Genomic DNA, 71,813 nt, shown 5'->3' with positions numbered 1-71,813 from the left:
GTTTTTCCTTATTTTCTTTTTAACTCCTGGCATTCAATATCTAACCTCAAGCTAGAGTGTTAGTTTCTAGGGCTGCCGTAACAAAATACCACAAACTGGGTGGCTTAAAACAACAGAAACGTGTCTCACAGTTCTGGAGGCTAGATATCCACATTGAGCATCTTGGCAGGGCCCTGCTTAACTCCCTAGACTCTGCTCACAACCACATTCCCCACCCTACCCCAGCCCAAAGAAAGGCAGTTTCCATTTTTCTTTAACAAGCTGTGCTCTCTTGCCTCCTGGCGCTTGTAAAGGTGGTCCCTCCTCCTGGAACACTTCTCTTCCTTCAAGTCTCTGTTCACACATTACTCCTCAAGGAAGCCTTGTCCCCATTCCTTAGACTGGGTATGTCACAGCTCTTCGGTGCTCTCCCAGCATCTGGCACTTCCCATCACTGCATCCATCTACCTGTCTCCCTTCACTGGACTATAAGAACTGTTGGGGAAAAATTACTAAAAACAGAATCTACTCCCAACCCAGAAAGCCTCTCCATGAAAATCAGAGAGAAAAGTTTTATTATTCAATAACCACTAAACCAGAATGTGATGCATCACAGGTAATCCACTAAAAAGATTGTAAAAACAGAAATCTTAACCATTATATAGCTGTCATGGATTGCATTGTGTCCCCAAAAAATATGTGTCAACTTGGTTAGGCCATGATCCCCAGTATTGTGTGGTTGCTCTCTATTTTGTGATTGTAATTTTATGTTAAAGAGGACTAGGGTGGGATTGTAAAACCCTTACTAAGGTCACAGCCCTGATCCAATGTAAAAAGAGTTTCCATGGGGTGTGGCCTGCACCACCTTTTATCTTACAAGAGATAAAAGGAAAGGGAAGCAAGCAGAGAATGGGGACTTCATGCCACCAAGAAAGCAGTGCTGGGAGCACAGCATGTCCTTTGGACCTGAGGTTCCTACGCAGAGAAACTCCTAGGCCAAGGGAAGACTGATGACATCAACCTTCCTCCAGAGACAAAAAAAAAAAGCCTTCCCCTGGAGCTGATGCCCTGAATTTGCGCTTGTAGCCTATTATACTGTGAGAGAATAAATTTGTTTGCTAAAGCCATCCACCTGTGGTATTTGTTATAGCAGCACTAGAGGACTAAGACAATAGTGAAGGGGATACAGTCCATTACATTCATGTTTTCAAGATAATATTAATTTTCTAGTATTTTGGGCTGAGACACCTGAGGTAATGCTATTCTCCTTCCAAGAAACAAGAAGGTTGGGGAGGATCACCTGAAGTTACTTTTCAAAGATTTGCTACTTTTCAGATAGACAAAGCATTTACAAGTTATCTAAAGTGAACTCTGAAACAACTGGGGAGGGAGCCTCTTATTTTCAACCGGGAGAATTAAAAAACTCTTATTTTCAATCTGTATTTTTCCTTATAGCACCATGAGTGCAGGAACTATGTTATTTCACCATTGTAGCTTTGGCACCTAGCACAGTGGGGCCTCAGGAAGTGATTTATGATTAATGGAAATTTAGGAATTTCTGTTGTAGTGCTGACCTTTTCATGATTTGCCACTGCCCCTCAAAATTAGTGTGAGAATATTAACATGTAAACGTTAAAAAGCCTTTGTGTTCCCGTTGAAGGTTAGCTGGAATTTGAGGTCTAAAGAAACACCAACAGAGAGCTACGTATGCATGAACTTTACCTAACTAAGAGCACCCTTGGGGTCCACTGTAGTGAAGTGTCTGACTTGAAATAATCTTTAATCCTAGGGCATTATGGCCTGGACAGGCTAGATTCCAAAAAGTGCTTCTAGCTTTTTTTTTTTTTTTTGTACTGTACTTTAGATGAAGGTTTACAGAACAAACTAGTTTCTAATTAAACAGTTAGTACGCATATTGTTTTATAACACTGGTAAACAACCCCATGACATGTCAACACTCTCCCTTCTCAACCTTGGGTTCCCTATTACCATCTTTCCTGTCCCCTCCTGCCTTCTAGTTCTTGCACCAGGGCTGATGTGCCCCTTTAGTCTCATTTTGTTTTATGGGCCTATCCAATCTGGCTGAAGGGTGAACCTCAGGAGTGACTTCATTACTGAGCTGAAAGGGTGTCCAGGAGCCATACCTTCAGGGATTCTCCAGTCTATGTCAGGCCAGCAAGTCTGGTCTTTCTTTTTGTGTTAGAATTTTGTTTTATATTTTCTCCAGCTCTGTCCAGAACCCTCTATTGTGATTTCTGCCAGAGCAGTCAATGGTGGTAGCTGGGTACCATCTAGTTGTACTGGACTCAGTCTGGTGGAGGTTGTGGTAGTTGTGGTCCATTAATCCTTTGGACTAATCTTTCCCTTGTTATCTTTAGTTTTCTTCATTCTAGGAAGCTTTTTGAAGTAAAGAAGCCAAATACATATTCACTCAAATTGGACAGTAAGTCCCCAGGTTACCAACAACTGATTTATGGACGACTCATACTTGCCCTTTAGTGTTATGTAAATTTTCACAGTGGCTAAGAGCTACAGCTGCTAACCAAAAGGTGAACAGTTGAAATCCACCAGCTGCTCCTTGGGAACCCTATGGGGGCATTTCTGCTCTGTCCTATAGGGTTGCTGAGTCAGAATCGACTCAACAACAGGTAGAAGTGCAGTAGGTAAATTTGCCTTCAATCTGAAACGAATGATGCAACCCCTACTTGCAACAAATCCTTCATCACAATCAGCTTTTAAACCATTGAAAAGGCTTTAAGCCTTTTCAATGCACTTTTCTCAACTTTTCTTGCACTAAAAAAAAAAGTAAGGCTAAATAAGAATTGATTCATTTGAATTAAGGTATTGGCAAAGAATATTGAATAGACCCTGGACTGCCAGAAGAACAAACAGGTCTCTCTTCGAAGAAGTACAGCCAGAATGCGCCTTAGAAGTAAAGACAGCGAGACTTCGTCTTATGTACTTTGGACATGTTATCAGGAAAGACCAGTCCCTCAAGAAGGACATCATGCTTGGTAAATTACTCAGCAAAAGAGAGGAAGACCCTCAATGAAGTGGACTGACACAGTGGCTGCAACAATGGGCTCAAGCATACCAACAGTTGTGAGGATGGTGCAGGACTAGGCAGTGTTTCATTTGTTGTACACAGGGCCGCTCTGAGTCAGAACCAACTCAACGGCACCTGACAACATGCACGTATTCCAATCTTACTTAGGAACTAAAGACACACTTAGGAATAGATCTATTTTGTACCCCAGAGACTGCCTGTACACAAACAGCAATAATCCCAAGATGAAATTTATATGTATTAATGGAGAAGCATTTGTTTAAAGTTCCCAGTTAAAGTCTCAACACACATTAAGCACATTACATCTGATTAGCAGCAGATAAGACAAGATCGGCTCAATGCTGGGTTCTCTCCCAGGGGAACAGTAACTAATTGGTAAGGGAGACTGACTAATCCCCTTACTCCCAGCCAGGCGCACTTAAAGACAAAATTCTGCAACTTATTAACAGTATCTGACTAACAGATGTGCACAGCATTCATTTCTAATAAAGAAACCGGTAAGAGTTGCAAGGACTTAACTATGAACTTTTGTCCCTCCACAACTACCAGAAGAGACCATGTATCTAAGTTCAAACTGTAGCATGTGAAAGCCATTCATAATTATACTCTTTGCTTTTCAAAGTAGTCCTAGTATACCTGAAGATCTAGAACTATTAAACAAACAAACCAAACCCATTGCCATTAAGTCGATTCTGACTCGTAGTTACTGTATAGGACAGGGTAGAATTGCCCCCAATTGGACTGCCAAGGCTGTAATCTTTACAGAAGCAGACTGGCCGCGTCTTTCTCCTACAGAGTGGCTGGTGGGGTTTGAATCACCGACATTTCAGTTAGCAGCCAAGCACTTAACCACTGCACCACCAGGGCTCCTTGCTAGACCTATTACTCCTCTAAAAGGTCAAGCCTCCTAATAGTCTTATTTTCTCCTAGATGTCCACCAATTCTATAAATTCAGACTGATTCAGTCCTAGTTAGAGGATAAAAAGTTTTAAAGTCAAGCATCAGTGGCTGTAGCTGTTCCTAGTATTTTATGTCTAATGTTTTTCATCTTCCTCTAATAACAACAGTAAAGAAAGTTTGTATTCTAATTAGACTATAGATGCCACAGATGTTTCAGGGGAAAGGCTTCACCCAGGCAAGTAAAGCGAGTGAATTAAGCAGGCTAGGTCTGAGAAGAGAGTAAAAGGAACTTCATAAAATAACCAAAACCAAACCCATTGCCGTCAAGTTGATTCCAACTCATAGTGACCCTACAGGACAGAGTAGAACCGCCCCATAGAGTTTCCAAGGAGCACCTGGTGGATTTGAACTGTCAACCTTTTTGTTAGCGGGTGTAGTTCTCGACCATTATACCACCAGGGTTTCCAAAGAAGTTCAGTTCCCCTTAAAGCCACCAAAGGGTCTGTGGGGTAGAAAGCCATTCCATCACCACTCGAGCAAGGACTGGAAACAAGGGCCTATGTCTGCCTGATGTGCTTTTCCAAAAGGAGCTGAAAAACTGAAGGGATGCGAAACTTCCGAGTTTTAAATGGTATCCAACAATTCAGTTTTTAAAAATATTATCCACACAATCTGTCCAAAAAAGAAAATCCATGGGCCATCATTTACAATCTCTGATGTTTTTATTCCAGTCTCAGATTTGGAACCAAAATACCTGCTCTACCATTTCCTAGTTCTTAAAACCTTGGCAAATCAATGAACTTCTGAGCTCATTGTCTTCACTGAAAAATAGGGTCATAAACATTAAACACAATAATGCTCATCAAATACTTATAACAATGTCCAAACCAAAAAACAAAACCCATTGCCATCCAGTCAATTCTGACTCATAACGACCCTATAAAAACCCACTGCTGTCGATTTTATTCCAACTTATAACTGTCATGGATTGAATTGTGGCCTCCAAAAATAAGTATCAGCTTGGTTAGGCCATGATTCCCAGAATTGCGTGGTTGTCCTCCATTTTGTGATTGTAATTTTATAAGACAATTAGGGTGGGATTGTAACACCCTTACTAAGGTCACATCCCTGAACCAATGTAAACGGAGTTTCCCTGGGGTGTGGCCTGCACCATCTTTTATCTTACAAGAGATGAAAGGTAAGGGAAACAAGCAGAGAGTGGGGAGCTCATACCACCAAGAAAGTAGTATGGGAAACAAAGAACGTCCTTTGAAAGGACCCAGGGTCCCTGAGCCTGAGAAGCTCCTTGACCAGGGAAAGGTTGTGGACAAGGACCTTCCTCCAGAGCCAACAGAGAGAAAGCCTTCCCCTGGAGCCGATGCCCTGAATTTGGACTTTTAGCCTATTTTACTATGAAGAAATAAATTTCTCTTTGTTAAAGCCATCCAATTGTAGTATCTGTGATAGCAGCGCTAGATGACTAAGACAACAGCAACTCTATAGAGCAGGGTAAACTGTTCCACAGGTGTTGCAAGGCTGTAAATCTTTACAGAAGCAGACTGTATCTTTTTCCTGTGGAGCGTCTGGTGGGTTCAAACCGCCGACCTTTCAGTCAGCAGCCGAGCACTTAACTACTGCTACCAAGGGTAACTTAAAACAATGTCCAACATAGAGTAAACAATGAAATACAATTTTCTATAGCTGAAGGGTTAATCAGTAAATCTTACTATCCGTGAGTTATTTTTTGTGATCTGCAAAGTACCTAATTGAAGATTCCAAGTTCTCAGAAGATGTACAGCTACTCAAATTCTGGTTACTGAATACTAGTATTAAAGTCATTAGAAACTCAATAGAACCAGCAATAAACAATGCCCAGCAGTAGATTCTTAATGAGCTGGAAATGGTTCTTCTAATTAAGAGTTCTAACGACTGTCACTAGTTAACGGCCACAAAAAGGCAATAAGGTACACATCAAGGGGTATATATTTCAGGGAAAACAGTGGCAGCTTCTGAAATAAGCTGTTAAAACACATCAAAGAGTTTTAAGGTTCAGTTTGTGCAAACCAGATGCTGGTCTGATAAACATTTTAGCTACTTTTCATATGGTTATAAACAAACTCCAAGAAATACCGACCACAATATTAGGAAAAGTCTTAAATAAAGAACAGCTTTATTAATAATAATAAAAAAAAAATACATGGAAACTATAAAGCACTAGAAGCTTAAACATCTAAGTCATAGCAAGCAGGTGGCAATTCAACATCCAGGGTCGACAGAATGCTTGAAGGAGACTGCAACAAATCTAGAAAACAGGAATTTATTATATTTCTGTAAATTCCTGAGTCTATCCATGTCAACACTGATATTAGTTGTCACTTATAATCATAGATTCATGTTTTTCTCTAATGGGTCCCTACCCCCACCCCCCCGCCACATATTTCTTGGAATGTGGTTGTGGCCCCAGAATTAACCTTCTTTAGGAAGACTTAGAAGTACCTAAACCTCTATTGTTCTAGTATTAATGTGATACTATTAATACTATTGATCTAGTATTAATGTGAGCTAACAGTCTCACTAATGTGGTTTATAAAACAGTACAAGTTATTCCATCAAAGCCAGGCAAGAGCAAATAGAAAATATACCGATGATGGTTTTGACTACCAGTTTAAGCCAAGATCTCAAATCTTGTATAATAAGAAGGTATTGCTATTCTATGCTATTACACAAGCATCTTGTTCCTGTTACCCTTGGACTGGATATAATTTGTGATTCTCATCCCAAGCAAGTTTATAATACTTCAACGTACAGCCTAAGAAGTTACATATTAAAATAACTCGTTCTGCTGTACATAAGACAGTCTGGATTCCAGAATGACTTAATTTTACCCTAGCATTTGGAACTAAAAACCAATCCCAATTGAAAACAGTTTTCATTATTCTGAAACCTTATCTCCATAGGTCAAAGGATAGAAATTACTTACATGCTAACTTACTGTACAACTCTGTCCCCACGGTAATGGAAGTGTTATGAAACAAATTGTTAACAGCCCTTCCAAAAGGAAGGGCACTTGGTTCACTTACCAGACTCCCATGTCAGAGAAGGCATCTTCACAGGTGAGGGGGGACCCATGTCTAAGAGCTTTTCGAGTTCCCTCTCCTCATCAAGGATCATGAGTGGCACTCCATTCAAGGGCAGGTGTGCAATCTGGTGCTCTTCAGGCAGATCAAAACTCTCAAAATCTGTCCCAAAGAGAGTCATTTTGTGAGGGCAGCAGTTCTCCGTGTGATTGGTGGAGTCCCCTGGGGCTCTGAGACCCTCTCAGTGTATCCATGAGACTAAAAACTATTTTTATAATAATAGGAATACATTTTACACTGTGTTGACACTTGCAATGATGGTGCAAAAGCAATGGTGGATAACTCTGCTGATGCCTTAGCACAAATCAAGGCAGTGGCAATAAACTATATTAGTTGTCATTGAATTCTTCACCACTAACACTTGCAGTTAAAAAAAATAAATAAAAATGCCAGTTTCACTTGAAGTCACATTATTGCATGCAGTAAAAAAAATATTAGTTTTATTAGCTCTCAACCCTTAAGAACATGTCTTTTAAATATTCCGTATGATAAAATGAAAGTATGCATAAAGCATTTCTGCTGCATACTGAAGTATGATGTTCATCTTGAAGAGAAAGGATTGTACGATTATTTGAGTCGCAAGCTAAGCTAGAGGCCTTTTTCCTGGAACATGGTTTTTACTGGAAAGAATGACTGGTTACTCAGAGCTGGGTAATTTGTCTCACATTTTCTCAAGGGAAGGAAAGAAGTTATCGCAACTCAAGGAAAACTGACAGCTGCCAAATATACAATTGAAAATTTCAAGAAAAAAATGAGAATTTTGGGAAACTTCTCTGCTACCATGAGTTGACAGCTTCCTAGTACTTGAGACTGTTCTGATTAAATCGCTGGTGATGATAATGTATGTTTACATAATAAAACGCTTTAGGTGATCTACATCTCAGTGGACCAGTATTTCTAAATCATCAATTCTTGATAAATTCAAGGATAAAAGACCCATTCCAAATGAAAGACAGACCAAGGGATTTTACTGTCAGAGTACAAATATTCATTGGTATGGTTTCCAATTCCACACTGCAACTACAAGGAACAGCCACTTGTGCGGTTTTAGTGTAGTATCAAAGGAAAATATTCATACTTATCTGAAAGAACTAATACAATTCTCCTCCCTTTTCTAACTACATATCTGTGTGAGGCCATACTTTCTTCAGGTACTTCAGTCAAAACAACAGATTGCAACATACTGAATGAAGATTCAGGTGAGAATATAGCTGTCTTAAGACAAATTAAATGAATTTTCAAAAGGCTTACCATTCTTCTAATTTTTGTTTTGGAAAAGTAATTTTTTCACTTAAAAAAGTTATTTCTGTTATTTTAAATATTTACGTTTTTCAGTTTTAATTTCTAGTAAATAAGGATAGAGCACACAAAAGCTCATCAGGGTCCTCAATTAGTTTAAGAGTTCAAAGGATCCTAAAACCAAAACCTTTGAGAGTCACTGTGTTAGGTAACACTGCCTCTTAAAATCCAAGTGCCTTACTTCTTAGGAATCATTTAAAAGATCCAATTTTTCTTGATAGTAACAAAGTGTAACTTAAATATTGAGCCTTTCCTCTTTTCTCAAAAGGTCAAAACCAAACCATTCAGGAAACAAAACAGAGTCCCTAATGGAGCAGGAGAGAAGTGTGGTACAGAATGCAAATTCATGTAAAGAAACCAGATTTAATGGTCTGAGACTAGAGGAACCTCTGAAGACAGGGCCCCCAGACTCTTTTAACCCACAACTAAAACCATTCCCAAAGCCAACTCTTCAGAAAAAGATTAGACTGGACTATAAAACATAAAATAATACTCGTGAAAAGTGTGCTTCTTAGCTCAAGTAGATGGAAGAGACTAAATGGGTGGCTCCTGCCTGGGGGTGGGATGAGAAGGCAGAAAGGGACAGGAGCTGGTTGAAAGGACATGAGAAACACAGTGTGCAAGGGGGCATGTGTTGTCACATTATAGGGATTGCAACTAGGGTCACATAACAACATATGTATAAATTTTTGTATGAGAAATTAACTTGAGCTGTGAACTTTCACCTAAAGCACAATTTAAAGAAGATTGTAATCCCAACAGAATAATCATGAAGTCCAAAAAAAAAAGAAGAAAAACCAAACCCACTGCCATTGAGTTGATTCTGACTCATAGCGACCCTATAGGACACAGAACTGCCCCACAGGGTTTCCAAGGAACGCCTGGTGGATTTGATCTGCCAACCTTTTGTTTAGCAGCCAGACTCTTAACCACTACACCACCAGGGTTTCCAAAAGGTCAAAGTATAGTGTTTTTTCTTCCACCTTTTTTCTTAGGAGTGACATTTCTCTAAAGCCTTAAGCTCTCAGAAATCAGTCTACTCTTTTCCAACCTTGGTAAAACTCAAGTCAAAACAGAATTGAGTGACGCGTGGCCCCTTAATTTAAAACCACTGAACTGTAAAGGAAACCATTAACAGAAAATAGACAACAAAAGAAAAGTCTGCCGCATAACAAGACTAATTCCCTTTATCCACAAATGGCTCTAAAAAAAATCTGTAGGAAAGTCACAGTCAAGGGAAGACAAAGACACAAACACGAAGTCCTAAGAGAAAAAAAAAAGTACAAAGTCAATAATCAAATATGCTCTTAACACACAGACACAAAAACAAATTTAAAACAATGAGATATCATTGCCCTTCTGATAAAGATTAGAGTTTAAGACATGTGCAGTTAAACACTGTCATCCACTGTGTGTGGGTGCAATAATTTATACTCCAGTTTTGGAGGGCAACTTGGTGGTATCTCTTTCCTTAAACACAGCACATTTCAGTCCTCCTTTCTGGTCAATACACAGAGACGACCTCAATTTCCTTAATGACTGAAAGGAAATCACTAGTATGGAGACACTGCATTTTATTAAAACATTTTCTCATATGCCCTCTGACTCAGTAATCTTCCTTAAGGTTTACCCTACAGATATACTTACAAACTTTCAACAATACAATTGAGAATACTAATTGCAGAACTGCTTATAATACACAAAAGCTGGGGAAAACTCAAATGTACATCACCAGAATGGCTAAATGCCCTTTGGCTAAAAGGGGAAAAACTGCTCAGCTCTCTAGAAGGCCCTGCCTGATCTGCCCTTGCCATAATCTGTTGGTCCTTCACTCTGGCCAACTTTGTTTCCCAGAGCCATTTCAACCCTTTTTCCACCTCAAGACCTTGGCATACACTTTTACCTACAATGACCTTGCTTTGCCTCTCCCATTCTTCACGTAGCTATCCCCTTAACTCCTTCAAGACTCAAAGCTTCACGACACTTCCTGATCTTCCAAGGCTAGGTTCAGTAATCTCCCCATTTTTTTTTTTTTTTTAATAGGCCCTATTTTTCTCCTTCCCCACACTCAGAGTGAGATTTGCTCAGTGTTTGACTTTCCCTCCAAATTGTAGGCTCCCTCAGGCCAGGGGCTCTCTGTCTTATTAACCACTGCAACCAAAGCCTAACAGTGCCTGGCACACAGTAGCGTCTCAAACGTTTAAGTACATTAAAATTAGAAAAGCTGATTCTATAACAGTAAATACTTCAGATACACATTGCAGGTTTAAGAACAAAAACATGTTTTTACTGGCTACATGGATTTTTCTAAGCAAAAGAATACTTAACCCTACCAGGACTCTTGGGCATTGCTCAATTGACACAAAGCCCACCTTCTAAAAGGCTTGCTAGAAAAACTCCACATTTATACCTGATCAATGTTAACAAACATATCTTATCTCCCTTAGCCTGATGTACCAGCACTTCCTAGATGGCAGGGAAGGGGACTTTGACTACAGCACAGCAGATGACAAACCCTGACTTCAACAACCTGGACTTTGTGGCGCAGGATGAGGAGAGATGCTTTGACGAGGAGGTGCCTGAGGATGTGACCAGCTCAGAGCTAGATGAGGATTGATGCCAGCCAGCCTCTCTATCTGTCCCTAGCCCCAGAAAGACAGCTGATGACAGACAGGCTCAGTGACTCCTTTTCTGAGGGGCAGTTCCCCACACCACCACTGCCTCCCCGCTGAGGGGCCTCTTCCTCCTACACAGGGCCAGGCATCCCTCTTTGGATTCAAACAGGCAACAAAAACCTTTTACTTTCTGTTTGCCCCCACCTTCTCCCTCCTCTTCCTCCTTCCTTTTTGTCTAAAGAATCTCTCCTCCTCCCTTGATTGTAAGGTGAGGCTCCAAGTGACTGAGGGGAGGACCCCTCCCATCCTGTCATTCCAAACCTCCAGCCCCTCAGCTTGCAAGATCTTCATGCAGTTTGTTGTAAATTCTTTCAGGAGCTGTTTTACTTTTCAGGATTTGAAGAAAAAAAAGTTAAAAATTTAAAACACAAGTTTAAAAAAGCAAAATGGGGAGGGAGGAAGGGAGGAAGCAGTGACAGATACTTTGTTTGCTTGTTTTTGGTGATTGTGCTTTTTTTTTTTTTAATTTTTAGAATCTGTCAGTTTTTACTGTGGGTAAAAAAAAGCTGTGGGTAGGCTACTGATATTTCATCAAGGTAACCATCTCTTTGCTGAGTTCAGGTGACCCTGAAACAAACCAACACACACAACCAACCACAAAATCACCTAATTTTTTATACGATGTCTCACTTCCCTGTAACTTTGCACGCAAGTGTCTGTGTTAAGTTGAACTGTAATTGCTTTTTGTATTTGGAGAGAGTGTGACTACTGAACTTGAGACTTTTTATTCTGGGCATCCTGGTAGTTTCTGGTGGGATGTAACGGGTGAGAGGGGGAAAAGGGAGGTGGGGGTGGGGGCAGAGGTAGGGGTCTTCTTCCCCTCAGAACATGAAGTTCTCCCGCTGCCCCTCTCAAGAGGTCTCCAGGTCCCAGACCTGAGAGTTTTCCCTACAGTGATCTTCTTCAATTATTTTTACTTTCCCTTGTCCCATGTTTTAACAGGATTTTAACAAACTGCACTTAATGTGTTTGCCCTGTAAAAAAAATAAAAAAGGACAGGAACACGGTCCTCCATCTTTACTCCTATTCTGTGCTCTGTACTTAAGAGTATACCTTGTAAATAATCCCATCAACAAATACACTGTTCAAAGCAAACCAGATTCAGAAAGTCTTTCGTTTCACTTCCTGATCATATGCCATATCCACATCAAAGTACAGCTGAATTGAATTCTAATAGAAACTGAAAGCCAAAATCATTTTTGCAATACTAAAAGATACTACCTAGAGGATTGAAGGGAAAGAATTTTTCTATTTCTGGATAGGCGTCATCCAAAGCAGGAACTGAGCTTTTTGCTTTACCAGTCTTCTCAGTCATCTAAAACAATACAATATAGATTAGTGAGAGGGGAAGCCTTGTCAACTGATTAGTACAATAAAGAAAAGGGCCTTTTCAAAGCATATGATTACTCCACCAGTTTAAAATGTGTCAATTTTATGCTGGCTTCTAAGACGCCATAATCCTTAGTTCTCACAATTACACACAAATATAATCCAGCAAGCAGAATGGTTCAAAAGTTAATTCTGAAATTTAAGTATTAGTACCGGTTGGTGTAACTTATCATCAAAAATGAAGAGATTTATAGTTCAGAGCTAATCAACTCAATTATTTGCCCTAAAAGAGAAAATGGGCATGAATCACCAGAATACTACAGCAGTTAATCCCAGAAGCCATTTGGCTTTTGGAAGTGTGATTTTCCATTAGCGTTATCTTAATTATTTGCTCACCAAAAAAGACCAAACCCTTGCAACAAATCGATTCCAACTCACAGCGACCCAACAGGACAGAGCAGAACTGCCCCAAAGGGTTTCCAAGGAGTAGCTGGTAGATTCGAACTGCCAATCTTTTGGTCAGCAGCCTGAGCTCCTAACCACTGTGCACCAGGTTAATATTAAAAACAAGTTTGTGTTCCTCAAATACATGCACTGAGTAAGAGTCAGGAAAAGACAATCAAAGACTTTTAGAGTCTACTGTGGATAATTCTCTAGTCTGGAATTGGCAGGCAGGCAGTCTAGTACAGTGTAGGCCAAAACAGAAGCCTAGGTATTCTTGGTTTACCTTACCGCATATGGGCATGCATACCCAGAGAAAATCCCTAGGGCAGGTGTATCCCATACTTCAGTCCTCTGTATAACATTATCATTATTTTTGTCATATCCTTGTAATAACTGTATTTAACATATTTCTTTAACTCACCTTTTGTTTTTTTTTAAAGACATTCTTATCCAAAGGCACATTACACGTAACAGGTTTGACGTAAAATACGTTTTTTTTTTTTTTAACACATTAAACAATTATTAAAATAAAGTGTTAATCCACAGGTCGGCTGAAGTCATCTTACATAGCAAAGTCACTGGCATGTAGTTCATCTGCATGCATGCACAAACAGAGGTCAACACACAAGCAGACTGTCACATAACAAGCTGGTGCTTGCTGCTGGCAACATCTGGGCAATATTAGTGCTATTAACAATGTGACCTCTTACAAGGTGCACTCCCTCTTAAAGTGTTTTACTCATCTGTAGGTAGATGCTACCAAGCGATCTGTTTCAAGACACCAGTTAATGGCAGGTGCAGCAAAAACATTCACTAGCTGCTTCTGAGATTTCCGATCTCAAGGTCCACAAAGACCATATGATTCTCCTCTGCTAATCTATGTTTGCTAGCCTGTATTTTCTTCTATTCAGCAGGGTAGAAAGCCAGGGAGGATGCTAAGTTATTTTATTTCTTTAAAGAGTCAAAAGTACTGAAGTGTTTAAACAGTGTGTTTAGAGTCAACACTTACCTTCTTGGCAGAGAAGATTGGCTGCTTTTGTTTGAGGGGTCCATTAGTCTTTCCTGACTTTTCTGTAGCTCTGTTGACAGTTCCCAAAGCCTTTCTGGCAGGTTTAGGTAGGGCAGATGGCGCATCAAATATTTTACCAATATGTGGTGTTGAAACCTGAGATTTCCCATCTAAGGCTTTGACTGCTGAAGAAAAATAGTTTAAGATTATTTAAGCAGTAAACAGCTGTGTAACTTTGAAGGCTGACTGGCTGACTGGTATTTAAACTTGTCCTAATTCTCACCCCTAAACTCGCCCCGATTTTTGACAATGGCATGGCTATGATATGCTCAACAGCACTTCAGTTCAGTGCTCTCTTAAATAATCCTATTAAGATACTAAGCAAGAAAAAGAAACCCATAACAAATTGTTTGCAATAAGAGGGAGCCGTAGACTTGACAACAATTACCGACAGAGCACACCAAATCCCTGAGCTAGCTCTGGACCACATGCACAATTAATTCAGAATAGTTGTATTTTCAGTTGTAGCCTGTGTACTTACAAGACCCAGATCCCAGCTTCAGTCCATCCTTGGGAGCAACACGAGTGCCTACTTCTCCATTTTCCTTATCAACAAAAATCAGAGTAGCCATTCTGGATTACTCTAGGGGTGATACATAAATATTAGACCCTGAGGGTTATGGAAGCCGAGAAAAGGCTGAGGCGCCAAAAGGCGGATTAAAAACAAACAAACCCGTTGCCCTCCAGTCAACTCCGATTCACAGGGACCCTATAGGACAGAACAGAACAGAACTGCCCTATAGGGTTTCCAAGGAGGGCCTGGTGGATTCGAACTGCCAGCCTTTTCGTTAGCAGCTGTAGTTCTTAACCACTAAGCCACCAGGGTTTCCAAGCGGCAGATTGACCATGTGAAATCACGCACTACCGATTAGCAAGTAAACACAAGTAAACTCGTGCATACCTGGCTTACTGGTTAATCCGCCCCAGTAACAGGACAAAACTTGCCCACCCCGTGAACGGCCACATACCAAGAAAAGCTACACAGGGAGAGAAGCCCGTGTTTGAGCCAGTAAGCACTTAACTCAGCTCTTAACTCTTCAAACCTGAGTCAGGGGCTCTAAGCTTCTGAGGAGCAGGCGGTTTGAGTTCCGCACAGGCCCTGGCACCTACCAGACGAGAGCCGCCGGGAGTCCCAGACGTGCCAGTAAGCCCGGCGCAGTGAAATCGACACCTGCCAGCCCTCCTACCTCCCCTTGGAACTCAGCTCTCCCGACCACACCAGGAGCCTCCGTGGACCCACCTCGATCTCAACAGCCAAATTCACCCGAGACTCAGCCGCCCGCGGTCGCGCCACGCTCGGCGTTTAAACTACAACTAGCGCCCCTATTGGTTCGTCAGCCCAGGCGGCGTGGTGGGGGCTGGACGCCCAGGAAGAGCCAATGGGAGGCGTCCAAACTCTCTGGGCTGCGCCCCAAAGCCCTTTCCGGAAGTTTGCAGCTAGTTTTCAAGGGACGCTGCTTGGAAACTCAACGGGGCAGGTTTACTCCATCCTATAGGGTCGCTGGGTCGGAATCTACTGGAAGGCACAAGGTTTAGTTTTCCGGGGAGCGGGGTGGGGTGGAGGAGGGGGAGGTGTGGATCGTGTAATATTCAAAACACCTGAGTTTTTTTTTTTTATTATTGATTATAATGTTGAGCTTGCTGGGCTGGGGCCCTGACCCAATAAGATGGTTTTCTTGTGTTAAGGTCATTTTACTCAAATAACCATGTAGAATATATTGAAAATAAATTGAAGTAATGAATACATCAGATTGGCTGGTTTGAAGAAAAGTATGCAGATAATCAAAAAGCCCAATTCCTTCTCAAAGAAATAACTACTGTTAATATAGATATTGGTGTATTTCCTTCTAATTTTACATATATGTGTGTGTGTGTGTATATAGGAAACCCTGGTGGCGTAGTGGTTAAGTGCTACAGCTGCTAACCAAAAGGTCGGCAGTTCTAATGCACCAGGCGCTCCTTGGAAACTCTGTGGGGCAGTTCTACTCCGTCGTGTAGGGTCGCTATGAGTCGAAATCGACTCCACGGGAGTGGGTGTGTGTGTGTGTGTATATATATGTATATATAAACCCGTTGCCATCCAGTCAATCCTGACTCATAGCGACCCTACAGGACGGAGTAGAAATGCCCCATAGGGTTTCCAGGGAGCTACTGGTGGATTCCAACTGCCGACCTTTTGGTTAGCAACTGTAGCTCTTAACCGTTGGATCTCCAGTTATATACACACACACACACACACACAGTCGATGTAAGTCAAACACCTCATTTTTTTGTTTTCATTATTATTGCCTTTTATTATCAGTATCTTTATAAATCCAACCTTCATTTGTCTTTGGGAGTTGAAAACATTACACATAAACTTACAGATTCATTCAGGGCTTTGAAGAGGTTCTTTCTGGTTTGAACCCCTGCTGAGAACTTGCATTTCCACCCCAGATATACTGAACCAAATCTACAGTTTAACAAGATCCCCAGGTGATTTTCATGTATAAAAATTTTTGAGAAGCACTGCTCTAGTAGTGGTTCTCAGAATTGGTCCCTAACCAGCAGCATTAGCATCGCTGCCCAGGCACTTATTATAAATAAAAATTCTCACCAGGGGTTTGAACCAGAACAAACCAGTTAAAAGCCCTGGATATATTTTAACATTGTATGTAGTACACAGGGCCCTGGTGGCACAATGGTTAAAAACTCAGGTTGCTAACCAAAAATGTCAGTAATTTGAATGCACCAGCTGCTCCTTGGAAACCTGTGGGGGGGGGGGCGGGCAGTTCTGCTCTATCCTATAGGGTCATAGCGATCCACTCAATGGTAGTGGTTTTGGTTTTTATGTAGTACACATTACTACCAATAAGATGTACCGAAAAAAAAAGACCGATATAAGTGCAGCTCGTCGACTGCATCTTAAGTTGGAGACTACCTGTATACAAACCTGTTGCCGTGGAGCCAATCCCCATAACTCATAGCAACCCTACAGGACAGAGTAGAACTGCCCCATAGGGTTTCCAAGGCTGTAATCTTTAAGGAAACAAACTGCCATTATCTTTCACCCACAGAACAACTGATGGATTCCAACCCGCAATTTTTCAGTTAGCAGCCGAGCACTTAGCCACTGTGCCACCAGGGAGATGTAAGTATGTATATATATGTGTGTGTGTGTATGTTTAAATTTATTCAGTACACACGATTTCTTAGCTTAATGAGCACTTAATATGATCTTGTGGCCATATCCCTATGACAGTGATTTTGTGTATTTTTTGAAAACATTTTGATGGCTACAAGAAAGTTGTAGGGATATATGCACCACAATTTATTTGATGAATCTCGTCCTGCAGGACAATCAAGCTGTTCTTAAAATGGTGCTAAGTTGCTGAAAAGTCTTCAAAATTGCTTTAGAGTCTTTTTACTTAAATAACACCTTTCAGTGGGGTGTCAAGTAGAATTTGTTTCTCAGGTAAAACAAGAAGGAATTTTACTTTTTATTGAAATGAAAGGTATAGGCTGTTGCACTTGGGTGTCAGGCATCTGTTTCTTTTGTCCAAATTATTTCTTTCTTAGAAGGAGCCATTATAAGCCTAACAAAGGAAGATCACCAAAAATCTCAATTCTAGAGAATTAAATCAGGAAAAAAATATTAAGAAGACTATCAAATAACATTTTTTTTTTAAGGAAAGAAATAGTTTAATTAGTTTTTAATTACAAAATTAGCACAGGTGTGGTAGAAATAAGATTCATCGTGGAGTGAGCATCACATGGGGATATGATGGTGAAAGGTGATATAGGAGATATTTCCATTTAGTTTTCAAATTTTCCCTTTATTTATTTGCATGGGTGTGCTTTCAAACTTTTTACTTTGTCAATTGCCTTCTTTAAAAATAAATTTCCTTCCAGATTTCTCTTAATCCCCCAAATAAGATAAATGTAATGACAACACAGCATTTCTTTTAGGAAAGGAGCTTTTGAAGGACTAAGTGGGTCAACAGTTTCGAACTTTGATGTGAGTCAGAATCAGATGTGGTGCTTGTCAAAAATACAAACCCTGGAGGCGGAGCTAAGATGGCGGCTTAGTCACACACACCATAAGGTCCCCCTCTACCAAAGACCCCAAAAAACAAGCAAATCAGAAGCAAATAACAATCCAGGAACCTTGAATGTCAAAAAAGAAAGTCTAAGGACTGCATCGAATACCAACTGGAAGGAATAAAGAAAGCAGTGAAAAGAGTAACACTGAACAGTGGAGCTCCACCAGTCCTTCCAGGCCACCACAACTAACTTAAGACTAAGCCAGCAGAGACTGTGACCCTAATACCTCACAGCATGTTTTCTCTTTTTCAAAATGGGTGACTGAGAGCTTGACATGACTAACGCCATAACGATACTCCAAGTAACCTATAAGTTTTTTTTAACTGTACCAGCTGCACTGGTCTCTTTCCAAAAGGGCGTGGGGCCTTCTCGGCTCTTGCGGCTTTGGTCTCCCTCCTGTTCTTTGTTCTCTTGGGAGATGACCTTCAGCCTGCAAGACTGCAGCTAGAAAGGCTGTCTGGCACTTTTGGTCTATAACTTTCTTTCTTGCTCCTCATCTCAGTCAGAGTAAACTTGGCAGGCTAGTTCCACTGCTGAGAGATTTTTATGTCTTTTTTTTTTTTTTTTTGCCTGTTACAGACAAAGATTAGAGTCCGGATGTCTGGCATGCATATCTTTAGTTTAATAAAGAGTTTTCTTGTAGTTGTTTTATGATGTATACTCATCCGACTATCTCTGAGCTACGTGCTTGAAGACATGAAATGATACATAAGCTTGCAGAAATGATATATATGTGCAAATAGCTTTTCAGGACTCCATAGAGACAGCCTGCATTGCTGCCAGACTTCCCGTTGGTGTCATCTCCTAGTAAACTTTCTCTCTCTTCCTGATTTGGAGTATGTTTCACTGGCTCACCTGCTCCAGGGCATGGACCTCAATTGGGTAACAGAGACTTTGGGTGAAGAAAAGAGCAAGGCAGCTTCACGACTTTTCCAAAAGGGATAGAGAGCCTCTATAGACACAGGAGGAAGAAGCAGAGACAGAGAGTGTGCTAGATCTAGAACCAGAGATACTGAGGAGGGTGGCCCTTGACTTCGGGGTGAGTGTGTGCATGAGGCAGTGGACTTGCGGAATGTTGGCGGGAGCTCTTCTAACCAACTGGTCCCTGGGTGGCCACAGGTCCTATTTGCTGGCTGCAGTGGATGCAAGGTGCCCTGGCACCTGCATATCCTAGCTGGAGAAACACACTCCCCCACACCCCATCCTCCTGATCAGAGTCAGCAGAGGGTCCCATACACCAACTGCCTTGCCTGACTGAGGGACCATAACGCAACCCTATCCTTTTCCCCCCACCCCACCCAACCCTGTCTACTACCCTTGCCCACCTGAACAGCCAGTCTAGGCGCACCCCCCTTCATGTGCCAGCCCACCACCTACACCTCCACCCCTTCGGGCCCGGTAGAGGGCAGCAGCAGCAGGACAGCAAGAGAGCTCGCCCGCCGCTTCCTCCTCCCTCCTCCCATCCAGCATGAGAGGGCATTTCTGTGCATGTATTCACCAGACGGGACTCTCTCCCTTAACCCACCCAGTGAAGGGCAAAGGAACTGTGATTGTGTGCACATCCCACTGCAGCCCCTTTCTTCCCTCCTCACCAGCTGATATAAAAAGACACCACTGTACTTGCATTTGCCAGGCACAACTTTCTCCCTTAACCCATCCAGCAAGGGGCAGAGGAAATGTTACCAATATGTCTCATGAATATAGACACAAAAATCTTCCACAAAATTCTAGCCAATACAACAGTATATCAAAAAAAATTCACCATGACCAAGTGGGACTCACACCAGGTATGCAGGGATGGTTCAACATTAGAAGAACAATCAATGTAATCCATCACATAAATAAAAGACAAGAACCACATGATCTTATCAGTTGATGCAGAAAAGGCATTTGACAAAGTCTAACACCTATTCATGATAAAAACTCTCGGCAAAATAGGAATAGAAGGGAAGTTCCTCGACATAATAAAGGGCACATCTACAAAGCCAACGGCCAACATCATCCTAAACGGAGAGCATCTGAAAGCATTCCCCTTGAGATCAGGAACCAGACAAGGATGCCCTTTATCACCACTCCTTATTCAACATTGTGCTGGAGGTCCTAGCCAGAGAAATAAGGCAAGAAAAAGAAATGAAGGGGATCCAAATTGGTAAGGAAGAAGTAAAAGTATCCATGTTTGCAGATGATATGATCTTATACACAGAAAACCCCAAAGAATCCACAAGAAAACTACTGAAACTAATAGCAGAGTTCAGCAGAGGATCAGGATAAAAGATAAACATACAAAAATCAGTTGGAACCCTCTACACCAACAAAGAGAACATAGAAAAGGAAATCACCAAATCAACACCATTTATAGTAGCCCCCGAGAAGATAAAATACTTAGGAATAAATCCAACCAGAGACATAAAATATCTATAAAAGGAAAACTTAAGATGCTACTGCAAGAAACCAAAAGACATCTACGTAATTGGAAAAACATACCGTGCTCATGGAAAGGAAGACAACACTGTGAAAATGTCTATTCTGCCTGAAGCAATCTACAGATACAATGCAATCCTGAACCAAATTCCAAAGACATTTTTTAACAAGAAGGAGAAACTAATCACCAACTTCATATGGAAAGGGAAGAGGCCCCGGATAAGTATTACTGAAGAAGAAGAACAAAGTGGGAGGACTCACACTACATGATTTTAGAACCTACCGTACTGCCACAGTAGTCAAAATAGCCTGATAGTGGTACAACAACAGCTACATAGCCCAATGGAACAGAATTGAGAATCCAGACATAAATCCATCCACATGAGCAGCTGATACTTGACAAAGGCCCAAAGGCAGTTAAATGGGGAAAAGACACCCTCTTTAACAAATGGTGCTGGCATAACTGGATGTCCATCTGCAAAAAAATGAAACAAGACCTATAGCTCATACCATGTACAAAAACTAACTCAAAATGGATAAAAGACCTAAATATAAAATCTAAAACAATAAAGATCATGGAAGAAAAAGTAGGAACAATGCTAGGAGCCCTAATACATGGCATAAACAGAATACAAACCATAACTAACAACGCACAAACATAAGAAGAGAAAAGAGATAACTGGGGGCTCCTAAAAATCAAACACTTACGCTCATCCAAAGGCTTCACCAAAAGAGTAAAAAGACAACTTATCTACTGGACTGGGAAAAAAATTTGGCTACAACAAATCCAATCAGCATCTAATCTCTAAAATCTACAAGATACTGCAAAACCTCAACAACAAAAAGACAACCCATTTAAAAAATGGGCAAAGGATATGAACAGCACTTCACCAAAGAAGACATTCAGGCGGCTAACAGATACATGAGGAAATGCTCACAATCATTAGCTATTAGAGAAATGCAAATCAAAACTACAATGAGATGCCATCTCATCCCAACAAGGCTAGCATTAATCCAAAAAAACACAATACATGTTGGAGAGGTTGTGGAGAGACTGGAACACTTATACAATGCTGGTAGGAATGTAAAACGGTACAAGCACTTTGGAAATTGATTTGGCGCTTCCTTAAAAAGCTAGAAATAGAAGTACCATATGATACAGCAGTCCTACTCCTTGGAATATATCCTAGAGAAATAAGAGCTATCACATGAATAGAAATATCCACACCCATGTTCATTACAGCACTGTTCACGACAGCAAAAAGATGGAAAAAACCTAGGTGCCCATCAACAGACCAATAGATAAACAAATTATGATACATACACACAATGGAATAGTACGCAAAGATAAAGAACAATGATGAATCTGCAAAATGCCTCATGACATGGATGAATCTGGAGGACATTATGCTGAGTGAAATTAGTCAGTCACAAAAGGACAAATATTGTATGAGACCACTATTATAAGAACTCAAGGAAAGGTTTAAACACAGAATTAAACATTCTTTGATAGTTACGAGGGTGGAGAGGGAAGGAGAGGGAGATTCACTAACTAGGTAGTAGACAACAGTCATCTTAGGTGAAGGGAAGGACAACACACAATACAGTCAGCATGACTGGACTAAACCAAAAGCTAAGAAGTTCCTGAACACAACCGAACACTTTGACAGGCAGAGTAGCTGGGATGGGGGTCTGGGAACTATGGTTTCCAGGGTCAATTGGCAGAACAAAGTTTATTAAGAAAATGTTCTGCATCCCACTTTGGTGAGTGGCATCTGGGGTCTTAAAAGCGAGCAAGCAGCCATCTAAGATGTATCAGTTGGTTCCAAAGGAAAATGAAGAACACCAAAGACACAAGGAAAATACTAGCCCAAGGGACAAAAGGACCATAAAACATAATTCTCGTGAGAAATGTACTTCTTAGTTCAGGCAGATACGTGAGACCAAATGGGTGGCTCCCGTCCAGAGGCAGGAGGAGAAGGCAGGAAAGGACAGGAGCTGGTTGGATGGACACAGAAAACCTGGGGTGGAAAGGGGGAGTATGGTTTCACATTATAGGAATTGCAACTGCTGTCACATAACAACATGTATATAAATTTTTGTATAAGAAATTAACTGGAGCTGTAAACTTTCACCTAAAGCACAATAAAAGAAAAAAAAAAAAGACGAAATTGAACGGATCATTAAAAAAAAAAAAAAAAAAACCTCCCAACAAAAAAAAGCCCTGGTCCAGTAAGCTTCACTGGAGAATTCTACCAAACATTCAGAGAAGAATTGACACCAATTCTACTCAAACTATTGCAGAACACAGAAAAGGAAGTAATACTCTGGAACTCATTCTGTGAAGCCAGCATAACCCTGATACCAGAGCCAGGCAAGGATACCACTAAAAAATAGAACTACAGACCAATATGCCTCATGAATATAGATGCAAAAATTCTCACAAACTCCTAGCCAATAGAATACAAAAGCATATCAAAAAAATAATATCATGACCAACTGGGATTCAAACCAGGCATGCAAGGTTGGTTCAACATTAGAAAATCAATCAACATAATCTACCACATAAATAAAAGAATCACATGATCATATCAATCAATACAGAAAAGGCATTTGATAAAACTCAGCACATTCTTGATAAAAACTCTCAATAAAATAGGAATAGAAGGGAAATTCCTCAACATAATAAAGAGAATTTATACAAAACCAACAGCCAACATTATCCTCAACTGAGAGAATCTGAAAGCATTCCCCTTGAGAACAGGAACCAGAGTAGGATGCCCTTTATCACCAGTCTTATTCAATGTTGTATTGGAAGTCCTAGCAACAGTAATAAGGCAAGAAAAGGAAATAAACGGCATCCACATTCATAACGAAGAGGTAAAACTATCCTTATTCTAAGGTGATAGGATTCCATACATAGAAAATCCTAAGGACTCCACAACAAAGCTATTGGAACTAACAGAAGCATTCAGCAAAGCAGCAGGATACAAGACTAACATACAAGAAATCAGTTGGATTCCTCTATACCAAAAAAGAGAACTTCAAAAGGGAAATCAGGAAAACAATACCATTTACAGTAGCCTCTCAAAAGATAAAATACGTAGGCATAAACCTAGCCAGGACAGAAAAGACTTATACAAAGAAAACTATAAAACACTACTGCAAGAAACCAAAAGAGACCTACATAAATGGGAAAACATATAATGCTCTTGGACAGGAAGACTTAACATCGTGAAAATGTCAGTACTACCTAAAGCAATATATAGATACAATGCAATCCTGATCCAAATCCCAACAGCACTCTTCACTGAGATGGAAAAATTAATCACTAACTTTATAAGGAAGGTAAAGAGTCCCCAAATAAGTAAAGCCTTATTTAAAAAGAAGAACAAGGTAGGAGACCTCACCCTACTTATCTCAGAACGGTAGTCAAAACAGCCTGGTAATGGTACAACAACAGATACATAGACCAATGGAACAGAATTGAGAACTCAGTAGTAAATTCATACACCTATGGACAGCTGATCTTTGACAAAGGACTAAAGGTTATTGAATGGGGAAGAGACAGTCTCTTCGACAAATGATGCTGGCAAAATTGGATATCTATCTGTAGAAAAATGAAAGAGGATCCATACTTCACATCATACACAAAAACTAACACAAAATAGCTCAAAGATCTAAGTATAAACCTAAAACTATAAAGATCATGGAGGAAAAATTAGGGACAATGCTTTGTTGTTAGGTGCCATTGAGTTATTTCCTACTCATAGTGACCCTGTGTACAACAGAAAGAAACACTACCTGCTCCTGTGCCATCCTCACAATCATTATGCTTGAGCCCATTGTTGCAGCCACTGTGTCAATCCATCTCATTGAGGGTCTCTTTTTTGCTGACACTCTACTTATGGCATAAATACATTACCAAACATAACTTGAAATCCACACACAGAAGAAAATGAACTAGATAAATGGAACCTTCTAAAAATTAAACACTTATGCTCAACAAAAGACTTCTCCAAAACAGTAAAGAGAGAACCTAGAGATTGGGGAAAAAAAATTGGCTACAACGTATCCAACAAAGGCCTCATCTCTAAAATTTATAGAAAACTTCAAAACCTCAGCAAAAAAAAGACAAATAATCCAATTGAAAAATAGGCTAAGGAAATGAACCAACACTTCACCAAAGAAGACATTCAAGTTGCTAACAAACATGAAGAAATGCTCACAATCATTAGCAATTAGATGCAAATCAAAACTACAGTCAGTTACCATCTCACCCAATATTGCTGGCAATAATCAAAAAACAGAAAATAACAAAGGTTGGCGAGGATGTGGGGAGATTGGTACTCTCACACACTGCTGGTGGGAATGTAAAATTGTACAACCACTATGTAAAATGGTATGGCATTGCCTCAAAAGGCTAAAAATAGAAATACCATATGATCCAGCAATCCAACTCCTAGGTATGTATGCTAAAGAAATAAAAGCTGTGACACAGATAGACATATGCACACCCATGTTTGCTGCAGCATTATTCACAATAGCAACAAGGTAGAAGCAACCTAAGTGCCCATCAACAGATGGATGGATGAACAAACTGTGGTACATATACACAATGGAATACTATGCAACAATAAAGAATAACGACAAATCCTTGAAACATCTCACAACATGGATGAATCTGGAGGGCATTATGCTGAGTGAAATGTCAATCACAAAAAGACAAATATTGTATGAGACCGCTTTTATAAAGTATCAACAAAAGGTTTAAACACAGAAAAAAAAAAAAAGACTCTTTGATGGTTACCAGGTATAGGGAGGGAAAGGAGGGAAAATTACCACAGAGATAGTAGACATGAGTAATATTGGTGAAAAAAACCAAAACCAAACCCAGTGCCATCGAGTTGATTCCGACTCATAGTGACCCTGTAGGACAGAGTAGAACTGCCCCATAGAGTTTCCAAGGAGCGCCTGGTGGATTCTAACTGCCGACCCTTTGGTTAGCAGCCATAGCACTTAACCACTACGCCACCCGGGTTTCCAATATTGGTAAAAGGGAACACGATACACAATATGAGAGAACTCAGTACAACATGACCAAGGCAAGAGAGGACACTGAGAGGAATGCAGGAATAAAGGACAATTATGGTAACTACAGACCTCTAGTGGTGCTGTGGTTAAGAGCTTAGCCTGCTAACAATAAGACTGGCAGTTCAAATCTAACAGCTGCTCCTTGGAAGCCCTATAGGGTAGTTCTACTCTGTCCTATAGGGTCACTATGAGTTGGAATCAACTTGACAGCAAGGGGTTTGGTTTTTTTTTATGGTAACTACTTTCTTTTTTTACAGGAGTCCTGGTGGCACAGTGGTTAAGAGCTTGGCTGCTGTCCCAAAGGTCAGCAGTTCAAATCCACTAGTCACTCCTTGGAAACCCTATGGGGCAGTTCTACTCCGTCTCATAAACCCAGTGACCCATACTCTGTCTTATAAGTTCACTATAAGCTGGAATCAACTCAACAGCAGTGGGTTTTTATGTTAACTATTATAGCGTAGACACGGAAGTGGAAATTTCTAAATACATGGCTATAGGTTCTCCTCATATATTAATACAGACAATAGAGCACACAAGTGGCACAGTCAGGGAAACCTCTTAGACATAACTAAACACATCACGGGATGAAGTTCCCAGGCTTGAAGGCAAAACATCATAGACTCAGGGGACATCTACATCAATTGGCACAACATAGTTCTTAAGATCGATATTCTATATCCTACTTTGGTCAGTAGCATCTAAGGTCTTAAAAGTTTGTGAGCGGCCATCTAAGTTACAACTATCGATCCCTTCCACTCCAGAACAAAGGAGTGGGAAAAAATCTAAAGACCCAAGGATGCAATTAGTCCAAAGGACTAATGAACCACAGCCCACATGACCCTGAGACCAGAAGAACTAGACGGTGCCCGGCTACCACTACCAACTGCTCTGACTGGGACTACAATAGAGAGCCCTGGAGAGAGTGGGAGAAAACTGAAGAACAAATTACCAAATTTACTAAAAAAGACCAGACTTACTGGTCTGGTAGAGACTGGAGGTACCCCTGAGACTATGGCCCCCCAGAAATACTTCTAACTCAGACTTGAAGCCATTCTCAAAGTTCACCTTTCAGACAAGGATTAGGCAGGCCTATAGGACAAAAAATAACACACATGAGGAGTGTGCTTCTTAGATCAATCAAGTATATGAGATCAAAAGGGCAACACCTATCCAAGAAGAGAAGGCAGGAGGGGACAGGAAAACTGGACAAATGGACATGGTGAACCAGAGTGGAAAGGGGGAGAGTGCCGACACAACATGGGATTCCAGCCAATGCCATCAAACAATTTGTGTATAAATTTCTGAATGAGAAACTAATTTGCTCTGTAAACTTTCACCTAAATCACAATTCAAAAAAAAAAAAAAAAAACCCTGGGCCCACTCCTAGAGACTCTTGATTTAATAGATTGGCTTTGGGAAATGGGCCAGGCTGTCTCTGTATGTTTGACAAGGGGACAGGTAAATCTAATGTACACTAATGTGTGGGTTAAGTGGGCTAGGTATTATCTTACGATGTTGGAATTACATAATATTATTAATGGGTTATATTAGACATCAGTACATAAGACATCAGAACATAAGACGTATGCCTATTTTACCCTTTTAAAGTCATTACATACGTCATGAGTAATGGCTTTAAAAGGGTAAAATAGGCTATCTAATTCATACCCTTTACTTTCTACAGAAAGAAACACTGAACCTTCCGGGGGGGAAGGGGGAACATTTAACACAACTCTCAACCCTGGCCCAGGCCATAGGAGAGACGGAGTTAGCGTTTAGTATACTTTCTCAAAAGTTTGGAAAAATCTGGCCTCTAACCTTTTGGTTTGGTAGTAGAATTACACAGTAAAGGCATTAAAACAAATTTAAATTGTTTTAAGGTAAACATACAGTACTGGTTACAACATGAACTCTATTTAAATACAGGGGCCCTGGTGGCGCAGTGGTTAAGTGCTCATCTGCTAATCAAAAGGTCAGCAGTTCAAACCCATCAGTCGCTCTACAGGAGAAAGATATGGCAGTCTAATCCCTAAAGATTACAGCCTTGGAAACTCTATGGGGCAATTCTATACACTGTTCTATAGGGTTGCTACGAGTCAGAATTAACTCAGTGATAAAGGGTATATGAGTATTTAAACACACCTAGGTTTGAACCTGGACTCCCTCACTTCAAGCAGTTACTTAGCCTCTCCTTCCTTCAGTTTCCTCATCAGTAAAATGAGGATCGTAAATAGTATCTACCTTTGCAAATTGAAATAATCATCCGGCCAATACTAAGCACTCAAAAAATGTTAGCATTAACAAATTAACACAGTGAAAAAATTGGATCAAAATTTTGCCTCATATCTTTTAAGAAAGTTTTTGTTAAGCAAAGATTTTGGTAATGGTAAGATTTAAGCCACCAGTGGCTCCTCCAGGGAAAAGACCTGGTGATCTGCTCCCATAAAGTTTACAGCCTACGAAAACCTATGGACAGTTCTACTCTGCCCCATAGGGCTGCCATGAGTCGGAATCAACTCGATGGCACACAGGAGATACAGAAACATACCTAACATGATTTAGAAAATCTAGGATTGTTTTCCAAATTTACAGTTAAGAAACTTATGGTACTTTTAATTTTTCCACCCCAAAAGAGTACAAAGAAATCAAATCTAATTTTACCTTTTCTTGTCCTTTCTGACAAATACCTTAGAAGTAATATTTTGAAAGTGTATATAAATCATAAGGGCCACTGGTGGCACAAATGATTAAAGCGCTCTGCTGCTAGCTCAAAGGTCGATGGTTTGAACCCACCAGCCATTCTGTGGGACAAAAGACCTTGTGATCTGCTCCCATAAAGATATCAGCCTAGGAAACTCTGTGGGGCAATTCTACTCTGTCCTGTAGGGTTGCTGTGAGTGGGAATCAACTCCACGGCACACAACAACAACAAAATTAATCATGGGATATGCAAGTGTAAGGAGCTGTTTTAACCTGCTCCCAAAAGAGATATAAGGGACGTGAATGTGGTCTCCAATTCCAAGAACTGAAACATCATTATGATTGTTGTTGTTAGGTGCCATCAAGTCATTTCCAACTCAAGGCAAGCCCATGTACAACAGAATGAAATATCGCCCAGTCCTCCATCATCCTCACAATCATTGCTGTGTTTGAGCCCATTGTTGCAGCCACTGTGTCAATCCATCTCACTGAGGGTCTTCCTCTTTTTTGATGACCCTCTACCTTACCAAGCATGATGTCCTCCTCCAAGTACTGGCTCCTCCTGATAACATGTCCAAAGTACTTGAGACCAAGTCTCGCCATTCTTACTTCCAAGGAGCACTCTCACTGTACTTCTTCCAGGACAGACTTGTTTGTTCTTCTGGCAGTCCATGGTATATTCAATATTCTTCACCAACGTCATAATTCAAAGGCATCAATTCTTCTTCAGTCTTCCTTATTCATTGTCCAGCTTTCACATGCATATGTGGCAACTGGAAATATCATGGCTTGTATCAGGAGTACCTTAGTTCTCAAAGTGACATCTTTGCTTTTTAAACTTTAAAGAGGTCTTTTGCAGAAGACTTGCCCAATGCAATATGTCGTTTGATTTCTTGACTGCACCTTCCATGGGCATTGATTGAGGATCCAAGTAAAATGAAATCCTTGACAACTTCAGTACTTTATCATGATGCTGCTTATTGGTCCAGTTGTGAGGATTTTTGTTTTCTTTGAGTTGTAATCCATATTGAAGGCTGTAGTCTTTGATTTTCATCAGTAGGTGCTTCAAGTCCTCTTCGCTTTCAGCAAGTAAGGTTGTGTCATCTGCATATCACGAGCTTTTAATGAGTCTTCCTCCAGTCCTGATGCTGCATTCTTGTTCATATTATCCAGTTTCTCAGATTATTTGCTCAGCATACAGACTGAATAAGTATGGTGGAAGGATACAACCCTGACACACACCTTTCCTGACTTTAAACCACGCAGTATCCCCTTGTTCTGTCTGAATGACTGCCTCTTGGTTTATGTACCAGTTCCTCATGAGCACGATTAAGTGTTCTGGAATTCCCAATCCTCACACACAATGTTACCCATGAATAAAACACAGGTAAACATCTTTCTGGTATTCTCTGCTTTCAGCCAGGATCCATCTGACATCAGCAATGATATCCATCCTTCCATGTCCTCTTCTGAATCCAGCTTGAATTTATGGCAGAGGAAGCATTGTTTCTCCCAAGGTCATACCGAACCCAAAACCAAACCCATTGCCTTTTAGTTGATTCCCACTCATGGCAACCCTATAGGACAGAGTAGAACTATCCTTTTCAAGGCTGCAAAACTTTACAGAAGCAGGCTGCCACATCTTTCTCCTGCCAAGTAGCTGGTGGGTTCGAACCACCAATCTTTTGGTTAGCAGCCGAGTGCTTTAACCACTGCACCACCAGGGTGCTTCTCAAGGTCATACAGAACTATAAAATGCATAACAATTCCCTGTCTGAGGGACCATCACTATCTTACCAATGATGCTGGAACAGGCTGCTTTGCCATGACATGAACAGGACCTATGCCGTTTTTTTCTCTTCTAAACTTATCCTCGACTGCTCAGTTCCTTTTTCCTTGTTGAATTTTTACTAATGACTAATGTCCTTTTCAGACTGTGAAAACAAATGTTATAATCTAAGACAGTCTTATGACCACCAAAAGCATCCCAGGAGACCAGTCACCCCCTGAGCAGATGAGATAATACCTTGGGACCATGATCACCGAAACCACCCCAGGAGACATTCCACAAGTTCCTGAGATCCGTGATTTTGTCCTATAAATCTTTCAGCCTATCTCCAGTTTGGGGAGACAGGCTTTGGAGGAGATCATTCTCCCGTCTCCTGTGTATCGATACACATTAAAGCTCTTGCTACTCACCTCACGCCTGTCTCAGGAAGTGGCTATCTGCAGCAGGAGGCTCTGACCTCCGAAATTGTAACAATGCCCCCAGACTCACTTTGCTATTCCCAACTGTTACTGCAGAAACCCCATTGCAAAACCACCCTGCCTCATGACAAGACCAAATCCCTGGTTAATCCTAGTTTCATCTAATCCTGCATTAGAAATAGGAACCAATCTAGAACTGGTCCCCCTTCCCTAGACCCTCCTCACATCCTCCCACAGGAACCCAAATCTTGAAAAAGACTTATTCCTGCTCTCACTTGCTGAACACTTACTGAACTAACAAGAAGAGGGATCTTTCTTGTCCAGCACATTCTAAGATTCCTCTGGGGGATGTGCTTCCTGGTTTGTGCCTGGTAATTCTGGGTGATTAGGTTTCAACATCCTAAAGCAAAATTCAGGAATTCTTTTAAATGGACTTAAAAAAAAAAAAGTCTGGAAGATTTATAGACTCTACTTTCAGACGAGTCTTGACACTTTTTATTCCTTCATCTGCTATTTTGCCCTCTTTGAGGCAGAGATATTAGCTTTTTTTTACTTTTTAAAAGAAATACATGTTTATTTTAGAAAAATGCCTACGGTAGGTATTACAAAGAAAAAAAATCACTGTAAATTAAACTACCAAAAATCCCGTTTATTTTCCAGTATTTTATATATATGTCTTAAAGGGATGACTGGGATGTCATAGATACTTTTCTTCTCCAAAATGGAAACCGTTTTATACTATTTGTTTCTAATGATAAAATACAAGATCACTTAAGCATGAGTAGTCACAATTACCAGTACTTCATATTCTAACACGTGTTATTCCTTTCATTGTGACATTTGACAACTGTAATAAATTATTGGAAAAACTATCTTAGTGTCTTTCTTACTCGACATGGTGTAAACTCGAGGAGTGGGATGCTTGTGTTCACCACACCCCAGCAATTTATACAGTACCTGGTAACTAATTAATACTACTAATTTTAGCTACTCTTTTGTAACAGGTCACGAACCCCCCCCCCCCATTCACTTCATACTCTTCTATAAGGCATGAGGTCTGTGTGCTGCTTTCTGCTGTCGATTTTTTTTTTCTTTTACGTCCCTTTGAGCCCTGAGAATCTGAGACTGCAATACAATCTACAGATAATCTATTCAACTCTAAAGTTCACATGCACTGAGAAGCGACTAAAACTCAACCACCTTAACAAGACGGATCAATAGCACGATACGCACAGCTCAAAATCTCGCGACACCAACGGAGCAAAGGCTTCAGAGACCAAAAGGGTTGTTAATGCGCATGTGTATGACTGTGGCGGAAGTTACCGCAGTGGCTGCTGGGAGATTGCGGGGCCCGGAAGTAAACATTGTACAATTGGCTGTTTTTCTGTCGTGTTGTTTTGGGGTCGGCTGCTGCGGGTTTGGGTAAGTGAATATTCTGAGAACCTGGACCCCGGAGCCAGGGAACCTTGGAAAATGGGCCAGAGACTTCCAATTCTTAGATACATCCTGGTGATGGGAGATGAACGCCAGACTGAGGGGCGAAGGGACGTCCTGACGGTGAAGGAAACTGCTGTCCAGAGTCTCAGACATGGTGCTATGTCCAAGCCTTCAAGGCCTTCGCCCTCTGGGAAAGAGCCGGGATAACTTAGAGTCTCTCCTTTGTGAGGTGATTTTTAGTATATCCTCGGAAAGCCCGAGCAGTCTCCAGACTTCGAGGAGACTGGAATCGCCTTCTTCCTGTACCCAAATTGACAGGCTTTGGCACCTCTCCAGAAGAATGTCTTGGAGCTTCAGTTTTTCTCATCCATTAAGAAGGGACGGTAATAGTATCTTCTTCACTGAACTACTGTGAGGGTTAAATAAAACGATAACATGTAAAACGCTAGACAGTGTCTTCAGTCTTATAGTGAGTGTTCAGTAAGTGAGAGCTATTATTATTATTACTTGTAGAAGGTAGCTTCTAGGCCCGCACAGCGTGGGAGCCTAATAGATACATCTTGGTGACTACAACCCTTTATTCAGCTTTAATTTTTAATATTGCACGTCCAGAAGCCAGTGCCCTATGGAGGGAATAAAACAAAATTGCTTAAAGAACCAACTTTGGAGTAAAGCTTGGGTTGAAGTGCTTCTGTGTCTCTTACTAGCATGCATCCTTGGGAGAGTGTGTGAACCTGTCAGGGCCTGTTTCTTTATTTGTAAATGGGATTACTAATGCATCTGTTACAAGGTTACAATATGTTATAATAAAGAGGGTTAGATCTGCTATTGTCCCTCTTCACCTCACAGTATACTTGGGCCATCATGTAGATTTTCTGTATGTTAGACACAGGAGAAGAGAACACTTTTGAGGAGACTCATGGACTCCCAGTCATTGAGCAATTCCATAGAGAAAGAGTCTATGTAAAGTTCCTATAGCTGGAAGGAGCATGATGCATTAGAAAAAAATTATGATAAGCCATTGGAGCTGCACTGTCCAGTATGATAGCTACTAGCCACTCGAGGCTATTGAGCACTTGAAATATGATTAGACCTAAAAAGTGTAAAGTACACATGGGATTTTAAAGGTATAGTTGATTTTTAAATGTTGATTGCTTATTGAAATGTTAGATATATTACATTAAATGAAATATTGTAAATTTAATTTTACCTGTTTCTTTTTTACTTTTTAATATGCCTACCAGAAAACTTCAAATTACATCTGGGGCACACATTATATGTGCAGCACTGCATTGGAGGGTTTTAATCTTCATCCAAAGGTTAATGTTATGTGTCAGCTTGGCTAGCCTATGGTGCCTAGTTTGGTCAAAAAACACTGTCATCAGTGTGGAGAATGGATTGGGGGGAACCATAGGAAACTAAAGTAATAATTTACACAAAGGTGGTAGCATTGAGAATTGAGAGAAGTAGATGAATATGGAGCACTGGTGGTGCAGTGGTTAAGAGCTATGGTGAGCTACAGCTGCTAACCAAAAAAAAAAAAAAAAAAGCCCACATTTCAAATCCACCAGCCACTCCTTGCAATCCCTATGAGGCATTTCTACTCTGTCCTATAGGGTCGCTATGAGTTTGCGGCACCTAAACAACAACAGCAGCAGATGAATACGAATGTGGTTCAGGAAGTGAAAATAACAGTTCTTAATATTGAAATAGATAGGAGGTATGAGTGGACCACTTGTGTAAATAGATGGATGTTGTCATTCATTGAGATAGAGAACAGCGAAGGGGGACTAGATTTCAGGGGGAAAGTTGTGAGTTTGCACTAAGACCTGTTGAGTTTAGATGTCTCTGGGATCTCTATATGGAGATGTCACATAAGTAGTTGGATATATGAATCTGAATACGTAAGAGGTCTGGAGTAGAGAAATAAATTGGGGAGCTGTCAGTGATATATTGGTGGTACTGAAACCTTGGATATGGATGAGCTTGTTCACTAGCTGAGTTTAGAGTGAGGAGAAATGCTCTAGGTCTGAGCATTGAGGAATGCAGGTGTTAAATAACTAGGCAGAAGTGGGTGAACCTGCAGAGGAGACAGGAGGAGCAGCAAGAGAAGTACAAGAATAACCAGGAGATGTGGTATCATGGAGGCCAAGGGATAGGACTATATCTAAAAGGAAGGAAACAGTTGACAATGGATTAACACATTGATCATTGATAACTTATTGGTAACTTTTTCTGTAGAGTGGTAGGGAGTAGAAGTACATTAGAATGATGAGGGGAGAAGCAGAAGATGAAGAAATAGGGACAGTGAATATAGATAACTCTTAAGGCGTTTGGCCTTGATAGGCAGAGATGGGAGCCTGTTTATTCTCAAGAGTTAATATGGTAGAAAAGTTTGAGACACAATACACAGAGAAAATCAGGGATGTATATGAGAAAAAGAACCCTGTGAAATTTTAAATACATGTATGTATGTCTTTCTTCATATGTAAATTAGGGGTGAGGGAGAAACAGGTCTAAGTGTATTTAGGGACTTTTTTCAAGGAAGGGAAAGAGACTTCCCTTACAGATACTATGAAAGAATAAGAACATGTGAAACGTTATATATAATCCACAGTAAGTGTTATTAGGATATATTTTCATGAATGGTGAATTCTTGAAAGCCTAGCTTATGTTGTAAACTTATTTGTTCCTTCTCTTAGAGGAGACCAGGTAATCATGTCGGCTGCAGCTGCGGAAGCAGTTAATGCAGCCCCCCTGACTGGGTCCAAAGAAATGAGTTTGGAGGAACCAAAGAAGATGACCAGAGAGGACTGGAGAAAGAAGAAGGAGCTAGAAGAACAGCGAAAACTGGGTAATGCTCCTGCAGAAGTTGATGAAGAAGGAAAGTAAGTATTTTATTTTTTCTGCACGTTCTGTATATTCAAAATCCTTGTCTACTTAATTTATCAGTTTATCATTCTTTGAATTGGCCAGAAGCTATCTTTATCGTTTACATCATTTTTGTTTTACTTATTTTATCAAAACTAGTATGTATAATATTTAATAACCAATTCTGAAGGGCTTATAATAGTAATACTATTATATTACTATTGTTTAAAAAAGTAAACATCCCTCTCCACCCTTTTCATTCCCTATCACACTCTCCAGAAATGACTACTTTTAAGTCTTTCTTTTTTTAGTTTTTCTGGTTGATACCTCCATAAACCAAACCTGTTGCTATTGAGTTGATTCCAACTCATAGCTACCCCACAGGACAGAGTAGAACTGCCCCCGTAGGGTTCCCAAGGCTGCAATCTTTATGGAGGCAGACTGCCACGTCTTTCTCCCTCAGAGTGGCTGATGGCTTCAAACCACCAACCCTTCAGTTAGCAGCCAAGCACTGTGCTACCAGGATTCCTTTGATACCTCCATATCTCTAAACAATATACTTAAACCATTATTTTAATCAATTAGTTCTAGACATTATCAGTTAACTTCTTGCTGTGATAGAAGATTCAGCTCACTAGCAAAATAGCTCCATCTTCCTTCACCTCTCTTCCTTATGTCACTATTCTTACTTCTTTGTTGGAAACTTTTTTGACTGATATAAATTACTTTCTTCCTTCTTATTTTTTATTATAGAGTTATCAACTGTTCCCTCTTCGTCTTCCCACTAAAATTGTATCTCCAGTCTTAGACTTATATGCTAGATTTGCAATTTTAATATTAATTACTTTGAAGGTTTAATGTTAAACTTTAAATTTTTTTCACAGAGACATCAACCCTCATATCCCTCAGTATATATCTTCAGTACCTTGGTATATTGATCCATCGAAAAGACCTACATTAAAGCACCAAAGACCACAGCCAGAGAAGCAAAGGCAGTATAGTTCATCTGGAGAATGGTACAAGAGGGGTGTGAAAGAGGTATGGAGGCAATCTGTGTATGTCCTTGTTTATGTGGAGATTTTATTTTAAGAATCTAAGACAAGGCACCTTACTTAATATAATAGTATATAATGTTCAAACAGATTATATAACCCTTTAGCTGGTGTTGAAATTCACAATGCATACTACTTTAGATTCTGGTTTTTCTTTTATAAATTTAATATTGCTGAAGTTCATAAACTTTCTCATTTGTAAATGTGTGGTGACTTCCAACAGGTTTTCCTTTTAAGGATTAATTCATTTCATTAGGTAATATAGTAATGAGAGCCAACATTATTTCTAACTTATCCAGACAGATAAAATATTTTGTTTTTCTTCATATCCATTTATAGAATTCCATACTTACTAAATATCGCAAAGGAGCATGTGAAAATTGTGGGGCCATGACACACAAAAAGAAAGACTGCTTTGAGGTAAGTTTGCCTTTGAGAATTTTGGAAATTGCCACCTGAGTCTTCCTTTCTATATTGCTTGTCAGAGAGCTTAATTCTGTTTTTTAAAATTACGTATATTTGAGCAGTGTTTCATTTTCTTGTACATAGGGTTGGTATGAGTCAGAACCCACTCAACAGTACCTAACAACAACAACAATTTGTATACAAGTTCAATAGAAATTAATTTGAGTGGCTGAGTTCAGCACCACCAAAAAATTTCTGCTGCAGATTAAATAATAATTGACCAAAAAGTCTTATGGTATTTTTATTCTACCTCTGTAAAGGTTTTATGAAATTTTGCTATAGGTTGCTAGTGCTTAGGAAAAATTAATTAATCTGTTTTTCAGAGACCTAGGCGAGTCGGAGCAAAATTTACAGGTACTAATATAGCTCCCGATGAACATGTCCAGCCTCAGCTGACGTTTGACTATGATGGGAAGAGGGATCGGTGGAATGGCTACAATCCAGAAGAACACATGAAAATTGTAGAAGAATACGCCAAAGTTGATCTGGTAAGCAAAATTCTCTGCTTTCCTACTATCCTTAAAGAATATATACTCTTGCTGTATTTCTAATTTAGCAAGTCTTTTTTTTTTTTTTTTTTTGAGTCTTAAAGCCTAAAAAAAATGGTGGTATTTTTTTAATACCAGTAATAGTAGTGGGAGAAAGATGTGGCAATCTGCTCCTGTAAAGATTTACAGCCTTGGAAACCCTGTGGGGCAGTTCTACTCTGTCCTGTATGGTCTTTATGAGTCAGAATTGACTCAACAGCAATGGGTTTTTTTTTTTTTAGTGGTAAAGTGAAGATAAAAGTGTGCTAACCCTACCTGGCAACAGTTCTTTCTTATTTGATTCTTTTATTGCCTTTACTTTCTCACTTAGATTTTAGAAGTTACTGGAAACATGAAAGCAGTGTAGTGTCCAAAGTTTTTGGCTTTCTGAAGTTGTAAACTCTTGGCTCTGAGGCTGTATCTTGCCCATGGGTCTGTTTTATTTGTCTCATGCAGCACTTGTTCCAGAGAATTGAAATTTATTTTAATTCAACCTCATTTTTTTCTGTCATGATTTCACATACTCTTCCCCCATTCCTTTAAAACCAAAGCCACACTGCATTATTTTTAAATTAGACTAAATGTTTCAAATTCTTGAGATTTCACTTAAAAGTCTGGATTTCGTCCTTTCTTGAACACCAAAATACCTAATAACCTGGGCCTGCCTGGCAGGAGCCAGTCACCCGGAGTCAGGTGGTTACTACCCCTTTTAGCCAGAGGGCTTGCTCTCTGCAGTTGACTACTGATGCCGTCTGATGCAGTCTGCATTAACTGCCTGGTCCAAACAGGCAGTCATAGATCTTAGGGTAAACATTGATTGTTGTCAGCATTCTCATTATTTCCATTCTGTTTGTTCTCTTTCCACTAATCTAGCTTCCCTGCCCCTCCATACCTTTTCATTGTTGCTTCAGGGTAAATGTCGAAACAGCCATAGATCTTAGGGCTAGAGAAATCTTAATGAGAATATTTTTGGCCAGTGGCCCTTTCTGAAAATTATAAAGTTATCCTTTTTAAATATATAAAAATTAAATGGCCATTTGAAAGCTGTAAGTAAATTTTGCATGTTTCTGTTTTTTAGGCAAAACGAACACTAAAAGCCCAAAAACTCCAAGAAGAATTGGCCTCAGGAAAATTAGTGGAACAGGCTGTAAGTAATAAAAGCAATCAATTAAAAAACGTTAAACTCTTAGCACTCAAAGAAATAAAAATTGTGAAATAGATTAATGTTTTTATGTCTCTTATTAGAAAAGATTTTAGAAGAGCTGTTGAAGAGGAAAAGTAAAACTGACACTTCTAATACTTCCATGGAAATATAAATTGGTGGGGTCCTTTTGGAAAGGATAGTGCCATGAAATATTTATATACCCTTTCTGGATTGAAATTACTAGATCCATTCATGAAAAGAATTTTTGAGAGTTCAGAAAATTCATTATGCACAAAAATTTTCGTTGCTCTTCTAATTTAACAATATATAATACAATGAGGTCCAGTTTCTATGTTATTAAATTATAGAGCTATAGCATTATTTGAAGGAGCACTGGTGGTGCAGTGGTTAAAGCACTCAGCTGCTAACCAGAAGGTCCACAGTTTAAACCCATCAGTTGCTCTGTGGGAGAACAATGTGGTATTCTGCTTCCATAAAGATTTACAGCCTAGTACCCCTGTGGGGCAGTTCTGCTCTGTCCTCTAGGGTTGTTACACGTTGGAATTGACTTGGCAGTGAGTTTGGTTTGATTTGCTGTAGCATTATTTAATTTTAGATAATTTCACTTGGTTCAAAAATCAAAAACAATTTAAGAAAATATACAGTGAAAAGTTTCCCTGCCCTGCCTCTGTCTACTCCATTTCTCTACATGCCCTGAACCAATAACTTTGTTTTTATTTTGCTTGTGACTCTATTTGGAGTTTCAGTGTAAACATAAACAATACAAATATATATTCTTATTCCCACTCCTGTTTTTATTTTTCAAAAGTAGCAAATTATACATATTCTCCAGCATCTTGGATAGCATCACTTTTAATGGTTGGTCAGTGTTCCATCGAGGGACATAAATTATATTACCAATCGTCTATTGTTAAGTATGATTTTTTTTCCCCAATTTTGTTATCATAGACAATACTGTAAATCATATTCTTGTACATATATCTTTACATGATTGACCTTTTAATTCATTATATATGTATTTTGTTGTTTCATGATGTCAAGTTGATTCAAACTAAGCACAACCCTATGTGAAAGAGTAGGACTGCCCCATAGGGTTTTCTAGGCTGTAATATTTACGGGAGCAGATTGCTAGGTCTTTTCTTCCGCTGAGCCGCTGGTGGGTTCAAACCTCCGACCTTTCAGTTAGCAGCCCAGTGTTTAACTATTGTGCCGCCAGGGCTCCTTATAGTCATCTGAATATTACTATTATAATCGTGTAATTATAATCTTAAAATGCTCTAGAAATACTCTGGCTTTGTAGACAGTCGAATAAAATTAACCATTCAGAGTGGCATACTTGCATTCAGAACTTTCGTTGTTCTCATTACAACAGAAATACGGCAATTTGTTCACTTAGAATTGAGCTATCTTAAATATATTTTTTAAAGTGTTAAATAATCGGTCGATTCAGTGGAATAAGATTACAAATTCTTTTCCTTCTTTCATGATGCAGAATTCTCCAAAACACCAGTGGGGAGAGGAGGAACCAAATTCTCAGACGGTAATAAATGTTTGCTCTACCTGGGTAATCAATGAAATTTTAAAATTCCCAGTGGTTAATATGAATAATTGCTTGACCTGTAGCTTTAAATAACACAAGCGAATAAGGGTTTGGTTAAAAGGAAAGGAAAGAAAACATGAACAAGGTGTTGATCTTTTTTTCTTACTAGCTTCCCCCACTCCCCTCTCTGTCTCAGGAAAAAGAACATAACAGTGAAGATGAGGATGAAGATAAATACGCAGATGATATTGACATGCCAGGACAGAATTTTGACTCTAAGAGAAGAATTACTGTCCGGAATCTCAGGATTAGAGAAGATATTGCAAAAGTAAGTCTTGCCAACCTAACATACGTATTTGAAAAACATTTCTGTTTTCAGCCTAAATTTTGTCTACTCATATGATACATGGATAGTATAGTCAGAATTATTTCAAGATTAGGTACCATTCTTTTTTTTTTCTCTTCATCTATACCCAAAATATGCACGCATCCATTTAATTTATCATGATGAATTCCTCCTACGAATCCATGGAAATCTTTTTTACTGTAAGTAAGACATTAATGTAATGTTTTTTTCTTCTTCTAGTATTTGCGGAATTTAGATCCAAATTCTGCTTATTATGACCCCAAAACCAGAGCAATGAGAGAGAATCCCTATGCCAATGCAGGAAAGAATCCAGATGAGTAAGTATCAAGTTTACAGATTTCAAGATGAGAGAAAGAAAATTTTAAGCATAAAACTAAATCTTAATTAGAAAGAACATCATGGGTGATTGGGTCACAAAAAAATTAACATTCCTTTAAGAAACCAATTTCTCTGAAACACTTTTCTTTAATTTGTGTTTACAGAGTTAGTTACGCAGGAGATAACTTTGTCCGATACACAGGAGATACCATCTCCATGGCTCAGACACAGTGTAAGTGTTTGCTCTTACATTAAGGCATGAGCTCGTAAAATATTTGGGAGCAGTCTTTTAAGCTGGTTTTGAGGATGGATGTGACAAATGTAGCTGGCCACTCATCTGGATGTTTTTGATGATTCTAGTGTTTGCTTGGGAAGCCTATGACAAGGGATCCGAAGTGCATCTGCAGGCAGATCCTACAAAACTAGAGCTGTTGTATAAATCATTCAAAGTTAAAAAAGAAGATTTCAAAGAACAGCAGAAAGAAAGCATCCTGGAAAAGGTAACTTTGACAAAATGCTGAAGAAAAATGATACTTAAGAGAAATTACTAGGTAGCAAGTATTTGTTTTACATTTGGAATGCAATACAGAGTCCCTTTTATTTCACGACGAATCTTCCTTTCCTTCCACTGTCTTAATCAGTTGTTGTGTCCTTTTTTTAATCAGCTTTTGCAGCAAAACAAACCACCTTAGCTTCGGATGAACATTTATGGTTTCTCACAATTCTGTATGTCACCTGGGTCTCTGGGTGTGGACCCTCTCAGCTGAGACCGATGGTCTCAGGTGGCCTCACTCTGGTATCTGTCAGTTAGCAAGCTAATTATCCCAAGAGAGCTCTGTCTGTGATAGTCCCATCTCAGCACCATATGGCCCCTTATCCTCCAGCAGACTAGTCCCTCTTACTCCTTTACATGGTAGTCTCAGGGTCTCGGAGAATAGAAACAGAAAGCATGCCATATGCACAAGTGCTTTTTAGGCTTTTGTTTGAATTATATTTGTCCGTTTCCGATTGGCTAAAGCAAGTAACATGGTCAAATCCTGATTTAAGGAGTGTAGAAATAGACCACATCTCTTAATGGGAGGAGCAGCAAAGTCATGTGTCAAAATGTCACACATACAGGGATAAGAGGAATTTATGGCCTTTTTTTAACCTACAACACTCAGCAGATGAATAACACCTGAGACATCTTTGATTTGCTTATAAAACTTTGGTGGCATTTTAGTGTTAATTTTTTATCTCTGTGTTTTGTATGACAAAGCTTAGTAAAGAATATTCCTTCAGTCGTTCTTATTGGGAATAAACCCTCCAGTACAGGTATGAATGCAAATCTTTGTTATAATTTCTTTAATAATGCCCAATGTCCTTTTAGTATGGTGGCCAAGAACACCTGGATGCTCCTCCAGCTGAACTGCTTTTAGCTCAGACTGAAGACTATGTGGAGTACTCAAGACATGGAACAGTCATCAAAGGACAGGAGCGGGCTGTCGCCTGCTCCAAGTATGAGGAGGATGTGAAGATCAACAATCACACGGTATGTGTTCAACCAGAACCTTCTTGTGCCTTTGGTAGCATTTTGCTCTGGGTTGCATCTTCTTTTATAACTCATTAACTATTAGTTGTTATGCCCTTTTTTTTTTTTTTAAGAATTTTAAGTTTGTATTAGGAAATTTTTCCAAAAGTAGGAAAAATGCGTAGAAGTACTACAATGTTCACCTATAGATCCACCACCTAGATTCAGAGTTTTTTAAAGACATTTTGGTATATATGCTTTGTGTGTGTGCACACATGCTGAGAAAACTGAGGGCACGCATGCACACACACATTTCTTTTTATTTTTTTAATTTTGCTTTAGGTGAAAGTTTACGGTTCAAGTTAGTTTCTTGTGCAAAAATATATACACACATTGTTTTGTGACCCTAGTTGCTCTCCTTATAATGTCACAGCACACTCCTCCTTTCTACCCCAGATTTCCCGTGTCCCTTCGACCAGTTTCTATCCCTTTCTGCCTTCTCATCTCACCTCCGGACAGGATTTACCCATTTAGCCTCGTGTCCACCAAACCCATTGCCTTCAAGTCGATTCAGAGTGTATCTACTTGAAATAAGAAGCACATTCTTCATGGGCATCATTTTGTGTCTTATAGTCCACTCTATTCTTTGTCTGAAGAGTTGGTTTTGGGAATGGTTTTAGTTCTGGGTTAACAGAGAGTCCAGGGGCCCTGTCTTCTGGGGTCCCTCCAGTCTCAGTCAGATCCTCGAGTCTGGTCTTTTTACTAGAGTTTCAGTTCAGCACCCTACTTTTCTCCTGCTCCATCAGGGGCTCTCTGTTGTGTTCCCCGTCAGGGTGGTCATTGGTGGTAGCTGGGCACCATCCAGTTCTTATGGTGTGAGACTGATGGAATCTCTGGTTTATGTGGCCCTTTTGTCTCTTGGGCTACTATTTTCCTTGTGTCTTTGGTGTTTGTCATTTTCCCTTGCTCCAGGTGGATCGGGACCAATTGATGCATCTTAGAAGGCTGTTTGCTAGCTTTTAAGACCCCAGATGCCACTTACCAAAGTGGGATGCAGAATATTTTCTTAATAAACTTTGTTATGCCAGTTGACCTAGATATCCCCAGAAACCATGGTCCCCAGACTCCCACCCCTACCACACTGTTCTTTGAAGTGTTTGGCTGTGTTCAGGAAACTTCTTAGCTTTTGGTTTAGTCCAGTGGCATCGACACATTTCTTATATATATTTTTTTATATTTATAAAAATTTTTTGCTGAAAATTTTGGAAATTAGATATATTTTATCCATAAACACTATATTATATATCCTTAAAGAAAATTTTTCTCCTATATAAGCACAGTAACATTATCACACTTTAGAAAGTTAACATTAATCCTGTAATATCATGCAATATCTGGCCCCTAATCAATTTTTCCAAAATAGACCCCGAAATATCCTCTTATTAATAGCTGTTTTTTCAAGTCAGGTTCCAATCCAAATTGTTATTTGGATATTATGTCTCTCTAGTCTCTTTTTTCTAAAATGTTTCTCCCTTTTTCTTGGCATTGACTACAGGAGAGATCTAAGCCAGTTACCTTGAAGACTGTCTCATGTTCCGTATTTGACTATTTCCTTATAGTATCATATAACTTATTCCCGTATTTTTATAAATGAGAATGTAGGTCTGAGGGCTTAATTAGATATAAGTTAAATATTTTTGATAAGAATACTTCATAGGTGTCACAGGATGCTTCATATTGCATCACATCAGAAAGCATAGAGTGTCACTTGCTATACTCTTGAAGTACCCAAACTGTAATTTTCCTTGTAAATCAGATATCAAAAATTCAGCTGCCTGTAGGAGCCAGCCCACTAACGTATATGAGTAAAGTGGACCAGGCAAATTGTACAAACTGGAGAACACAGATTCTGTGTAATAGGGGCAACCACTATTCAGCAGCAGCCGGTTATTGCCATGTGGGAATGTAGGCTTCCCAACCCTTCTAAGTTTTTCAGAAGTCAATTATTACATGTATGTGTGAGGGTATGTACATGTGTGTATTTATAAGTTTTGGGGAATAGAATGTAAGACCATTGTAACCATAATGCTTGCTTCTCACAGTTGAGCCCCAGACACCTTCTCCCTGTTAGTCAGCCCTGTTATCTCCATCATTTTCCTCTCAAGTTACTTTTTGAAGGGGCTTTATTATTTCATATTCCTACCCACAGTATATAAGAGTGCCCACTTTTAGTTTCCTTTTAAAGTAATATCTCTCTATTTGCAGCACATCTGGGGATCTTATTGGAAAGAAGGCCGATGGGGATACAAATGCTGTCACTCTTTTGTCAAGTATTCTTACTGTACTGGAGAAGCTGGGAAGGAGATTGCTGTAAGTACTTGTCATCTGCTTCTTATATGTGTAAAACAGCCTAAAACTCTTAAGTCAAACTCTGTGTGAAACATCTTATGTTTCAAGTTTTAACTTTTCCTTCAATGATTGGTAACTATGATACTCAAGTCAAATTAAATGTATTTTCTCATAAACCATTACACAGAACGCGGAGGAATGTGTTCCAAGTGATGTAGCTGGAGAAGAGTTGGTGAAGAAACCTCAAACCCTCATGGAGGTAAGTATGTAATCAGTTGTCCTGAATTTTTAAGTCCTGGAGGGAGTACTTTAAAACTTGCACTAGAGGTTTGTTTTCACATTAATAACACCGTACGTCAATCCTCCCTCTCAGATGCATCAGGAAAAACTAAAAGAGGAGAAAAAGAAAAAAAAGAAGAAGAAACATCGAAAGAGCAGTTCAGATAGTGATGGCGAAGAAAAACGTGAAAAACTGAAAAAGGTACTTTGTGAAGTCTAAACAGTAAAACTGACAAATAACAGTCTTCTGCATTTGGAAGAGACCATAGGAAACAGTCTAGTCTTATCTCCTTCATTGTAAAAATGAGGAAACCAGCCCAGAGTCTGGGTGATTTGCCTGGATTATGTATCAGGTTATATCAGGTCTAGAATTAGAATAAGGAGCCCTAGTGGCACAATGGTTGAACGCTTGGCTGCTAACTGAAAGGTTGGAGGTTCAAACCCACCAGCCTCTCCAGGGGAAAAAAGATCTGGTGATCTGCTCCTGTAAAGATATCTGCCTAGGAAACCCTATGGGGCACTTATTCTACTCTGTCCTGTAGTTGGAATCGATTTGATGGCAAAGAGTAACAATAGAATAGAATGGATACTTTTGTGGGTCTAAGAATTGAGTTCTTGGATTATTTGATAAATATCACTAATGCAGAGAAGAAATGTGCTTTATAAGTTGTTATTTTAGCGTTATTGACATATTGCCCAGAAAGAATTACCTTCTAGCTCCATAATTTTTAAATTTCAGTAAGTTTTTGGGAAACATAAAATTACAGTCTCCACCAGAATCATCAGCTGTGGGCTTGATCTATAAGATGAACTTCTTTCAATATTTCTTATAAAATATAGTTGCTTTAACATTGACTAAAAATGGCAGAGAATGTTTTGTGATCTACGAAAATATTGTACCAGCCAAACAGCCAGTAGCTGTAGCTCGACAATAGAAGGACTGACTCCCAAGTTCTTTCAAGCAGTCCAGGTTTTTGATGTAGCAGTTCATATTCAGGGTGTCTTTTTGGTACTCTGCCACTTTCGAACAAAAGAGATGTACTATAGAGCCATGGTGCTCATTTTGTCCCCTTACTACAGGCACTGAATGCAGAAGAGGCCCGCCTTCTTCACGTCAGGGAGATCATGCAAATTGATGAGCGGAAGCGGCCTTATAATAGCATTTATGAAAACCGGGAACCAACGGAAGAGGAAATGGAGGCCTATAGAATGAAACGTCAGAGGCCCGATGACCCCATGGCCTCTTTCCTTGGCCGGTAGTAACCAGTCATAGAGAGTCATCCAGAGTGGACACAGTGGATATATTCTTTTCAGCTTCTTGCTGGTAATTGTTAATGGAAAAATCCTTGTGTTCTCTTCTTACTGCCTGACTTTAATAAAGCTTCCAGAAGTCCCATAGTAAATTCAGTCCTTTCCACGCTAAAGAAACAAAACAAAGAGGAAGTACGTTAAATGGGAATTCAGATTATATTTTCAGTTTTATATAAGTGATGTGGAAAGAGTCCCCAAGTCACTACCTATCAAAATGTCCTTACCCAACAGTTCTTACATCTCAGACTTTATTTCCTCAAATTCCGTGGCCCTTTAATATTTGTACATGCACATTTTTAAATGTAGGTTAGTTACTTTTTCTCAAAAGCAGAGCTTCATTTTTTTAATTACGAAGTAACTCTGTAATTGCATTTATTTTATAAATATATGTCTTTGTCTTTTAAAGTTTTCCTGTAGGAACTGAAGCTAAAAAATTATTCTACCTTGGGCTTTGGATCTCTGAAAGGAAACCTGTATAACATGTGAATAATTTTCAATGTCAATCTGAATAGCAGTATTTTGTTTTTTACTTGATTATAAAAGTTTGATTTTCAGTGCATTTCCTTCCGCATTACTACTAGAAATAAATGTTAGCCTTGACATTTAAAATATGTCAACGGAAAAATAATTATTTCCTCATCCTTGAATCAGTGTTGACCAATCAGCACTAAGTCTTTTACCATTCTGGACGTGAGCCTTTAGACAAAATAATCTTTATCATACAGGATATGGGTTTGTGATTCTGTTTGTTATTTTGTGATTGCATTTATGTAACAATCATGAATATTAAATTAGATCGACTATAGAAAATCCAGTGCACTTAACCATTATACCCAGCAGATGTCGCTTTCTGTATAAAATTTGCAAAAGGCAAAACCTGAAGTTGAAGTTTTTCTTCAGTGAACTGTAAGGACAGATTGTAGGGATGTTAGCAACTGAGATTGCCATGATCCTCAAACCTCTGCTAAGAGTATTGTGTGAAGGTAATACTGGCAGAATGGAATCAGTGAAAACAGCCTGTTAAAAACATCTGATATGAGCACGGTGATATTTAACACCTCACTGGCTTCTCTAAGCTACCAGAAACCATTTGTCAGGGAGCCCTGGTGGCTCAGTGGTTAAGAGCTCGTCTGCTAACCAAAAGGTTAGCAGTTCAAATCTGAATCCACCAGCAGCACCTTGGAAACTCTATGGGGCCGTTCGGCTCTGTCCTATAGGGTCGCTATGAGTTGGAATTGACTCGACAGCAAAGGGCTTGGTTTTGGCTGATTTTTGCATTAAGTCAGCATTTCAGAAATAATGCTGGTAAGAGAATAACTGAATCGCTATCTCAAATACTATTGATATACATGTCCTTGGGCGGTGCGATGGTAAACGTGTTCAGCTGTTAACCGAGAGGCTGGAGTTTTGAGTCCGCCCAGAGACACCTCGGAGGAAAGCCCTGGCAATCTACTTCTGAAAAATCAGCCATTGAAAATGCTACTCTGACACACGTGGGGTCTTCATGAGTCAGAGTCAACTTGATGGCAACAACAAAAACATTGGTAATACGTGGTATCTAGATTCAACTCAGACTAGTATGAAATTAAAACAATGGAGATAGATTTCATTCTTACTGGCTTTAATAAGGTCAAAATTTTATGTTTTCATATTCTTACCTTAATGTGGACAAGATCAACATAAAGCCTGACGTTGCTATTTTGTGTTTTATTTATCTTTTGTCAGTAAAGAGACATAAATATCTGAGAAAACTGAGTATTGTGTAGCCTTATTTCAAATATTTGGTAGAAGAGTGGGTTATAGGACTGGCAGGAAGCCTAGATAGCTTCTGTGAGTTCATATTAGAACAGTAACAACAAAAATATGTCCCCTAACCTTTCTGGGCCTCAGTTCCCTCCTCTATAAGGTCTAATTTACTCTTGATTTTAGGAAGAGTTCTGTTATATTCAAAATCATGTCTTATTTCTGTTTCATTTTGAAATAAAGGTAACATCTGGACTATTAACTCTGAGCTTTGGTTTTATTATCTCATTAAGAATAATGGCAGCCTTTTCAGTGCTAGAACAATGTGCTGTAATTTTCAAAAGTTACCTCACTCATCAAAAGAGCTTCATGGAGTGAGTAATAGGCAGTATCTGTATTTTACAATAAGTAAACAGGCTAAAGAAGCCCAAAAGTCTTAACAAAGTGCCAGGTCATACTGACAACACCTGCCCCTTTCTAGTATTTTTACATCCCTTGTTTCTGGACTGTGGAGACCTAGTGGTGCAATGATTGGTGGCTTGAACCCACCAGCCACTCTTCTGGAGAAAGATGTGGCAGTCTGCTTCAGTGAAGATAACAGTCTTGGAAACCCTATGGGGCAGTTCTACTGTGTTCTATAGGATCACCATGAGTCAGAATCAACTGGACAGCAACAGGTCAATGGTTTGGTTTCTGGACCAGGGCAGCTGATCTTTTACAATCTTTCACTGACAGAAACTTTAAGCAGGACTTCAATCTTTACAGTCGGCAGTTCGAATCTGCCAGGCGCTCCTTGGAAACTCTATTGGGCAGTTCTGCTCTGTTCTATAGGGTCGCTATGAGTCCAAATTGACTCGACGGCACTGGGTTTGGTTTTGGCTTTGGGTCAATCTTTACAAGTTTACATGTGAAAATGATGCATCTGTCCCAGATCCTTGTCTTCCAGCCCCTATAGTGGCAGTCTTGAGGGATGCAAGGTTTGACTATACAAAATGGATAAACTGCTATTCATTAAGTCTACAGGAATTCTGGAAGGAAATACCCCAGAAATAGAAATGAGGGGTGTTTGGGTTTGTTTCTTTCAAAAATCTTATTTTTTAGTTTGTACTCTGAGATTTTTCTTTAAAACCTATCTAATATGGGTTTATTTCTTTAAAGTAAAATTACTATTTTCCCCAAGATGGATGACAATTCTTAGGAAATTCATCTACAGGCTCTGATTTATGGGAAAGCGCAAGGGCACCTGGGTGGGCAGGGGAGCAACAAGCTCTGGAAGCCCGTCATCCATTGTGATTTCCAGTGCTCTGAATGTTAAAGAGTAAAACTATGTGGACTTCACAGTGCCTTCCATTTCTGAGATTTTATGATTCACTCTGCCTGGCAGACACAATCAACTGAAAAAAATCCTCAGGTCCATGTACTCAACCTAAAAAAATTGGAGAGGGTCAGTACGCATGCTCCATACTCAAGCCAACTGGTCCCTAAACCCTTTGCTAATACGCCTGCGCGCGGGGAGAGGCCTCGCCTTGTCTGCGAGCGGGAAGCAACCGGGAAAACCCGGATGCAGGCCCCAGCGGGCTGAGGCGGAGGCAGCTGCGAGTGTTTCTGTGTGTGGCCGCGCTCCTCACAGATTCCTACTTGGGGGTCGGACCTGAGAACCGCGACCTTCCCTGGTTCTAATGAGCTAGGGGCTGGGCCCCAGGCCGAGCGGAGAGCGGAATTGGAGCCCGAAACTGGCCTCCCTGACTTGATTCCCGCGCCTCAGGCTCCGAGATGGGTGGGTCGGGTCGCGACTGAACGGAGCTCTTCTTTCCTGGCCGCAGGCGCTTGTAGCTAGTCCCGGCCTGCTCTAAATGTTCGGCGTCCTTAGTAATATTAACACCTACAGCTCCTACGAGTTAAAAGCTGCGTGTTCTTTAAATGCATTCTAATACTTTAGACCCCACAACAACCCTATAAGGTAGGTACTATTATCTGCATTTGAGGAATTGAGGTTTCTCAGCCCTTAAGTGACAAAGCCAAGATCCCAGCTGCTTCTGGAGCGCAAGTTCAGCTACATTCCTGTCCCATTTTTTCCTAGTTAACCGATTTTAATGTAAAACGTAATAACTTAATCCTCCACCGCGCCAAACACCCGCACATACCATGTACTTGAATAGGCAGGGACTAGCTATATGTCGAATTGTATTTGGTACGGAGTTTTAGGTTTACAGCTGCACTTTGGTGTTGTCACTGTTAAAATACATGTTTTAACATGCTCTAAATATTCCTGTTATGTGAATGTTCACTTTTAACTGACTGATTCTTCTCTTAATTGTGGTACTTTTTCATATCTACCCTTGCTTCATGAACCCGCAGTCATTTTACTTTGTTATATCAGATCTTTCATTTCAGCGACTTAACATCTCTCTCAAAAGATTGAAAAGAACCATTTGGAAACAGATTATTTCCAGCTTAATGAGATAATGCTTTTTATTTATTTTACTTTTTACTATGGAAGTTTTCCGACATACATAAAAATAGTGGAAATGGTGTAATGTATCGACGGCTTTTTATACCTATGATCCAGCTTCAACAGCAACAGTTAAGCAACTCAAGACTAATTGTATTTCATCTATCTCCACCCCACTTTGTGTGTGTGTGCTGAAGTGTGACATTTCAGAGGAAATTCTAGACATCTTATTTCACTTATAGTTAAGTCAGACTCTCTAACAGTTAAGGACCTTTTTTTTTCCAACACAACCACAGTGCCATCATCACACCTGTCTGTATTAACAGTTCCTTAACATGTTGATGCTTTTTTTAATGTTTACATTTTTTAGGATATTGTGATTGCTAAATACCACAGAGGAACATGTGAAAGTTATGAGGTTCTAAAGCACAAGAAAGCCTACTGTGCGGTAAGTTCATCTTTGAGGATCTAGAAAGTTTTTGCTACCTATCCTCTTTTTGAGAGAGATATATAACAAAATACAGAAAGAAAAGCATTTTTATGCTCAGCTGATAATTGTCATCAATTAGAAGTAGTTCTGGACACAATTGACTACATTATCTCATTACTTGACAAAAGAATGCATAAGATCAAGTCTTTAAATTTAAGATCCTCTTTATTGATTGACAGACATCCCCCGGTATTTAACTGGCTCATATAACAGGTCAACTTATCAGTTACATAGAAGTACATTTTGCAACTAGTTTATCTTGCAGATCCGTTAGAAAGCTAGTGCTTAACGTAAATATTTTGGCTTATTTTATTGTGACTTTTTTATGGTCAGAGTGGGCATTTGGATTTAAATGTGTCCCTATTAAATTATTTGAGCCACATTCTGTGGGATAGAACTTCGTAAACTTTGGAGATCACTTGTTTATCTTGGAGATAGAATGTTTTCTAAGGTATATTTAAGCCTACCTGTGCTCATTGCTAAAGAGTGAGAAAAAGAGAAAAGGTATGGTTTTCTTTTTAGATCCCTCATCTTTCATAGGAGGTTGTCATCAACTGACAACACTTAAATGTGTGGTACAGCATTTGGACTGTTCACTAGGCAACCTAGAGTATCTATGATCCTAGGGACTGACCTGAAGAATATGCTTTCATTCTTCTAAATCTGACTGTTCACTAAGATGTACATCAGAATCACCTGGACAACTTTATTTCAAATTCTTTTGCCCCACTAAGATGACTTACTAGTTTTGAGATAGTTCAAGGACATGTATACTTTCAAAAAGATTCTCAGTGATTGTGATGGGCACCTCTTGTTAAGGATCACTGTTCTAGTTATTATTCATAAGAATTACCTAAAATGCTTGTTTAAAATACAAATTCTGGGGTCCTACCCCAGAGTTAGAGAATCAGAATCTCTGGGATTGGGGCCTGGGTATCTGCATTTTAGAAAGGGACTGAGATGATTCCTCCTTTTACTAAAGTGGAGAACCCCTGCCTTCTATATCCTGCCCTTGGGTTAAGCCAAACCTTAGGAGGGTGCTTATTTCCATTCCATTGTTTAGGCTTATTTCTTGACTGCTTTTTCAGAGGGATAGTTATATGAAAAAGCATCATGAAATACTTTTCTATAGTTAAGGTAGTCCTCCTATAAAGAATTTTTCTGAAGCCTTGATAATAAGAGTAGTAGTTTTTCTCCAGAGCACCTTGTTTTGCTTTTATATATGGGTAGTGTGAATCATGGACTGATAGTGTGTTACACTTTACTGTACCAACAAGGAAGCTCTGAGCCAAATTTCTAGCCTACGTCTGTAACAACGATGGCTTAACTTAAAGACTGTTTGGAATTCTCTGCTTAAGTTGGAAGAAAAGCTGCTCAGGACAGACCTGTTTAATCCTTTACTACTAAAAACAACTAGTTACCATGCCATAGTCTGCCCTTTCTTAGAATATTTAGTAAATTACTCCTTCGTCTATTCAGTGGTTCCTAACTGAGGATGCATGTATCCTTGAGGAAAGTTGAAGGAGATCATGGTAGTGAGATGCCCTTTCTGGGGATAGAAAATGTGCCAGATTTGTTTGGAACATACATCATTGAAAACAAATTTAGGCATAACTACGTAACTTGCCTAAACTCAAATCTTCTATATATACTTTGGCTGGCAAGTCATTTGTTCTAGGGAATTAGCTATGAGTTGCTAGCTTTAAATTGGACTTTTCATGCTGTCATGGCTTACTTTGAGCTGACATGTTGTGGGGTATTTCTTGAGATGTGCACAGATGACAGGATGGCATGTGATGTGGCTTTGCTTTAATTTGATTAGCCACTAATTTTTAATGTGTGGGTTATATTTTACTCCCAAAGCAAAATTCTGCAGCATCTCTGGAGTTACACCTGAGAATTTTTGTATGCCATGTCGAAGAAACGCAAATGGGATGATGATTATGTTCGTTACTGGTTCACCTGTATGACAGAGGTTGATGGAACTCAACGCCCACAGTGTGTTTTGTGTAACTCAGTATTTTCAAATGCTGATCTCAGACCATCAAAACTGTCTGACCATTTTAATAGACAGCATGGTGGTATAGCAGGGCATGATCTCAATAGCCTGAAGCATATGCCAGCACCATCTGATCGGAGTGAAACCTTGAAAGCACTTGGAGTTGCATCTCAAGAGGATGCTTTATTACAAGCCTCATACCAGTTTGCATATTTATGTGCCAAGGAAAAGAATCCTCATACAATAGCTGAAAAATTAGTGAAACCTTGTGCATTGGAAATAGCACAAATAGTTCTGGGACCAGATGCACAAAAGAAGCTTCAGCAGGTTCCCTTATCAGATGATGTGATCCATTCTAGAATTGATGAGATGAGCCAGGATATCTTACAACAAGTTCTGGAAGATATCAAAGCCAGTCCTCTTAAAGTGGGTATTCAGCTTGCTGAGACAACTGACATGAATGACTGCAGTCAGCTAATGGCATTTGCGCGATATATAAAAGAAAAAGAGATCATAGAAGAATTCCTATTCTGTGAACCATTGCATTTAACCATGAAAGGAATAGATGTGTTCAATCTCTTCAAAGACTTCTTTTCGAAACATAAGATACCACTTGACGTATGTGGCTCCATTTGTACTGATGGTGCCTCTTCTATGCTAGGAGAAAATTCAGAATTTGTTGCCTGTGTGAAGAGAGATGTACCTCATATCGTGATCACACATTGTATGTTGAACCCTCATGCACTTGTCACAAAGACATTGCCATCAAAACTGAGGGATGCTCTGTTTACTGTGGTGAGGGTAATAAATTTCATCAAAGGACGAGCTCCAAATCATCGCCTCTTTCAGGCTTTTTTTGAAGAAATTGGTATAGAGTACGGTGTCCTCCTTTTCCATACTGAAATGAGGTGGCTTTCCCGAGGCCAGATACTTACTCATATTTTTGAAATGTATGAAGAAATAAATCAGTTTCTTCACCACCAAAGCAGTAATTTAGTTGATGGCTTTGAAAATAAAGAGTTTAAAATTCACCTAGCGTACCTTGCAGATTTATTCAAACACCTAAATGAACTTGGCGCATCTATGCAAAGGACTGGGATGAACACAGTATCAGCTAGAGAGAAGTTATCTGCTTTTGTTAGGAAGTTTCCATTTTGGCTAAAGCGAATTGAGAAGAGAAATTTTACCAACTTTCCTTTTCTTGAAGACGTAGTTGTTTCAGATAATGAAGGAACACACATTGCAACCGAAATAACACTGCATCTGCAACAGTTGAGCAGCTTCTTTCATGGATATTTTTCTGTTGGAGATCTTGATGAGGCAAGTAAATGGATACTAGATCCATTTCTTTTTAATTTGGATTTTGTCACCGATAGTTATTTAATGAAAAATGATCTTGCTGAATTACGAGCTAGTGGCCAAATCCTGATGGAATTTGAGACGATGAAGCTTGAGGATTTCTGGTGTGCTCAAATCGCAGTGTTTCCAAACCTGGCAAAGACGGCTCTAGAAATCCTTATGCCGTTTGCAACTACATACCTTTGTGAGTTGGGATTTTCATCACTTTTACATTTTAAAGCAAAATCTAGAAGCTGCTCTCATATGAGTGATGACATTCGTGTGGCTATTTCAAAAAAAGTTCCTCGTTTTCCAGATATCATTGAACGAAAGCTGCAGCTACAGCAGAAGTCACTGTAAGCTGATACACTTTTATGTATGATTTTTAGTGAATTCTTAATGTCATAAAATTAAGCTGTAATCATAGCTCTTATATTTATGATATATCAAATCCTAAATTTGAAAAATTAAGCAACTTCAACTTTTAATGAGGCATATAAAAATGTTTTGAGAGTACGAGGAACACAAGCAGCAGAAAAGATTAAATACCAAAAAAAATACATAGGATTTTTCTAATTCTGAGTATCTATCTAACCTATTGATGTGATACATAAAGAAGACGGCAAAGTACCAGAATATCCAGCTAAATAGTATAGTAGGCTAGGAATTGAGCCAAGAGAAAACCTCCCAGAATAAGCATCTTCAAGTTGAGCGTAAAAGTCAAAGGGCAAAATGACAGACAGTCCTCCCATTTATGTCAGGGTTGTTATAGGGAGGTTAATGAAATCAGAAGAGCATTGTGGAAATACAGTGGGAAAATGGATGATTCTAGCTTATGTAAGATTTATTATTTTAATGTGAAGTTTCCTGGGTGGAGCAAGCACTTTGCACTCGACTGCTAACCTAAAAATTGGTCGTTTGAACCCACCCAGCAGTACTGCGTAAGATAGGCCTGCAGATCTGCTCCTGTTAAGATTACAGCCAAGAAAACCCTGTGGAGCAGTCCAACTCTGTAACACCTGGGGTCACCATGAGACGGAACCGACTCAACAGCATCTGACAACAACATTTTTTAATGTACTCTTTGGAATTGGTCTCACAGTCTCCATTTCCCTAGCACCTATGGTCTAAATACCTTGACATTAATAAATATCCTAATATTCTATTAGTCACTTCTTCTTTAATTACTTCAGGACTTTTCTGGCATCAAGGCTGCTGAAAAAGAGATTCCAGAGCCTGTCCCTAGAGATTCTGATTTAGCAGGTCTGAGATAAGGTCAGGGGTCTTCATTCTTAACCAGTATCCCGAGTATTTCTAATGGATTCCTTGGTCATCTGCCTGATTTTATTTTTTCTGCACTAATTTGCCATTTACCTCAATTTCCTCACTTATTTCATATCTTACATGTGTTTTTCTAAGACACTTCAAAACTTTTGGAAGGACCATAGTAAAAATTAGGGGGGAAAAAATCATAAGTAAATTGACCTGAAATTACTGGAGTAATTCAAGGTCATCAAAAAAGCCCTCAAGAGACTCTAAATTAAAACTTTTTTTTCTGGATGATAATTTGATAAAATATATTTTAATTAAAATTTTCGTTTTTATTTCAAAAATTTAATATCTTATCAAAGTACTACATGCTCATGGCTAAAAAAAAATAGTATGAAGAGTCCTATAATGAAAAGCAACAGTCCCCTTTCTTCTCAATTACTCATTTCTATTTAAATTTCTTGTGATTTCCACCCATATATCTAAATATCTTCATACAAAGTACATATGCCAGTCTCGGTTTATCAGCTTTTCGTTGCACGCTTACTTCTCTTGGTAGTAGATAAGGATTTATCTATAACATCCATTTCCTTTCCTATTACTCCTTCTAATTCTTTATTATACTAGCACTCATTTTAGTTCCTCTATTGATTTTTCATAGTGCTTTGACTGAAGATTTCTCCCTGTAGAAATTTATCGCATGGAAAAAATCAGGGGTATTCACAGAGTTTTATTTGGAAGATGGGTAATTATAGCATTTTTATAATGGTGAAGGGGAATGAAGCCTGAATGCTAAGTTTAAATACCACTTGAGTACTGCAAATTGAAGTTTTATGTTTTCTACATAAAACTCAGCTTTGTCACTATTCCATTAAAATCCTTTTATTAGTGAATATAAATACATGCTTTTTCATTTTAAAAAGCAGTTACAGAATTTAAGTACTTATTTTTCCTATTATGATCTGACATCAAGAACGGTGGCGGAAATTCCCAAAACTGCTTTAAGAATAAATCTGGATATGTGTAAAGTTTAGTTTGTTTGCGGATATAAAGATAGAAAGGAAGTAGGGATAGGAACAAGGGCACAGATGGAGCTGGATACCTACTAATACAATAGCAGGGCTAGTATGTAATGCCAGAAGTAAATGACCTTTAAGAGCCAATCTCTCATTAAGTGTACCAGAGTTCTCTCTTAGACTAAATTGATTTATTTCTGCTCTGAAACAAAACCTCAAAAGACATTTTTAAAGGAAATGGCTAACTAGAGTTTTTTAATTCATTCCTAAACTCTACAACAGCCTGTCTCCTCTTCCCTCTCCTCCCCTTCCCTGGACAAATGAAAGAGGCTGCAGTGTTCGCTAAAATGAAGAAACTTAGATTCTATGTGTGTATGTGAGTTTAAAAAGCCTCCCACAATGGTCCATATATTGGCACATGTAAGTCATATGTGTTGGTTCCCCCTCCCCCAAGGAGGAGGTGGTGGTTTTATATTTTTGCTATATAATTTAAAAAAGAAAAAACTGTTGTCATGGAGTTGATTGTGACTCATTGTGACCCCACATGTTTTGTAGCAGAACTGTGCTCCGTAGGGTTTTCAACAGCTGTGATCTTTTTTGGAAGTAGATTACCAGGTCTTTCTTCTGAAGCACCTCTGAGTGGATTCAAGCCGCCAGCCTTTCATTTAGTAGCCAAGTGCTTAACCATTTGCACCACCCAGAGACCCCTGCTGTATCATTAAGGTCACTGATAATTGCAAAAAGGATTCAAGACGGGATAAAGACAATCTTTTTGACCAGCAGATGGTACTCTGTGCAGGACTGGCTGAAAGCAAACTTACATTACTGATTTTGCTGAATAATATCTCATGTTGAATATCTCTCGTAAAGGTATTGTAGCTGAAATTAAAAATGCCTCACCTGAGCCTCTTCTGACTTAAAATTAGCAGAGAGAACTCTGATGGAGCCAGTGGCTGCCAGATTTCAAGAAATCATCAGGGGAACAGGATGGGGAAGAGGATATAAACAGCTTTTTCTAAAAACTCACCTGAGCATGGGGATTTTTGATACCTTGTTTGCTTTTCTAAGTCACTAAAAGCAACTTGAAGTAGGTAAATAAGTCAGCATTTTCAGACAATTCAATGAGAAAACCAAGTAGATACTCTATAATTGGCTGGATTTTATGATATGGGAGTTACAGCTCAGTAAAAACAAATAGGCACATTCTGGATATTTATAGTAAAGAATTTTATCAGCACTAAATTATATCAAAATATTGTAATATCTACTTTTCCAAGCATTTGGAAAAGTCAAATTTGAAGTTTTCAAAGTCTACATTAATTTGAAGGACTGTCTAATGTTATTGTCTAATTCAGTGTATTTTGTACATTATATTCTGAGAATAAAGAGATACCTGAGATTATATTCCCTCTGTTGTACAGTTTTTCTCTAAATCTTACTTTAATACTAAAATGGATTCCAGCCCTGGCTCACTATTTACTAGCTGTGTGAAGTCCATAGACCTCGACTTATAGACATCAAGAGGTCTGGCAAATGAATCATCTCTCATTTTGCCTTGCTCATTCATCAGCAATGGGTGTGTAGGGAGGGAGGGATAGAACAGTATACCAGGTGCCAGGTAATGTATTGATTTATTTGCCGTAGTAAAAATATCACATCTGGAACAGTAGCTGTAATTGAAGTAATCTCCTGATTAAATTTACAGTAATCCACAGATCTTACCCAGATCCACTAACCTGCGTGGGACAACAGCTGAATTTATGTGAGGATTACCATTTTGTTCCTGCTGTCCATTATTTAAATTCACTCAGGAGGTGGTCCAAGATGATAGAGTAGTCAGATGCTTTATAACATCCCTCTTAAAGACCCAAGAAAACATGTTAATTGGATATAGATGACAACTTTGGAACCCTGAGCATCAAAGACAAGGCTGAAGCATCGGACTGAGCATCAAGTGGAAGAAGAGACAGTATACAAACAGAAAAGCACCAAAAAAACGCCACTGCTGTCGAGTCAATTAATTATAATTAATACAAACAGCAGACGTGGAAAATTACAGATCACTGGAACCCTGCTAGCTGAACCTGTGGAGTGTGGGTGTATGGAGACAAAGCAAGCAGTGCTCCCAGTCAAAACCCCCAACACCTAGTTTAGCCAAGCAGGAACGACTCACGTCCAAAGCCACACAGGAGTGCTTTTCACTCTGTGAAAGTTAACTACACACATCTCACCCACCACACCCATCCTAGCTCCCCTTTCTGGAGGCCGGCCCTGTGGGTCCCCCCACCCTCTTTGCCCATTCCCCCTCCCCTCATGCAATCAAAGTCCAGCAATACCCACCACCGCCACACCTCTTAAGCTGGGAGCCCATGAACTGGAGTCACCCACCCCTTAGCTCAACCACTCATGCTGGAGGCCCACAGATCTGCAGCATTCCTACTCTTTCCAGCCACCTGTACTGGGGACCTGAGGGCTGCCTCCCACTCCCTCTGGCCACTCGTGCTGAGGGCCTGAGGGTTGGCCATAGCTCCCACTCCACCCACCCCCCCTATATCGCAGACCTGAGGTGGGCGGTGCCTCCCACTCCCTCCAGCCATGTTTGCCAGAGACCCAAGGACCTGTGGTAGTTCCTATTCCCTATAGCTGCCTGCACTGGGGGCCCAAGTACAAGCTGCACAATCTCCCCTGCAACATGCCCTAGCGAACAGAAGCGTGTCCCCAACTGGGCACCCATGGACAGGCAACATCCCTCCTGCTTCACTCCCTATGCTCCCCCGCCCCTGCAACTGGAGGCTTGTGTCAGCTCTGAACGCCTGCACTTAGTTTTGCCCACCCAGGATCATTGGTGAGAGCTTCTGCACCACCCACCCAGTAACCGACAACCAAGCACCCTGCCCCAACCACTCAGCAGTTAACAGAGTGCACGCACAACACCCAACCCAGGGTGAATACCCCCTGTGCATGTGACCAGGTGACCAGCTGGACAGATAAATCACCTCACCAGAAATGCCAGCTACATCCTCAGCATCCTGAAAGACCAGCAAACAGAAACCCATGCTCATGCACCCAGTAGCTGCACCACCCACCAGGAGACAGGAGGTGAAAGCTTCAGTGTGGCCAGATTAGTGACCAGAGTAGTACACACACCTAGCCTACTCAAATATATCAAAATAAAACAAAAGCTCAGGACACAGAAAACAAGCATACAATAAATAAATAACAATAACTTCTTGATGCATTGGAGAAAACAGACGATATCAAATCGCATCAAGGAGCAGGACACGATGGCTCCAGCAAGTAACTAAAATAAAGAACCAGAAAACCTTCCGGGAGAAGAGATGACAATGGAACTCCCTGGTAAAGAATTCAAAAAACTAATATACAGGGTTCTCCCAGACATCAGGAAAGAGATCAAGGAAAACAGACATAACCAAGTAGAACATGGGCAAGATCAAGAAAAGCACAGACAAAGCAATAGAAGAATTCAGGAAAACAATAAAAGAACAAAATGACAAAGTAAACAGAGGATTAGAAACCATACAAAAACAGCAAATAGAAATCTAAAAGATTAAAAATAGACAATTTCAGAAATAGACAACTCAACAGAAGGATATAGGAACAGAATTGAAACAATGGAAGACAGAATCATCAGCTTTGAAAACAAATCCCTTGACACCAATTTGTTTGAGGATAAACCAGAAAAAAGAATGAAGAAAGCCTGAAAATTATGTGGGACATTATTGAAAATAATTTGTGTATGATTGAAGTTCCAGAACAGGGGAGGTAGTGGAAAGCACAGAGAGAATTGCTGAAGATGTGCTGGAAGAAAACTTACCTGATATCATGAAGGATGGGAAAATATGCATCCAAGAAGCTCAATGAGGTCCATAGAGGATAGACCCCAAAAGAAAGTCACCAAGACGTATCTTAGTCAAACTTGCCAAAACCAAAGACAAAGAATCCTGACAGTAGCTCAGGAAAAACGAAAAGGCACCCACAAAGCAAAAACAGACTAAGCTCTAATTACTCCACAGAAACCATGCAAGCAAGAAGGCAGTGGGATGTCGTCATTGTTGTTAGGCGCTGTTGAGTTGGTTCTGACTCACAGTAACCCTATGTATAACAGAATGAAACACTGCCAAGTCCTGTACCATCCTCTTGACTATTGTTAAGCTTAAGCCCATTGTTGCAGCCACTATGTCAGTCAGTCTTGTTGAGGGCCTTCTTTTTTGCTGACCCTCTACCAAGCATGATGTCCTACTCCAGGGACTGGTCCCTCCTGATGACATGTCCAAAGTATGTGAGACAAAGTTGCCATCCTCACTTGTAAGGAGCATTCTGACTGTACTTCTAAGACAGATTCGTTCATTCTTTTGGCAGTGGAAGAGTGGATTAAAAAACACAACCCATCAATATGCTGTTTAAAAGATACACACTTTAGACATAAATACATTAAAAATCAGAGGATGGAAAAAGGATATCAAGTAAACAGTAACCAAAAAAGAGCAGGAGTGGCAATACTAATCTCATAAAATGGGCCTTAAGGGAAAATGAACCATAAAAGACAACAAAGGACATTATATAATGATCAAATGGACAATCCCCCAAGAAGATATAACCTTAATAAATATCTACACACCCAACGACAGGGTTCCAGAGTACATAAAACAAACTCTATAACAGCATTGAAAAAGATAAATAGTTCCACAATAATAGTAGGAGACTTCAAAACACCATTTTCTATAAAGGACTGAAATCTAGAAAGAAACTCAACAAAGATACAGAAGATCAAAGGCCACAGTCAACCAACTTGGCTTCATAGACATATAGAACACCCAACAACAGCAAAATATACCTTTTTCAACTCACATAGGACATTCTCCAGGATAGACCACATTTTAGGCCACAAAGCAACTGTCAATAAAATACAAAACATCAAAATAATATAAAGCATTCTCTCTGATCACAACACCATAAAAAGTAGAAATCAACAGGAAGAGCAAGGAAAAAAAAAAAAATCAAATACATGGAAACTGAATACCACCTTATTTAAAAACAATTGGGTAACGGGAGAAATGAAAGAGGGAATTAAAAAAAAATTCCTAGAAGTAAGGTGTATATAAACTTATATGTGACAGTCTGACTTGATTTGTAAACGTTCACTTGAAGCTCAATAAAAGTTAATAAAAAAAAAAAAATTCTTAGAGTCAAATGAGAATGAAAACACATACCAAAACTTTTGATACACAGCAAAGACAATGCTCAGACATCAATTTATAGTGATAAATGCACTCATCAAAATAGAAGAATGGGCCAAAATCAAAATGCTAGCCTTACATCTTGAACAAATAGAGAACGGCAAAAGAAGCCCACAGACACCAGAAGAAAGGAAATGATAAAGATTAGAGCAGAAATAAATGAAATAGAGAACAGAAAAACAATAGAATCAACATGACCAAGAGTTGGTTATTTAAAAGAATCAACAAAATTGACAAACCATTGGCCAAATTGACAAGAGAAAAACAGGAGAGGAAGCAAATAACCCAAATAAGAAATGAGATAGGGGTATTACAACAGATCCAACTGAAACAGAAAGGATCATAACAGAGTACTATGAAAGATTATATTCCAACACATTTGAGAACCTAGAGGAAATGGGCAAATTTTTAGAAATGCACTACCTACTAACACAAACTGAGGTAGAAAGTCTGAACAGACCCATAATAAGAGATTAAAGAGGTAATAAAAAAAAACCTCCCAACAACAACAAAAAATCCTGGCCTATACTGTTCCACTGGAGAATTCTACCATACACTCGGAGAAGAGCTCACACCACTGCTACTCAAACTATTTAAGAGCATGGAAAAGGAAGGAATATTCCCAAATTAATTCTATGAAGCCAGCATAACCCTGACACCAAAGCCAGGGAAAAACACCACAAAAATAGAAAATTACAGACCAGTATCTCTCGTGAATATAGATGCAAAAATTCTCAACAAAATTCTAGCCAATACAATTCAGCACCATATCCAGAAAATAATACATCATGACCAAGTTGGATTCATACCAGGTATGCAAGGATGGTTCAACACTAGAAAATCAAACAATGTAAATCCACCGCATAAATAGAACTAAAGAAATGAATCACGTGATCGTCTCGATCAATCCAGAAAAGGCATTTGATAAAGTCCAACACCCATTCCTGATAAAAACTCGCAATAAAATAGAAGGGAAATTTCTCAGCATAATAAAGTACATCTATACAAAACCAAGGAAACCCTGGTGGCATAGTGGTTAAGTGCTACGGCTGTTAACCAAAGGGTAGGCAGTTCAAATCCACCAGTCGCTCCTCGGAAACTCTATGGGGCAGTTCTACTCTGTCCTATTGGGTCACTATGAGTCGCAATCAACTCGACAGCACTGGGTTTTTTTTTTTTTTTATACGAAACCAACAGCACTATTATCCTCAATGGAGAGAATCCGAAAGCATTCCCCCAGAGAAAGGAAACAAGACAAGGGTGCACTTTATCACCAGTCCTATCTAGCATTGTGCAGGAAGTCCTAGCTAGAGCGGTAGGGCAAGAAAAAGGCAGAGCATTCTAATTGGAATGGAAGAAGTAAAACTATCCCTATTTGCAGAAGGTGTGGTCCTATACACAGAGAACCCCAAAGATTCCACAAGAAAACTACTGGAACTAATAGATTCAGCAGAGTAGCAGGATACAAGATCAACATACAAAAATCAGTTGGATTCCTATACACCAACAAAGACAACTTCAAAAAGGAAATCAGGAAAACAATACTATTTATCATAGCCCCTAAAAAGATAAAATACATAGGAATGAATCTAACTAGGGATGTAAAAGACCTATACAAAGAAAACTACAAAACACTATTGTAAGAAACCTACATAAATGGAAAAACATACCATGTTCATGGATAGGAAAACTCAACGTTGTGAAAATGTCAATTCTATCCAAAGCAATCTACAGATACAATGCAATCCTGATCCACATACCAACAGCATTCTTTAACAAGATGGAGAAACTAATCATGAACTTTATATGGAAATGAAAGAGGTCCTGAATAAGCAAAGCATCACTGAAGAAAAAGAACGAAGTAGGAGGCCTCACACTACCTGACCTCAGAACCTACTATACAGCCAAGGTAGTCAGAACATCCTGGTACTGGTACAAAGACATACACATAGACCAATGGAACAGAATCAAGAGCCCAGACATAAATCCATTGACCTCTGGCCAGCTGATCTTTGACAAAGGACCAAAGTCCATTAAATGGGGAAAAGACAGCCTTTTTAACAAATGCTGTTGGCCAAACTGGATGTGCATGTGTAAAAAAATGAAACAGGACCCATACCTCACGCCATAAACAAAAACTAACTAAAGTGGATCCAAGACCTAAATACAAAACCTAAAATTATAAAGATAATGGTGGAAAAAAAATAGGGACAATGGTAGGGACCCTAATACATGACATACATAGAAATATAAACTATAACTAAAAATGAGGAAACACCAGAAGGTAAACTAGATAACTGGGAGCTTCTAAAAATTAAACAGTTGTGCTCATCAAAAAAACTTCACCAAAAGAGTAAAAAGAGAACTTACAGACTAGGAAAAATATTTTTTTTGCCTACAACATATCCGACAATGGTCTAATCTTTATAGAATACTTCAACACCTCTACAACAAAAAGACAATGCTCTTGGTCATTAGCCATTAGAGAAATGCAAATCAAAACTACAATAAGATACCATCTCACTCTGACGTTACTGGCACTAAAAAAAAAAAAGTTGGAGAGGTTGCAAGGAGATTAGAACTCTTATGCACTGCTGTTCGGAATGTAAAATGGTACAACCACTATGGAAAATAATATGGCTCCTCCTTAAAAGGCTAGAAATAGAAATACCATATGATCCAGCAATCCCACGCCTAGGAATATAAAAAAAAAGAGAAATAAGAGCCATCGCGTGAATAGACATATACACACCCATGTTCATTGCAGCATTATTCATAATAGCAAATAGATGGAAACAATCTAAGTGCCCATCAGCAGACGAATGGATAAACAAGTTATGCTATATATACACACAATGGAATACTATGCAAAGATAAAGGACAATGCTGAATCCACTGAACATCTCACAACATGGATGAATCCAGAGGGTACTGTGCTGAGTGAAATAAGTCAATCACAAAAGGACAAATATTTTATAAGACCACTTATTAAAACCCAAGAAAAGGTTTACACAATTAAAAAAAAAATTATTGGATGGTTAAGAGGGAGGGGAATTGTGGGGAGGGAAATCGCTAACTAGATAGTAGACATGTTAACTTTGGTGAAGGCAAAGACAACACACAATATAAGGGAAGTCAGGACAACTTGACCAAAGCAGTCGTAGAAGCTTCCTAGACACATCCAAACACCTTGCGGGGACTGAGTTACTGGGGCTGAGGGCTGGGGACCATGATCTCCGAGGATATTTAGGTTAATTGGCACATAACATAGTTCATAAAGAAAATGTTCTAAATCTTACTTTGGTGGGTAGCATCTGGGGTCTTAAAGGCTTGTGAGCAGTCATCTAAGATATATCTGTGGGTCCCATCCCATCCGGAGCAAAGGAGAATGAAGAAAACCAAAGACACAAGGAAAATATTAGTCCCAAGGACTAATGGGGAAACACTGGTGGTGTAGTGGTTAAGAGCCATGGCTGCTAACCTAAAGGTCAGGAACTCGAATCCACTAGGTGCTCCTTGGAAACCCTATGGGGCAGTCCTACTCTGTCACATAGGGTTGCTTTGAGTCGGAATCGACTCAACAGCAACAGGTTTGGTGTTTTTTTGGTAAGGACTAATGGACCACATGGCCACAGCCTCCAGCAATATGAGCAAGCCCAGAAGAACCAGATGATGCCTGGCGACCACCGCTGACTGCTCTGACAGGGATCACGATAGAAGGTCCTGGGTAAAGCGAGAAAAAAATGTAGAACAAAATTTAAATTCACAAAAAAAGACTAGACTTTCTAGTCTGACAGAGACTAGAGGAACGCCTGAGACTGTGGTCCCCAGACACACTGCTAACTCAGAACTGAAACCACTCCTGAAGTCCACATTTCAGCCAAAGATTAGACAGGCCTATAAAACAAACAAGGAGCCCTGGTTGCATAGTGGTTAAGGCCTTGGCTGCTAACTGAAAGGTCAGCGGCTTGAACCCATCTCCTTGGGAGAAAGATGTGGCGGTCTGCTTCTATAAACATTACAGCCTTGGAAACCCAATGGAGCAGTTCTGCTCCGTCCTACAGGGTCACTATAAGTCGATATCGAGTCAACTTGACGACAGTGGGTTTGAGTTTTTTTTTTTGTTTTATAAAATAATTTAAAAAAATGAGGAACATGCTTCTTTCAGTCAAGTATGTGAGACCAAATGGGCAACACCTGCCTAAAAGCAAAGAGGAGAGAACAGGAAAACTGGGCAAACATGGGAAACCTAGGGTGGAAAGGGAAAGGAGGAGAGTGCTGACATTGTGGGGATTGCAACCAATGTCACAAAACAATTTGTGTATAAATTTTTGAATGAGAGACTAATTGCACTGTAAACTTCTGTCTAATGCACAATAAAGATTTAAAAATATATATTTGGAAAAAATTTTATTCACCTTATCTCTAGTGTTTGAGCACTGCCACTTGGCGTCTGCTACTCTGGAATACCATAATCTCCACTGAAATTAGTGAACCCATCTCAGCATCTTCTACTGTTACAGTAGCTGAAAAGCCACCATGGAGAATTTCAAGGACACCAGTGCTCTCATCATTAATGAACTGCTCAATACCTTGGGGAAGGGAGTGTCCTCTGGGCCCTCTTGAAGGATCTAGTAGTAGGATCAAGGGAGAGATTTGGAGGTTACACATGATGTATTTACCCTAACATTTCTATCTCTAAATCTTTAGATTACTTTCTCTACATTATTCCAAGTAAGTTCTGTTTTGTTTTTTATTGTGCTTTAAGTAACGCTTTCAATTCAAGTCAGTTTCTCATACAGAAACTTATACACACGTTGTTATGTGACCCTAGTTGCTCTCCCTCCAATGTGGCAGCACACTCCTCCTCTCTGCCTTCTATTTCCCATCTCCATTCAACCAGCTTCTGTCCCCCTCTGCCTTCTCATCTTGCTTCTGGACAGGAGCTGCCCATATAGTCCCATGTGTCTACTTAAGCTAAGAAGCACACTCCTCACCAGTATCATTTTATGTCTTACAATCCAGTGTAATCTTTGTCTGAAGAGTTGGCTTCGGGAATGGTTTTAGTTCTGGGCTAACAGAGAGTCCAGGGACCATGTTGTCTGGGGTCCCTCCGGTTTCAGTCAGACCATCAAGTCTGGTCTTTTTACTAGAATTTGAGTTCTGCATCCCACATTTCTCCTGCTCCATCAGGGACTCTCTGTTGTGTTCCCTGTCGGGGCGGTCATTAGTCGTAGCCAGGCACCATCTAGTTTTTCCCGTGTCAGGCTGATGGGGTCTCTGGTTTATGTGGCCCTTTCTGTTTCTTAGGATTATATGTCCCTTTGGTCTTTGGTGTTCTTCATTCTCCTTTACTTCATGTGAGTTGGGACCAATTGATGCATCTTAGATGGCCACTTGCTAGCTTTCAAGATCCCAGACACCAATCAGCAAAGTGGAATGCAGAACATTTTCTTAATAAACTTGTTATGCCACTTGACGTAGATGTCCCCTGAAACCATTGTCCCCAGACCCCTGCCCCTGCTACTCTGTCCCACAAAGTGTTTGTTGTATTCAGAAAACTTCTTAGCTTTTGGTTTAGTCCAGTTGTGCTGATTTCCCCTGTATTGTGTGTTGTCCTTTCCTTCACCTAAAATAGTTCTTGACTACTATCTAGTTAGTGAATACCCCCTCCCTCCCTCCCCACCCTAGTAACCATCAAAGAATGTTTTCTTCTATGTTTAAACCTTTCTTGAGTTCTTATAATACTGGTCTCATACAATATTTGTCCTTTCGTGACTGACTAATTTCACTCAGCATAATGGGGTCCAGATTCATCCACGTTATGTTTCACAGATTCATCATTGTTCTTTATCATTGCTTAATATTCCATTGTGTGACTATACCATAATTTGTTTATCCGTTCATCCATTGATGGGCATCTAGGTTGTTTCCATGTTTTTGCTGTTGTGAACAGTGCTGTGATGAACATGGGTGTGCATATTCGTGTGAGGGCTATTATTTCTCCAGGATATATTCCAAGCAGTGGGATTGCTGGATTGTGTGGTAGTTCTACTTCCAGCTTATTAAGGAAGAACCAAATTGATTTCCAAAGTTGTTGTACCATTTTACATTCCCACCAACAGTGTATAAGTGTTCCAGTCTCTCCACAACCTCCCCAACATTTATTATTTTGTGTTTTTTTGGATTAATGCTAGCCTCGTTGGGGTAAGGTGGTACTTCATTGTAGTTTTGATTTGCATTCCGCTAATGGCTTATGATCGTGAGCATTTCCTCATATATCTGTTAGTCGCCTGAATGTCTTCTTTAGTGAACTGCCTGTTCATATCCTTTGCCCATTTTTTAATTGGGTTATTTGTCTTTTTATTGTTGAGATTTTGCAGTATCTTGTAGATTTTAGAGATTAGACCATGATTGGATTTGTCATAGCCAAAAAATATTTCCCAATCTCTAGGTTGTCTTTTTACTCTTTTGGTGAAGTCTTTGCATGAGCATAAGTGTTTGATTTTTAGGATCTCTCACTTATCTAGTTTCTCTTCTGGTGTTTGTGTATTGTTAGTAATGTTTTGTATTCTGTTTATGCTATGTATTAGGGCTCCTAACATTGTCCCTACTTTTTCTTCCTTGATCTTTATCGTTTTAGATTTTGTATTTAGGTCTTTGATCCATTTTGAGTTAGTTTTCGTGCATGGAGTGAGGTGTGGATCTAGTTTCATTTTTTTGCAGGTGGATATCCAGTTATACCAGCACCATTTGTTAAAGAAACTGTCTTTTCCCACATTTAACAGACTTTGGGCCTTTGTCAAATATCAGCTGCTCATAGGTGGATGATTTTACATCTGGATTCTCAATGTTGTTCCATTGGTCTATGATTTTACATCTGGATTCTCAATATTGTTCCATTGGTCTATGTATCTGTTGTTATACCAGTACCAGGCTGTTTTGACTACCATGATGGTATAATAGTTTCTAAAATCATGTAGTGTGAGGCCTCCCACTTTGGTCTTCTTCGGTAATGCCTTATTTACCCGGGGCCTCTTCCCTTTCCACATGAAGTTGGTGATTAGTTTCTCTATCTTGTTAAAAAATGCCATTGGAATTTGGGTTGGGATTGCATTGTATCTATAGATAGCTTTGGGTAGAACAGACATTTTCGCAATAAGCCTCCCTATCCATGAGCAAGGTATGTTTTTCCACTTATGTAGGTTTCTTTTGATTTCTTGCAGGAGTGTCTTGAACTTTTCTTTGTATAGATCTTTTATGTCTCTGGTTAGATCTATTCCTAAGTATTTTATCTTTTGGGGGGCTAGTGTAAATGGTATTGATTTGGTGATTTCCTCTTTAACTTTCTCTTTGTTGATATAGAGGAATCCAACTGATTTTTGTATGTTTATCTTGAATCCTGATATTTTGCTGAACTCTTCTGTTAGTACCAGTAGTTTTCTTGTGGATTCTTTAGGGTTTTCTGTGTACAAAATCATATCATCTGCAAATAGGGATACTTTTACTTCTTCCTTATCAATTTGGATGGCCCTTATTTCTTTTTCAAGCCTAATTGCTCTGGCAAGAACCTCCAGCACAATGTTGAATAAGAGTGGTGATAAAGGGCATCCTTGTCTGGTTCCTGATCTCAAGGGGAATGCTTTCAGACTCTCTCCATTTAGGATTGATATTGGCTGTTGGCTTTGTATAAATGCCCTTTATTATGTTGAGGAATTTCTCTTCTGTTTCTATTCTCCTGAGGGTTTTTATTATGAATGGGTGTTGGACTTTGTCAAATGCCTTTTCTGCATCTATCGATAAGATCTTGCGGTTCTTGTGTTTGTTTTATTTATGCGATTGATTGTTTTTCTAATGTTGAACCATCCTTGCATACCTGGTATGAATCTCACTTGGTCATGGTGAATTATTTTTTTGATGTATTGTTGAATTCTATTGGCTAGAATTTTGTTGAGGATTTTTGCATCTAAGTTCATGAGGGATATTGGTCTGTAATTTTCTTTTCTTGTGGTGTCTTTAGCTGGTTATGGTATTAGGGTTATGCTGTCTTCATAGAATGAGTTTGGGAGTATTCTATCCTTTTCTATACTCTGAAATACCTTTAGTATTAGTGGTGTTAACTATTCTCTGAAAGTTTGTTAGAATTCTCCAGTGAAGCCTTCAGGGCCAGGGCTTTTTTTGTTGGAAGTTTTTAAATTACCTTTTCAACCTCTTCTTTTGTTATAGGTTTATATAGTTGTTTTACCTCTGTTTGAGTTAGTTTAGGTAGGTAGTGTGTTTCTAGAAATTTGTCCATTTCCTCTAGGTTTTCAAATTTGTTACAGTACAATTTTTTTTATAGTGTTCTGTTATGATTCTTTTGATTTTAGTTGGATCTGTTGTGATATCACCCATCTCATTTCTTATTCAGGTTATTTCCTTCCTTTCCGGTTTTTCTTTTGTCAGCTTGGCCAATGATTTATCAATTTTGTCAGTTTTTTCAAAGAACCAGCTTTTGGTTTTGTTAAGTCTTTCAATTGTTCTCCTGTTCTCTATTTCATTTAATTCTGCTCAAATTTTTATTATTTGCCTTCTTCTGGTCCCTGAGGGCTTCTTTTGCTGCTCTCTTTCTATTTGTTTGAGTTGTAGGGTTACTGCTTTGATTTTGGCCCTTTCTCCTTTTTGGATGTGTGCATTTATAGCTATAAATTGACCTCCAATTTGATTCTGTGAATTTGAGTCTGTGAATTTCTTTATTCTGTCCTTAATTTCTTCTATAACCCAGTAGTTTTTGGGCAAGGTGTTATTCAGTTTCCATGTGTTTGATTTTTTTTTTTCCTTGCTTTTTTGTGTTATTGATTGCTACTTTTATGGCTTTATGGTCAGAAAAGATGCTTTGTAATATTTCGATGCTTTGGATTCTGTTAAGGCTTGTTTTATGGCCCAATATGTGGTCTATTCTGAAGAATGTTCCATGTGAGTTGGAAAAGAAAGTATACATGGCTGCTGTTGGGTGGAGTGTTCTGTGTATGTCTATGAGGTCAAGTTGGTTGATTGTGGCATTTAGATCTTCCGTGTCTGTATTGAGCTTCTTTCTGGATGTTCTGTCTTTCACTGAAAGTTGTCTGTTGAAGTCTTCTACTATTATTGTGGAGCTGTCTCTCTTTTCAATGCTGTTAGAGTTTATGTATTTTGGAGCCCTATTGTTGGGCACTTAATTATTTAATATGGTTATGACCTCTTGGTGTATTGATCCTTTAATCATTATATAGTGTCCCTCCCTATCCTTTGTGGTGGATTTAACTTTAAAGTCTATTGTGTCAGAAATTAATATTGCCACTTTTGCTCTTTTATGATTGTTGCTTGCTTGATACATTTTTCCATCCTTTGAGTTTTAGTTTGTGTCTTTAAGTCTAAAGTGTGTCTCTTGTAGGCAGCATACAGACAGATCTTGTTTTTTTTAATCCATTCTGCCACTCTGTCTTTTTATTGGTGCATTTAGTCCATTTACATTCAGTGTAATTGTGGATAGATATGAGTTTAGTGCTGTCATTTTGATTTTTTTTGTGTGTATTGTTGACAGTTTCTTTGTTCCACTTAATTTTCTGTGCTGACTCGTTTTTCTTTATGTATTTTCTTTTCATCTTTTTCATTGTTGTTGATTTTATATTTGCTGAGTCTTTTATGTTTTCTGTTTTGATATGTAGGATTGTTAGTTTCCTTTGTGGTTACCTTAATATTTACCCCTGTTTTTCTAAGTTTAAACCAATTTTTTATTTCTTTATATTGCCTTGACTTTCTTTCCATATGAAAGATCTATGACTACATTTTTTAGTCTCTATTTTTTGTTCTAATTTTATAATCTTTTATATAACGACATCTCTGTTTCCCTATTTTTAGTGCTTTATCTTTGATTTATTTTTGTGATTTCCCTATCTGGGTTGAAATCTGGTTGCTCTGTCCTGTGTTCTAGTCTTGGGTTGTTATCTGATGTTATTGATTTTCTAACTGGAGGACTCCTTTTAGTATTTCTTGTAATTTTGGTTTGGTTTTTGCAAATTCCCTAAACTACTGTTAATCTGGAAATATCCTAATTTCGCCATCATATTTGAGAGACAGTTTTGCTGGATATATAATTGTTGGCTGGCAATTTTTTTCCTTCAAGTCTTTGTATATGTCATCCCATTGCCTTCTTGCCTGCATGGTTTCTACTGAGTAGTCGAAGCTCAGTCTTATTGGCTCCCCTTTGTAGATGACTTTTTGTTTATCCCTAGGCACTCTTAAAATTCTCTCTTTACCTTTGGTTTTAGCAAGTTTGATTATAATATGTCTTTGTGACTTTCTCTACCTTGTATGAGTTTTGATGAGCATCTTGGATAGGTATCTTTCATGATATCAGGTAAGTTTTCTGACAACAAATCTTCAACAATTCTCTCTGTATTTTCTTTTATCCCCTACTGTTCTGATTCTCCAGTCACTTGTAGGTTATTCCTCTTGATAGAGTCCCACATGATTCTTAGGGTTTCTTAATCCTTTTATCTGATTTTTCCTTAAATATGTTGGTGTCAAGTGCTTTATATTCAGTCTCACTAATTCTGACTTCCATTGCCTCAATTCTGTTCCTATGGCTTTCTCCTGAGTTGTCTAATTCTGAAATTTTATAGTTAATCTTC

At 39.3% G+C, this 71,813-nt stretch overlaps 3 protein-coding genes and 1 long non-coding RNA gene across 6 annotated transcripts; 3 read left to right on the top strand and 1 right to left on the bottom strand.

The window, feature by feature from the left end:
• Positions 1-6,080: 6,080 nt before the first annotated feature.
• PTTG1 (PTTG1 regulator of sister chromatid separation, securin) lies at positions 6,081-15,265 on the bottom strand. Of its 3 annotated transcripts, none has more exons than XM_064279013.1 (6): positions 15,140-15,265; positions 14,381-14,482; positions 13,840-14,021; positions 12,279-12,372; positions 7,027-7,185; positions 6,081-6,248 (listed from the first exon to the last, which is right to left on the bottom strand). In XM_064279013.1, the coding sequence occupies exons 2-6, from the start codon at positions 14,469-14,471 to the stop codon at positions 6,169-6,171; spliced, it is 606 nt and encodes a 201-aa protein (XP_064135083.1). In that variant the 5' UTR covers positions 14,472-14,482; positions 15,140-15,265; the 3' UTR covers positions 6,081-6,168. The 3 variants fall into 3 exon arrangements, with proteins under 3 accessions (XP_064135083.1, XP_003404683.2, XP_064135080.1); XM_003404635.4 differs by having other exon boundaries at positions 6,086-6,248; positions 13,840-14,024; XM_064279010.1 differs by lacking the exon at positions 15,140-15,265 and adding an exon at positions 15,010-15,133 and having other exon boundaries at positions 6,086-6,248; positions 13,840-14,024.
• On the top strand, positions 13,452-18,516 carry LOC135229457 (uncharacterized). Its single transcript, XR_010320161.1, has 3 exons — positions 13,452-15,429; positions 16,956-17,029; positions 17,848-18,516. It is a non-coding gene; the product is annotated as an uncharacterized LOC135229457 (long non-coding RNA).
• Positions 18,517-31,700: 13,184 nt separating this feature from the next.
• On the top strand, positions 31,701-47,588 carry SLU7 (SLU7 homolog, splicing factor). Its single transcript, XM_003404634.4, has 16 exons — positions 31,701-31,827; positions 34,545-34,730; positions 35,598-35,751; positions 36,105-36,185; positions 36,554-36,718; positions 37,836-37,904; positions 39,415-39,462; positions 39,659-39,790; positions 40,049-40,146; positions 40,312-40,379; positions 40,508-40,647; positions 41,517-41,678; positions 43,923-44,027; positions 44,194-44,265; positions 44,380-44,487; positions 45,366-47,588. The coding sequence occupies exons 1-16, from the start codon at positions 31,703-31,705 to the stop codon at positions 45,543-45,545; spliced, it is 1,893 nt and encodes a 630-aa protein (XP_003404682.2). The 5' UTR covers positions 31,701-31,702; the 3' UTR covers positions 45,546-47,588.
• A 158-nt stretch (positions 47,589-47,746) lies between these two features.
• On the top strand, positions 47,747-60,928 carry FAM200C (family with sequence similarity 200 member C). Its single transcript, XM_064279003.1, has 2 exons — positions 47,747-50,239; positions 52,145-60,928. Exon 2 carries the CDS (start codon positions 52,194-52,196, stop codon positions 53,976-53,978), a length of 1,785 nt encoding a protein of 594 aa, XP_064135073.1. The 5' UTR covers positions 47,747-50,239; positions 52,145-52,193; the 3' UTR covers positions 53,979-60,928.
• The last annotated feature ends 10,885 nt before the right edge of the window (positions 60,929-71,813 follow it).

This window comes from Loxodonta africana, chromosome 2 (assembly GCF_030014295.1).
Source record: "Loxodonta africana isolate mLoxAfr1 chromosome 2, mLoxAfr1.hap2, whole genome shotgun sequence".
In the NCBI taxonomy this organism is placed as follows: Eukaryota; Metazoa; Chordata; class Mammalia; order Proboscidea; family Elephantidae; genus Loxodonta; species Loxodonta africana.
This window is presented reverse-complemented; position numbering and strand designations above follow the sequence as displayed.

Coding starts and splice junctions, on each gene's coding strand:
- FAM200C (XM_064279003.1), top strand. CDS start 52,194: ATGTCGAAGAAACGCAAATGGGATGATGATTATGTTCGTTACTGGTTC.
- PTTG1 (XM_003404635.4), bottom strand. CDS start 14,471: ATGGCTACTCTGATTTTTGTTGATAAGGAAAATGGAGAAGTAGGCACT. Junction 12,373..13,839: donor CAATCTTCTCTGCCAAGAAG/GTAAGTGTTGAC, acceptor GTATTGTTTTAG/ATGACTGAGAAGACTGGTAA. Junction 6,249..7,026: donor TTCTCTGACATGGGAGTCTG/GTAAGTGAACCA, acceptor CCTGTTTTCTAG/ATTTGTTGCAGTCTCCTTCA.
- SLU7 (XM_003404634.4), top strand. CDS start 31,703: ATGTGTATGACTGTGGCGGAAGTTACCGCAGTGGCTGCTGGGAGATTG. Junction 39,463..39,658: donor AGGAACCAAATTCTCAGACG/GTAATAAATGTT, acceptor TCTCTGTCTCAG/GAAAAAGAACATAACAGTGA. Junction 41,679..43,922: donor TGAAGATCAACAATCACACG/GTATGTGTTCAA, acceptor CTCTATTTGCAG/CACATCTGGGGATCTTATTG.